The sequence below is a fragment of the Apium graveolens genome, chromosome 2, assembly GCF_009905375.1.
Source record: "Apium graveolens cultivar Ventura chromosome 2, ASM990537v1, whole genome shotgun sequence".
Classification (NCBI taxonomy): Eukaryota; Viridiplantae; Streptophyta; class Magnoliopsida; order Apiales; family Apiaceae; genus Apium; species Apium graveolens.
The window spans coordinates 276702953-276775041 of NC_133648.1; the positions used below are offsets into that span (position 1 = coordinate 276702953).

Below are 72089 nucleotides of genomic sequence, written 5' to 3' on the forward strand. Positions count from 1 at the left end.
TCTACATTATCTTCTCTAACTGCGGTAGGTAGACCAATTGAGAAAGGGGGATTCTCATCAAATTGATCATACTCGTCCTCGTCTTCCACATTATAAATTCCAAGAATGCGTCGCTTACTTTCAAGAACAATTGACCATCTAGAATCAGCGGGGTCTTTAATGTAGAATACTTGTTTAACTTGTGTAGCGAATATAAACGGGTCATCTTCATGTCCAAATCGTTAAAATCTACCAAAGAGAAGCCCGACTCATCTACCCGAACGCCACGCTTGATATCAAACCATTTACATCGAAAGAGAGCAACTTTAAAATCCTTATAGTCAAGCTCCCAAATTTCTTCAATCACGCCATAATATGACTTCTTTATATCTCGTGATGTGATAGAATTGCCCCTATCAAATTCAGTCGAAGAAGCTTCTACAGACACTCCACTATTCTGCACAGTGCTCTTGTTGTCTTGACACTGTGTATAGAAAGTATACCCATTAACATCAAATCCTTGGTAAGATCTCACTGGCATGTCAGGCCCATACCCTAGCCATTTTAGCATACTAGAAACGGTGGTATGACTTTCTGAATATTGAGACATTAATCGATCTTTAAACCATTTAACAAAAGATCGATTGTGTTCATTTATAACCCACTTGCCACTCTTAGAAGGATGCATTTGTCGAATCTCAACTATGTGTTATTGTAAGAAAGGGTGGACTTCTGTCATGTGTTGCAATACAAAAAGATGGGCTCTATCAAGCATTTCACCACTCGGACATATCATTTTATGTCCCTATGTACCCTGACCTTCAAGTCTTCCTTCATGCCGAGATCTTGGAATTCCGACTGGATCGGTAGATGCTAAATAATCAGTACAAAATTCAATAGTCTCTTCAACTGAATACCCCTCAAATAGCTACCTTCAGGCAGACGTCAATTTCTCACGTATGCTTTTAAGATACACAAGAATCTCTCGAAAGGATACATTTACCGCAAATATAAAGGACCACAAATTTTAATCTCTCTCACAAGATGAACCACTAAATGCACCATTATGTCAAAAAATGAGTGTAGAAAAGACATTTCAAACTCACAAAGTGTAACAATTATATCAGCTTGCAAAGTATCCAATGTCATGGGATCAATCACCTTACTACATATAGCATTGAAGAAGAAACACAGTTTCGTGATAACCAATCGCACATGCTTCGGTAATATGCCTCGAATTGCAACCGGTAATAGATGTTGCATTAACATATGACAATCATGTGACTTCATTCCTACCAACTTCAAATCTTTCATTGAGACAATGTTTTTTGGGTTTGAGGAATATTCAGATGGAACTTTCACACTAGATAAACACTCACAAAAGCTGATTTTTTTCTTTTCCAGACAGAGTATAACAAGCCGGAGGTAGATATGCACGCTTTCCTGATTGTTGTGGTGCTAATTCTACTCGTATACCCATCTCTTGCATGTCTAATCTGGCTTTCATTCCATCCTTTGACTTACCGGGTATATTCAACAATGTCCCGACAAGGCTTTCACAAACATTTTTTTCAATATGCATGAAATCCAGACAGTGTCTAACTTGCAAGTGTTCCCAGTATGGAAGATCTCAAAATATAGATTTCTTCTTCCAAATACTATTTGGAGTTGGATTTTATACAACTTTCCAAGTACAACATCAATATCTTTAACACGTTCCAAAACCTCACTCCCCGTTAATGGTAAACGAGCCACTCGAGTCTCGACAGTCCCGTCAAAAGACTTTTTCCTCTTACGATACGGGTGATTAAGGGGAAGAAATGTACGATGACCCATATAAACATTCTTTTTACAGTTGTTTAAACAAAGATCAATTGTAGCATCTTCACAAATCGGACACGCTTTAGCTCCTTTGATAGTGTATCCTGAAAGGTTTCCATAACCTGGAAAATCACTTATGGTGCAAAAAATCATGGCACATAAAGTGAAATATTTTTGGCTGAATGCATCAAATACCCTCTCACCTTCATCCCACAATAACTTTAGATCTTCAATAAGTGGCTGAAGATAAATATCGATATTATTTCCGGGTTCTTTAGGACCGGGGATTAGCAATGCCAACATGATGTACTTGCGCTTCATGCATAACCAAGGAGGCAAGTTATAAATTGTCAGAAGAACCGGCCAAGTGCTATGTTGAGAGCTTAAAGTGCGATACGGATTCATGTCATCCGCACAAAGCCCAAGTCATAAATTTCTAACTTCTCTGCCAAATTCCGGGAACTTTCCATCAATGGTTCTCCACTGTGGAGAGTCACCAGGGTGTCTGAGCATCCCATCTGATTTTCTTCCTTCCTTATGCCACCTCATAAGCTTTGCGTCAGTGACATTTGCAAAAAGGCGTTTGAATCGCTCCACTACGGGTAAATATCGCAATACCTTCGCATGAGGCCTTTTTTATCAACACTCGAAGAATAATTTCCCTCCCGCTTGTACCTAGATGCTCCGTACTTTGGACAAGTTTGTAGATGTTCATACTCATGGCGAAACAACACACAATCATTTGGACAAGCATGAATCTTCTTTACATTCATACCCATGGGACACAATATCTTCTTCGCCTCATAGGTGGAAATGGGAAGCTCGTTATTCGGAGGGAGTATGTCAGCAAGAAGTTTTAGCATTTCTGTAAAACTCTTGTCACTCCACCCGTTCTTCACTTTAAGCTTGCACAATTTCAAGGTTGTTGATAACCTAGTAAACTGATCATTGCACCCTGGATACAGGAGTTTTTTGGAACCATCAACCAAGCTCTCAAGAATTTTTGGTTGGTGCTTTAGAAAATCTTCAAGATCTTCGATCATCTCCTCGACCCTATCATTTTCCACGTCATCTTCTTTATTTTCAGGCTTACCATCTCCAAAACTTTCATCATTCCTTGTATATGTCTCCGTTGTTCTAGAGTGTATTCCCTCTCCATGCCAAATCCACCTAGTATAATCATCCATGAAACCCCGTCGGAATAAATGGTCACGCACTATGTCAACAGTAGGAAACTTTTTTAAATTATAACAATCGTAACAAGGACACATGATCATGTCCCCTTTTGCATGTTTCTCCGCACATTCAATGAAGTGCTTGACGCCACTAATATACTCATGGGTCGCTCGTGATATTTTGTACATCCATGTATGACGATCCATTTTTTAATTCTATACAATAAATGATAGACAAGTCAGTAAAGACAAGTTGCAAAAATAAGGAACTAAAAACTACAAATCAAAGAAATAAACATATATATTACCAAAGACATATTGTAACTCAAAAAATATATTTAGTATATCTTTTAGTAATATTAACCTAAAAATAAACATTAAATTTAACTAACAATAAGTAGTTTACTAATCTTTATCTCAAATTCCACCTAAAATGAATAATGCCAATCCATATATCTACATATTTGTTAAGAATACACTTTACTTTTTTTTTGTTTTCCTATGTACACATGAACTAGGACTAAAAAATATATTAATCATCATTTAACTATTTACTCATTAATTTTTATCCACTCTACACTATTTTTCAACTTGCAGGATGTTAATTCTCTACTTAAATAAATATGCAAAACAGAGGAGGTAGAAATCCATGTTGCCAGGTTGCGTCAAACTTATTGTACATCTTCAAAAAAAGAACAAAACTGGAAAACAAAAAATGTTCACTACCTGTATTCATTTTTTCATCAACAGTTTATGCATAATTAACTATACTATATTGACTTTTAATTTCAACATGATACAATTATTAAAAGTAATCAAATAGAAGATACACAGTACTGAAGTAGAGATACAAACCAGAAGTAGAGATATAAACTGGTACACCAGAGATGAAATCGGGGGTTAGGAGCCCAGACTATATACGACCCTAATCAAACCAACTGGACTACCGGAGTGGAGAAAAGTGAACCCAATTGCTTCAATTACAACCAAATAGACTAACTTGCTTCAATTTGTCCAAACCAATCAGCATTAAGAAAAACCAAATTCAACACTGGAATACTACCGTTGGTATCTTCGTTTAATCGCTAGTATAAAAACGAAAGCGGAGGGGTGAATACCTGAGTAGAGAACCGGGGCACGTAAAGATGGGTATCTATCGGAGTGGAGCAGAGTGGAGTACTTCTCTTAGTTTGAAATTGAACAGACACAGGACATCCTCACTATTTCACCCTCTTTTTTCCTTTTTCATAATTTTTAAAACTTATTTTACTCTTCTTTTAATTATGTTTTTTGTTTAATTATTTTGAGATTAATCATTATTTTTTTCTTCATAAATTTTTTTTAAGTTTGAGTTACATAAAATTCCGTATATTAAGAAAGTCAATGTTTACATAAAAGTAATACTTATATCAATTTTAATTATATTAAATACCCAATCAAAAAACATTGCATTAAAAAAATATATTTTGTGAAACAAAGTTAATATTAAAAATATAAATAATATAAATTGAAGATGTGTGACATGGAATAGATTTTGGAAAATAAAACTAGAGATTAGTGTTTGAAAATTAATTGAAAAGTTGAAGTACCCAACTAATTTGAAACAATTTTTTTTCATAAAAGTGGACATTTATTTTTGAAACGGAGTAAACAAAATTCAATATTGTGTGAATATCAACAACATAGAAATATTATTACTTTTATTTTATTTAACATTTCGATATAAAAAAACAAAAAAAAAATATGATTTTTGGAAGTCTTTTAACTTTAGCAATTGTTTTCGTTCTTTCTTTATGCCTTCTCTTGAACGGTTATGCTCTGATGCTTTCATTTACGTGTATAGTGTCTTTCTTTAGTGTTGAATAGTTTAACTCTGTTTATATACTCATGTAAGTAAACGATTAATTAGGCCTTTGAAGGGAAATTTGATCATGTCTTTATGGATGAAACCTTAGTACATAATGTATAGAAAATCAGGTTTATCAAGTAAAATATCCTAAATTTTTGAATTTGCATTCTTTGCTCTAAGTACTGATGTAGTGATGTATTATTTTTAAGACATCGATAAGTTAAAAGTTCAACTTCTCATCAGTGCTCGTAAATGGAATAAGATTTGAAAGAAAATTATCCACCTATAATTATCTCCCACATTTATTTCTAGGAGGGATAAACTGTTGATTTAAGTCAACTCCATTAGCATGAGATGCTTTGGGGTAAAAGTAAATCCGTGCTGGTGAACAAATGATATATTTATCATTCTTTTCAGAAGTTTTCTTTTTGTATTATGTAACATTGTAACTTGATGAGAGGAATATGCAGGTGGGTTATTCCACATTTTTGAGTTAAGTTGTGTTTTACTTGAACTGTGTGTTTAATAAGGTTTCTGATGCCAAACAGAAACAGAATAAAACAAAGGAAGGTCTCGTGGCAAGATGGTGTGCTCGGAACAAACTGCCCTATTCCTCCAAATTCCAACTGGACTTACAAGATGCATATGAAAGATCAGATTGGAACCTACTCGTATTTCCCATTAACTTTGATGCATAGGGCTGTAGGTGGTTTTCGGGCATTAATTCTACGTGCAAGGGCTGTGATATTTGTTCCATATCTTAAACCTGCCGAGGAGTTCAATGTACTTGTTAATGATTGGTGGAATTCTGATCACAGGGTTGGTAGTCATACTCTATATACACTTCTTTCAAATGTTTGTTAATATAATTGAGTTAAGTTGCATGATACTTGTTTAAGAAATTTGAATACTCTTCATCTTGAAAGTAAATTAGCTGATATAACCGGTACTAACTACCACATCTTATTGCACATCTTATGCACTAGGTTTTACAACAAAAACTTAACACTGGAAACCCAATGCCTTTTCCTGATGGTCTGCTTATAAATGGTCTTCCTCATAATAATGGCTTCATCGGTGAAAAAGGTAACTGCCTCCTATGTTTTCGAAATTCTGAGCATTGAACTTCATAAACCGATTCCTTTATTAGTCTAGAATTTGCCAGAATGGAAATTTATACAATAAATGATTCAACTTTGTTTGTTTTCTAGGGAAACGATACTTGTTTAGGGTGTCGAATTTGGGCTTAACAACCTCGATCAATTTTAGGATTCAGGGCCATCAGTTGAAACTAATAGAGATTGAAGGATCACATACCATGCATGAATCATATGAATCTCTTGACATCCATGTTGGCCAGTCTGTGGCTGTAATGATCATTTTGCAGGGAACAGTGACGGACTAATTTATAGTTGCTTCATCTCATTTTACGAAGCCTATTCTTACTGCCACTGCAATATTTCGTTATTCTGGTTCAAGTACACCTGCCTCTGAACCTTTTCCAGTTGGTCCTACATATCATATTCACTGGTCTATGAAACAAGCTCGGACTCTGAGGTAATATCTCCTTTTTCCCTCATACGGCGTGTTAAATCTATACCTTCATTTTCGGAACATGCATTCTAACTTGCTTACTCCTGTCAAGGTAGAATTTGACTGCTAATGCAGCGCGACCCAACCCTCAGGGATCATATCACTATGGAACAATACCAATAGTCAGGACACTCTTGTGCTTACAAATTCAGCACCTATAATCAAAGGAAAGCTTCGTTATGCAATTAACAAGGTTGCATACAAAAACCCAAGAACCCCATTGAAACTTGCAGAATATATTTTTAATATTTCCGGGGTCTTCAAGCTAGATTCAATCAAGGATACATCTCCTCCTGGACCAGCTGTTGTAGGTACCTCTGTCGTGGGAATAGAGCTTCATGACTTCGTTGAAATCATCTTCCAAAATGATGAAAACACTAATCAGTCTTATCATAACTCAAATTAAAAAAGATTGTGAGATATATATGATAAATAGATAAATATGTGATTAAAAAATAATTATACAAAAACAAAAAAATTAAAAGAACACCTTCAGTTTCGTGACAACCCTAGTCCAATTAATTTTTTACTCTAATACTTTTAGCGTCGGTTAAATTAAAGCCCGTAGCATAAAGCAGAAATTTATAGCGTCGGCCAACTAGAAGCCCGTAACACAAAGCATACTTTTTAGCGTCGGTTATAAATGGCGACGCCATAAATACTTTTAAGCGACGGTTACTTACAGAACCGACGCTATTAACACTTTTAGCGTCGGTTAAATTAATAACCGACACCAAATGCCGTGCACATATACCTATTTGCGTCGGTCAATCTTGCAACCGACGCAGGAAATACCTTTAGGCGTCAGTTCTTTAAAGAACCGACGCTAAAACTACGTTGCAGAAAGTACTTTTCGTACTAGTGTGAGCTCTATATTTCCAATTCCAGCAACATTGGTGGTGTGGGAGTCTCCTAGCAACACTTTCTTGTCTTCAGCATCCGTATATGTCTTGAACATTGTATGGTCATAGCAGATATGGCAGGAGGCACCAGTGTCTACCCACCACCCATCAGTTCCCCCAACAAGATTAACCTCCGTGATCATCGTTACAAAGGCTTCCTCAGTGTTGTTAACTTACGGGGGAGCTTGGCGCTTGAGTCTGCACTTCTTCTCCATATGTCCTGGCTTCCCACAGTTGAAATAGTGGAACACTCCAACGGTATTCTTGGGTGGTTGTTGTGTTGTCTGATTCTTCTGAGGTTGGGAGTTTCCTTGCGGGTTGCGGTTGGCCTTCTTGAAATTCTTCGTCTTAGGCTTCAGACCCACATCGGAGTTCTTCCTTTTCTTGTTATCGGACACAAACAACACCTCTTCCTTCTTATCTTGATTCCGAGCTTCCTCTTCAATCCTGAGGCTAGTGATAAGACTCTCTAAGAAAAACTCCTTAGTCTTATGCCTTAGGATATTCTTGAAGTCCTTCCATCTTGGTGGCAACTTGTCTATTATCACGGCTACTTGAAATTGTTCATCTAGTGGCATCCTTTCTGTGATGATCTCGTGTGCGATCTTTTGCAGCTCGTGTGATTTTTCCTCCACCGACTTATCATCGGTCATTTGGAACTTGAGATAGCGGCTCACCGCATATTTCTTGGTATCAGCCTCTTCCGTATCATACTTCTTTTGAAGTGCTTCCCAATTTTTTTTGCAGACTTATCGGAATTATAGTAATCGTACAAATTATCGGATAAGCCGTTCAAAATAAAATTCTTACAAAAAAGTCATTTTCTACCCACAAATCTATCTCCTTAGCAATTTCTGTATTAGAGGGTGTCACAATTTTAGAAGATTCACTACTAGCAGGGGGGCAGGCATAACAGGCTTTGGGATCGATAAAACATAAGCTACTTTACGCATGGTAAGGAAAAATAACATTTTTTGTTTCCAATGCTTAAACTGCACACCCTCAAAATGAAAAGGCGTATTAATATCAAAAGCTACATCACCAGAAAAATCTACAGTAGATTCTTAATAATCGCAAAATTCCGGAAATGTCTTAAAATTGTTAAGCAAGTTGCAAAAAATATGAAAATAAATTTTAAAAAAATATATTTTCGAGAGAGAATATATTACGATTATTAAAAAACTGAAAATAGAACGAGTATACCGGATTTTTCAGGGATGAGTCACGGATCGCGCTTTCTTTAAGACATTTCGCAGCTATATTCAAAAAATGCGGAATATTCATGTTTGCCTCGATGTCCCCAGGATAAAACAGCCCAAGAAAAAATTTTCATACAACAAAAACTTGCATTATGCTTTGTTGGTCGATTAACACCTTTTATTTGCTGCCCGTAAAAATATGAACAAACGATTAAAAAACTCCGAATATGTTTCACAAGAAAGACCAGGAGGTAAATTTGTTGAATAAAACAAGAGCCCATCATAATATACCAAAACAATATGATAAGCACTTGTCTCAAGGGAAAAAGGTGTGAAAGAGATAGTATAACCTCGTATTGCATGCGGCTTATAAAAAAACTTGACTAAAAGATATGGGAGTAGATACCTAAAAAAGTTTTATATTGATTTCAGAGGCTATGAATAGACTAGATAGTATAACATTATTATATGGAGAAAAGTATTCAAAGTGTAGAGATGAATGGTGTGTCATACTCCCAAAACCAAAAACCATGACTTTATTTATAGGGTAGAGTGGAGCGTAAAAAATTAAAAGCAGAGCTGAACTCATGCCTTCCTCCTAGCTAGCTCAAAAATTACTCTACCGTTATACATTGTATTTGGACACTCATTTTGAAAATAAAAATTGATTAATAATTATTTTCAAAATCAGTTAAACAATCTCCATAATAATGATTATTAATTTAAAATAATTCACAAAAGAATTTCAACAAATATAAGCATCATCCAAGCCATATAAGTCCTAGACAACATAGTTATAGCATCCCTTGTGCTCAAGATGGTATAAACTCTTACTCTTAAAGATTTCTTGGATGGATTTTGTGATTGATGTTGAGATGAGTGTTGCTATGTTGATTTCTTGAATGATTAGTTAGTTAGATACTAAGGTTGATGTTGTGGCCTCAAGAACTTGATGTTCTTGAGAGGATTAAGTATTAAGAAGATGGTATGATGATTGTTGGTTAATTATTAGTAGTTTAGAGCGAAATCGAAACTCGAATCGTAAGCCAAACATCGATAAAATAAAGGAATCGTGACCTTACATTTTCTTCAAAGATACGGAAAGTATAAACTGTGTTTTCTTGAAAAATAATACTTGATAATGATATAACAGTTTTTAAGGATCGTTAAGGCGCTTGAATCGCTTGATTTTGATTTACATTTCAAAAATTAAGTATGTTTTAGTGAAAACGATTTACGCGATAATAACTGCTACGAATTACAAACTTTGGAAATATAAATGATCGACTTAGAATTATTCAAAAATCATTAAATTTTTACATAGAGTAGTAAATAGAGTGTACAAACTTCCGTAAAAGTTTCAAGGGAAAATATTGATATTTCGATTTTATAAAAATGTCGGAGCCGAGGTCACGCGGAGTACGAACACCAAACACAACCAACTGTTAAAAACTCCCACTTCGGGATTTTCACCCCTGTTTCCAGAAAACCATTTTCAAGTAATCTGTTTTAAATGTTATCTAAATAGTGCATACGAAAACGGTGTATCAATTGAGATAACGGTTTGAGAGAAATCAATGTTTTGGTGAAAGCGCTATGAATAGTAAAACTCCGTAGATGACCGAACTTTTAAAATGCTTTTCGCCTATTTAGATTCATTTTATCAAAATAAAACTTTTATGATAAATATTAAAAGCACTCAAGAAGCTCCTCGAGGTGGTTTCGTATTAAAATATTAACTTTTTGATTTATTAAAAATGTTAGAGTGCGAGTCGCGTAATAGTAACATTTGGTAAAGTCAACTCTAGAAGTCCACTTTGACCGTCCATTTCGACCAAGGATTGATACTTATTTCGAGTCGGTCAAATATTGAAATTTATAAAGTATCGTACTGATTAGAAATATAAGTTGGTGATGAGATTAGGAATACTGATTAAGATTATGATATTTGTTCATTAGAAAACCCAGAACGAGAGGAAGTCGGAAAATGTATCCTTGACTCCAGACAAGTTTTCAAACCCTACCTTTTTGAAACTATTGGGTTGTGTTTATTTTCAAATAATGTCGATATATACATGATGTTGTATTACAATATTTTATGAATTATGATATATAAAATCATATGATATGTTAATGATTTTGGTATATGATTATTACCGAATTTCAATCAATAACGCTAGAGAGTAGCATTGTAAATATGAGGTGAATATTTTAGACCGAGGATCGGTCAGTATAATTGATCAAAACCCGGAAGTATTCTAGAGGTGTTTTATTTAAGAATATTAACGCTATAGTAGAGCATGATGTATAAGTTGTAAGACCGAGAGTCGACCAGCTTTTACAAACTAAACACCCGGGAATCATCCCGGAGTTGTTTTGGACGATTAAAAGTCCGTAGGTATTTATTACAAGGGACTCAAATTCCTCTTGCGAAGTCTTAAATATCTCGAATTTATTTAAAACGATTTCGAAAGATCGTGTTCCCTCAACTATATTTAATTAATTAAACATTGAATATTATTTCAAATATTCATTTAAATAGGAGAAGTATTCTCCAAAAATTATTTATTTCAAACTCAATTAATTGATATTTATTAAAGGGTATTTGAATTATTTAAACATAAATTAGTTGAGAAATATTATTTCAAATATTCATTTAAAATATAATTATCTGAGGTTTAATTAATTAATAATTGTTATTTAATTATTAAATATTTATTAAATGATGTAATATGATACAAAAATAAGTAAGACTTGATTTTAAATATTTTCTGAAGATTCAGAAAATCATTCTAATTATTTCGGATCGTCAAAAATATTATCTCGACGTATTTTAAATATTTTTTTATAGTTTCAAAAGGAACCCTACCTTATTTATTTATCTGTTGACAACGGTCAACTCACATTATCTTAGTACTTCCTCAGAAAATTCTCGAAAGTACATATATATATACATATGAGATGAGTTGTTTCTATCAACAACCAAAATGCTTGGGGAACTGCGATGCGTTCAAGTTCTCGAGATATGATAAGATTCTTCAAAGGACTAAGAGGGGTAGACTCTAGTACGATAAGTACTAGGGAGACTACCAAAGGTACCGCAGGCGAAGGTACTCTATGTACTCAGGAACCTGTGAAGTGTGTGCATACCTGAAATGGGATACATAGCCCGAATGCGGCAAGGGTGATAATAGGGATATGAAGGTGTCGTCCTTCTACTAGTAGAAAAGGTTACAGATTTCTGTATTACGCCTGATCATCGAATGCGGTGGCTCCGGTGAATGTCCTATTCTTCCAATTGGAATTGAGATGCAATACCGTAACCCAAGCCTAAGTGTTGGGTTTATCATTAAAGTATTTGCAGATAAATAAGTCAATCAAAGAATTATTTTGAAAAGATGTGTGTATCACCAAGAAAACTACTTTGAATAAATACATATCCTAATACGGATTAATATAATTTTTTTAACAGTCTTTTCATACTGTTGATTATTATGGTTGAGCATTATTGCTCACTCTTGCTTTATTTTAAATGTCACAACATAATAGAATACCAGAATACCGCGTGGGGCTTAGCCACTTGAAATCGTGGGGAGAATCCCTTACAGCTTTGTCTCAGGTGGACTAGAGTATTCAGATAGGTATAAGATGTTAGTAGTAATTATTGTAACTTCATGTAGAGGTACGAATAATTGTTTAAGATCTTGTGAAGTACATTTGAGTTTTAATAAATGAGGATTACATTATGTATATCGTTTCTAAGGCTATAACTTGTGTGTGTGTGTACATGAGATTGGGGTCTGTTGGATATTGAATCAATATAGGTTATACATGATTGAAGGATGGCGTGACGGCCCAGATTCCTGACCCCGAATTTGGGGGCATTACAGAAATGGTATCAGAGCAATTAGTTATAGTACTTAGAGGCGAGAGTGTTAGGAGTTTGTCTAGATGCGAGATTTCGTAAGAGCTCATATAGAGTTCATCGTTGGACTACCAGATGTAGCTCTAATGTGTAGGTCAAGATAAGTGTATATTTGAGGTATTAAAGTATGACTAATAGAACTATTGGAGATTATCAGAATGATGAGGAAAAAAAATAGAATCATATATGATTTGGCAAAGATGTGGACGTAGAACTCGGAGCTGAGTCTCCAGGGCATTTGGGGTAAAGACGGTATTACCAACACCGTATGTTCATTTTGATAACATGAGTCTGGTTACTCGTAGTTCCTTATAGGTTGCCCATGAGGGGGCATCACATGTAAGAACCATGAAGTCTAATTATTAATATACAGTTGAGGTTATTGGCCCAAACTAGTTGAAGGTGTCATTTTACCAATGAGGATTTGAATATCGTATTACTAATGAATTCAGCAAAGATAATGTCCAATATACCCTTAAGGATTTTATTTCTATTAAGGAAGATTTGAATGTAATATAAGAATGTTATCGTAAGACGATTATACTACATGATATTATTAGGGTTCTTAAGATGTAAGGTCATGATGGTTTAGCTTAGAGATTGAGAGCGTCGAGAATTGATGGCATCTCTACAATTAAATGGTGTAAGATTACAACGAGCGATAGCTCGATCTTAGAACCTTCTAAAAGCATAGACCAGTGAGTTTAGAGCATAATTCATCGGTAGAAATGATGTCAGAGACTATGTATATATACCCGCAGAACTCTAATATATTCGGTAACATATGTTCAAATACACACACATGCCACCAAACTTATGGACTGTATTGAGATCCCTAAGAGATCTCTTTGATCTATTCCCAGGGGGAACTGGCCACTTGTAATTAGTATTGGATGTGTGTAGCAGGCCTATATTGCCTTAACAAATGCTTTTGGAATAATTCCGAGTAAGGTCTTTGAGGTAAAACACCAGAATAATAGATATACTTGTGAAAGTTAAGTTCGTAAGCGATTTTGAAATGATGTTGAAAGAGACACTAGTTGAAACATGGAATTACAAATATGAAGAAGTGGGATCACCCTCAGACGGATAATGATGAGAGTTAGGATAATCAGTGAAATATTTTGGCAACTACTCACTGTCGCGCTACTCTCTCCAAACTCTTGATAATTCGTATTGCCTTGATAAGTCATATCGTGCAATCCTTTTAGTTCCCTACTTTGAACTTCTGATGTGACCAACAACTTGAATAGTCTTTCTCCGCATCAGGACTTGTTCAATTCTTTTAGTTGATCCATGAATCTTCATTCATACATTATGTTCTTTTTTTCGGCTCAGAGCTATTTATACCTTATTTCAACTATCCGAGGAATTTTTAATAAATTTTCCTCAATTAATCGATGAATATTTATAATAAATATCTTCATTTGATTCTTCTTTCATACTTACTCTTCTCAGCTGAGATTGTAAATATTTAACAAATTGTTAAAAATATGGATGATATAATATCCATAGATTCCTCGGGAATCCTTTTCTTCTACTCGGGATGAGATTGTATATTGAACTTTGAAATCATAGTAAGGGTATCGATTTGATATTGGTATTTCGAATTCAATTCTATTTGAGAAACTGATAAAGTATGTGAATGAGGGCACATCTGAGTGTACCATTTTATTGACAAGAAATATTTGATGAGGGGCTATCGATTCTTCTGATTCCAAGACCACTCGATTCAAAGTTACAATTGCCTTTTCTGGCCCAAATTTGAAAACTCTTCATTTTAAAATCGTCATCCTGGTAGCCACAAATTTCTTCATGGATACGATGTTTTTTTTTACAAACAAACTGAAATATGCTTAGTTGCATATATTCTCATGAACGACTAGTTAATTGTCCTAACTAGTCAAAATTTAATTAATACGATGGAAGCCTAGCTAATCGTCCTAGCTAGTTGCTATGGGCCAAACCAATTGAGCTGGTCATTTTCTTAGACGATTGATAATATTGCTTGATATGGACTAGTTATTATTTTGGTAGTTCCACTTCCAATCAAATTTTTATTATTCCATGGTGCATTATATATGCAAAATTTAATTGTTGATGAAATTTTCAAAGAATGATTTAATTGAGACCTAACTAGGTCGCCCACTTGAACAAGGATTCATATCCAGTTTTCTGAAATATTTTGTTCGTGAAATATTATATTCTTTTATTTATATAACAAATATCCATTTAAAATCATAAAGTGATAAAAAGAACAATATACTTCCTTATTTGTTAATTATTGGATATAATTCTTTCTTATAAAATAGCATCATTTTGAGACCTTAATGGTTAACCTTTGGTTGATGATTTTATTCGAGATCCTTTAATTATTCAAAAAAAAGAAAAGTATTCTTTCAATGGGGAAATCTTACAAGTATTACTATTCATCAATCATTGCTTTCAAGGGATATTCTCTATAATATCATAATATAAAATTCTAAGGACATGGAAGGATAATCCTTGTCGTTTTCTTTCTTCCAAGTTATAAATCTTTTTCGTGTTGCGAATCTTTTATTTAGAGCTCATTATTTCTTCAGATATTAGATTTTGAAATCTTGTTAAGATTGTCTAAATTACATCGATAACGTGAAAATCATTCTTCCAAGGATGATTGCCTTCTGAACAAAGAGAGGTATAGTTGAGAACCGATTGTTGTAGTATGAGACTGAAAACTGAGTGCTATGATGGTGCAATCAGAGCATCGTGATGAGTAAGTTATTTTAAAATGGGAATACCATGTTTAGTTATTATCATAAGGATCTTTAACATGGTTATAGAAGAACGATAATAGAGATACCAACGTGATTAGTGAGGTACACTTCTATGAAACATTATTGGGATAGGTACTAATGAATTCAGGAAAGACCAAGCATGTATGAATTCGAGGAATAGGATTTTCAAAAAGTGAAGGTAAGATTAGTAACAACCATGTAGCAATACTCGATGATAAAAATAGGATTTTGTGTGAAGTGTAATGATACGTCTAAGCAGCTTAAGGACCAGGACATAAGGTGTCATAATAATGATCTAGAATAATCACGATAAGATTCGCACTGAAAGGGACGGATAGTTTTAATTATGAGGAAAATTTGGAATTTTTTTTACCTACACTGGATATGACGTAGAAGTTTTAGTCAAATTGATCAAGGACTATGATTGAGAAATCTATTATCATCAAGGAAAGGCCAATGTGGTGGCTGACACTTTAAGTAGGAAAAGATATATTGAGGATGACAAATTTCAGAAAAACTGATGAGAAGGATCGCATGAATAAATTTTGAAGTTGAGATAATGTGAAGAGAACCCTTTATTACGTAACAGGAAGACTTAAAGATGCCTAAAAATGTAAGAGGATATTAGTCATGACCGAATATGAAAGGGATGTCATTGAGTAGGCAAGTAAGTACTCGACATAGTTGAAAATGAAAAAGGGACGGTGAGGATTAAAATTTTGGTGATTGCGACATGGTTGAATCATGCATAATAAATACATGAACCTATGCTAGCATGACAAGTTCTAAACCCCTAAATTCACTTTTTCTTCATTAGAGATTAACACGCTATCTTATAAGTTCGCGACGCTCATAAGACGAATAAGCACAACCAATACTAGGCTATCATACAATCACCACACACTAAGGTACGAAACAATTTAACTAAATAAATCCATAAGTAAATCCTCTAGAACCCCACGATAACGATTAGCCCATAATCGGACTCATCATCAACTTGGGTTCCGATGAAAGCATGGTATAATAAATATAGTTTTTATTCTGAATAAATAAAACCAAGTACGTGAAACAAAAATATAGGTTCACAAGTAAGAAAACTAGCATCCAAATTTATAACTTAAAATAAAGAATCACAAGAATAAACTAGATCCTCTTCGCATGGTTGAATTGTGTTATACGGTCTTCTTATGCCTTCTCCTTAAGCTTTGGTACGTCTTGTTTTAAAAAATGACCATAAGTTATGTTTATATAGCAACCCATGCAGAGTAGAAGTCCATCAATCATAATTACAAGAGAATCAGGATTTTTTTATCCCGACCTGGCGCGGGCGCGCGCTTCAATAGCGCGGGCGCGCTGAGTTTCTGCTCTTTGGGCGCGGGCGTGTGCTACTTCAGCGCGGGCGCGCCGTCCTTCTGAATAAAATTCCGACTTTTTAGTTTCTTGCTAGTTTGAGTTGGTCTTTTCATGAGCAATCTTCTTGACACCATCCTAACACCAAATTAGCATCAAATTAATGCCAATTCACTTGAGTTCCTCATATAAGCCTGAAATGCAAAAACGCTACAAAACACATCAAAAAAATAAATAACTTGAGTACAAAATACATATTCAAGCCAAGCCTTTATAGAGCATTCTAAGTGGACATAAATGCCACTTAACACACCCCCAAACTATATGAATGCAATAATCCCCGTAGAATAACTAAACCAATCAACAAGCAACATCTCAATAAATGCAGTTATTCGCACAAAGATCCATCAAATCCTGCAAATCAACTTACCGGCCAGAAACGTGCGTGTGTGCAAATGCTTACATATATACTATTTCAACTAGATCGATAATCATGACTCACTACTCATCAAAGCAATCACAAGGTTATAAATAGAATAAAAGCTAAACTCAAAATGACTGACAATACTTCGATTCTTATATCGGAGTTTTACATGGATTCATGCTTTTATTCACAACACATAAACAACACAAATATACTTATTTAACCGTTCAATGAGTGAGGTCCACAAAAGACTTATACAATAATACCCATGTAGCAAGCGTTAGGATAGTGGATCCCAGACGATAAAAGCCTTAGGTCACTAGGCACAAAGTCCCCTAAGAAATTAATAACTCGAGTATTAAAGAGCCCACTCGTGATCAATTACGCATAAACACAAATTTTTTTCTCTTTTTTGTTTTTCAATTTTTTTCTTTTTTTTCTTCACATAATTTCTGAACGAGTGCATTTCGCTCCGTCTCGTTCAACCCTAGACTACTCATATAAAATGAGCTAGCTACTAGCCATTTGACACCTAGCCACAACAACTAGCAATGAAATCCAAACTTTTTCTCCAATTTTTAAATGCCCATGTTATTTCATCATTAAGAGAATATCCTAAATTCTAAATATAAACAAGTGATTAAACATCGACAAACAAATAAAACATGACCAAGATCTAGCCCTCAAGCAACCTATAAGACTTAGTGAAATTACAATTGTCTCTAGCATGCAAATCAACTCAATAAGACTTAACATCACTAAACACAACATCACTACACTAGCATCAATATCACAAATTAATCAGAAAAATCATCTAAGGGATCATGTTATAATGCAAATGCATGAAACTATATGAACAAACTATCATACAAAATAATGGAAAAATAAATAAATAAAACTACTACATGGTAAATATGCAACTATATGAACTAAACTAGCATGATTATGCAAACTATATGAGACTCACACAAAACATATAATCCTTAACTACTACCCCCAAACTTAAAATATTCACTGTCGTCAGTGAAGGTAATAGTAAGGAACCAGGCATACCTACTCCGAATCAGGGTCATCACCCTCAAGGGGTGGAGTGTAAGGAGTGTCTGGAGGCGGATATACAGAATCCTCACCAAATACTGGCCACTAGATGTCAACTCCTATGGCTCTGAATGCAGTCCCCAACGTCTGGGTAAGGTCCTGTACAAAGCGACTATGGATGTCTTGCATCGCATCCATCCTCCTCAACAAGCGCCTATATTACGCTGAACTCATACCAACACTACCATGTGCTTCCTTCTGCTGCTGCTATTGCGATCCCGAAGGACCGGCCTCTCCCAACTCAGCTCTCCAAGCTACTCTGCTCACTTGCGTCGTGCCACCAGCATATGCCTGAGGAGCTGGACTTCCACCTGGCAGATGGTCATAAGAATATCGGATCCTCTTAGGATAGGGTTTCCCACCATACCATCCCTGCATATTCAACAATGTCGAACTATCAATCGGGGCACTCGGGCGCTGTATCTGCTCATGTGCAGGCCAATGAACGCCAACCGCCACACACAACTTTGTCACAATGGACGCATAGGGTATAGAACCCGTAGTACTCCCTCCAAGAAACCTCAAAATACCCTGATGAGTCACCATCCCAAGATCCACATAGTCTCCCTGAAGAATTCCCCACAACAGACGTGCACGCTCCACAGTAACATCATGCACGTAAGAAGATGGCATGATTTTAGCACAAATAAAAGAATTTCATGCACGTGCAAACCTGTTCATGCACAAGGTAGGAAATGTGGCATACTCATTCATGCCCTTCTTGAACTTCCAATGAGTCTCAGGCACACACAGGATAACAACAATCAAATCCAAGTTAAACTCCTCCGGTGTCTTCTCATTCTAAATCTCATGTCCTGGCCTCCTCTCGGGCTGCTCAATCACCCTACGAATAGCCTCAGCACTATACTCCACAGTCATCCCCCTAACCATCATGAAACCGTTCTTCTCCGTCTTAGCATTCGTGTAGAACTCACACACCACACTTGTGGCGCCCCCGACCTCAGGGTAACCTCCGAAACCCGACCCGAAACGCCAACAAACTACAAACTCAATATATGTTTACGTAATCATAAACTTAATTAATACTAGTACAATATTTTCAATCTATAACAAAAGTTTACGATATATCATAAAACCTTAAATGGGTACAAACATAAGTATATTACACAAATTTTATTCATTATCATACTACATACTTCTCGTCATCCACTAAAGTCTTAGTTCATCATATTTTTATCATTTCTTGAACCTCCTTCTCCGAAATTCTGTCCTGTGAAAGTTAGTGACATAAAAGAGTGAGCTCATAAAGCTCAGTAAGCATTTATCGTACATTTCAACTGAGTTTTATCTAGAAACCGGAGTTTCAAATCATGAAATAAAATAAATCAACTTTAAACAAGAGAGTCATCAAAAAGTTTATCACGATCATCAAGAGTCTATCATAATATAATAGTTTTTATAAGATTAAAATGGAGTATTCAAGAACGATAAGTTCATCAAATTCATCAAGTTGGGATCCCGGCCAGCTAAACAATTGGTTTAGCTTACTTCTAAAAAGGAAGCATCATCATCAGTTCATCAAGTATCAGTGCAAGAATACTCGTTTTTATCAGTGAATCATTAGTCGAATCAAATCAATCATCATTTAAAGATCAAAACATCAACAGTGAAATAGTACAGTATATACTTACCTTAAATCGCTTTTACAATTTAATTACTTTTTGGGTCTCGAACCTCGATATAACTCTGTATCCTAACAATGTCAATCATAATTCTCAGTAATTGTTTTTATTTATTTATTCTCAAATCATTAGTTTTATTTTATTAAAATTCTACTAATTAACCTGAATTATCTAACTAGTAACTACTAATACTAAATACTAAATAATTAAATAAATAATAACAAATAACAAAAGACGAGAAAATACGAATACTTACCGAAATATGATACCCCATAAGGTTACTCCTAAGTTGTAATTTGACATGGTTATTTTCATATATAGAGTAAGCGAGAATGATCCTCCTACTCAATTTGATGTGGTACATTAATGAGAGAGAAAATAAAAGAGTTGCCTTAAATTGCGACACTAAAGTCCTTTCGACATGAAGTTAGGCGCCAGCGACAACAAGAGCCTCTTTGGCGTCGGCGTCAACGCTTTGGACACGCGAATTACTTTGTTTATTAATGCTCTGGAGTTTCTTCTAATTATCCCCACTTATCTTCTTTCTTGTATTCAATGTGGTATAAAAAAATAAAGTGAAAAGAAAAATAGTAAGATGCGTCTTGGAAAAACCTAATTCATGCCTTGGCGACAACTAACTCCTACACAACAAATGACTAGTTGTTTCCATCACCAATCACCAAGTTATTATTAATATTTAATGTCTTACTATATAATACTATCACATGTCCTTTTTGTTTCCAATATGGTAGTATGTTATTTCTATTACTCATATATTTTTCTATGACCCACATTGAAAAGGTTTTGAGATAACTTCCTCACAAGCTCTATATAAGGATGGTATTGTTTACAAGTATACATGGCCACTAAGTATCCCATATTGAATAGTCTTCAAATTAGACTTCCTCTAAGGTCTATATAGTTAACTTGCTCTCAAAACTTAAACTTATGCATAAATATAAATTAAGAACTTGGCTCTACTTAGAGCTAAAGTTGTTAAATAAAAATAAAAAATTAAAGGCATGATAAGTGCAAGACAAATCAGTTCAAAATTTTAAAACACATAAGTGTTGAGGCGCTCACCAGCATTTTGGGTGCCAAAACATAAAATTGTTTTATCCCATATCAAAATATTTATGAGAGTGAACCTCTTCCAAGCTCTATATAGCTGAAGTAAGGGGCGACTCCCCTAGGTACATAATTCATATACGTTGCCTTGGCTCCATTTGGAGCAAAATCATTTAAAAGTTATAAAAAATTATATTTAAGAGTGATGGTGGGTTTCTCACTTGTCCCACATCGAAAATATTTGAAGTGGGACTCCTCTTAAACTCTAAATAATTGAAAAAGAGTTGTTCACCAAATGGATTTGGCTTTTATGGGGGTGGGGGGAACCGAATTAACTTAAACTCTAAAATAATTTTAGGAAAAAATGCTCTAACTAGAAACTAATACCTAAATACATTCAAAATTCTTGAGTTTTTCATATTAACAAAATCCTGCATCATAGTTTAACTTATTAAAGTTTATTCCACATCAAGAAAGTACAAAATCCATTGCCTCTCTTTATCTATATAAAGAGACTTAGAACCAACTTAAAAACCAAAAACAACTAGACTTGAAAGCTATTATAGCTTTTAGTCTATATCTACTTAGTCCCACATCGAGAAGATGTAGAACTAACTAAGATACTAGCTCTATAAAAAGAGCTCTAACTCAATTTGTTTTCTAAGGCAATATTTTCATTTTCAAGTGAAATGTTCCTTCTCACTAGGCTTTGCCTAGTAAAGTTATGGACTAATTTATATTAGCTTGCGGTCAGTTTAATTTCATCTTTCTATTCCTATTCGGCGCCTATCATATCATTATCTCCTCTTTCCATCATTCATCTAACCTGTTCTATCATTTCGGTCTGTATCCTTTCCAACAATACACAAGATAAGTATTATTTAATATTTTAGTCAAATATTTGCATAATACTTATAAAAATAATATGCACATAAATTCATATTACTTAATTAAAAAAATTTCAGGATATTACATTCTTCCCCCTTAAACTAATTTCATCCTTGAAATTTAAACTCAATTTGTACCTGACTTATTGAATAAGTGAGGATATTTTGATTTCATCGTCTCTTCAGGTTCCCAAGTCGCTTCCTCTATTTCATGGTTTCGGCAAATCACTTTCACAAGAGGTATCACTTTATTTCTTAATTTATGTTCTCGATGATCTATTATCTCAACGGGAAGTTCTTCATACTACATATTTTCTCGAATTTCTATCGACTCATAATTTATAATATGCGATGGATCCAGAATGTACTTCCTCAGATACGACACGTGAAAAATTTTATGAATATGCCCTAAACTCGGTGGTAATGCTAACTCGTATGATACTTCTCCAACTCGTCTAAGAATCTCAAATGGTCCAATATAATGTGGACTTAACTTCCCTTTCTTCCCGAATCTCATAATGTTATTCCAGGGAGTAATCTCAAGAAATACCAACTCTCCTTCCTTAAATATCACCTCTCGACGATCCTTGTCTGCATAACTCTTTTTTCTGCTTTGAGCCGCCAAAATTCTCTGTTGAATCAACTTGACTTTCTCAGTAGTTACACGAATTAACTCAGGCCCTAACAATTTTATTTCTCCCACTTTGTCCTAACATAACGGCATTCTACATCGACATCCATAAAGAGCCTCGTATGGAGCCATTCCAATTGTTGCTTGAAAGCTGTTGTTGTACACAAATTCTACTAAAGGTAAATGTTCTTCCCAACTTCCTTTAAAGTCCAATATACAAGCTCTTAACGTATCTTCCAAAATTTGAATTGTGCGTTCTGATTGCCCATCAGTCTGAGGATGAAATGTCGTGCTCATACTTAACTTAGTACCCATCTCTTCTTGAAAACTATTCCAAAATCTAGACGTAAATCTAGGGTCTCTGTCAGAAACAATTGAAACAGGTACTCCATGCAACCTAACTATTTCCCGCATATATAATTTTGCTAATTTCTCTAATGGTGATGATTCTGAAATTCCCAGAAAATGTGCACTCATCGTTAGTCTATCCACAATAACCCAGATGACATCATTTCCCTTCTGTGTTCTTGGAAAACCTAGTACAAAATCCATCATAATGTGCTCCCACTTCCATTCAGGGACAGGTAAAGGCTGTAATAATCCTCCAGGTCTTTGATGTTCCAACTTTAATTGTTGACAAATTAAACATCTTTCTACATACTCCGCAATTTCTCTCTTCATCTTAGACCACCAAAAATGTTCTTTTAAGTCCTTATACATCTTCGTAGATCCAGGATGTACCGAAAAAGGTGATGAATGAGAGTCAGATAAAATTTCTTTCTTAATTTCTACATCAGACGGCACACAAATTCGATTCTGAAACCTCATGATATAATCATTTCCTTTCTTATCCTTTTTACCTAATTTTGAATTTGAATTACTCCAAATTTCCTTTAAACGTTCATCTTGTCTCTGAATTTCCTTTATATTTTCTAACAAGATGGGTCTGACCTTGATTTGATATAATAAACTCTCTTCCTATACTTTCTTAACAAATTCAATCCCAAGTGTTTCCAATTCCTTAAGCTTTATGGATTCCACTTTAGTACTTGAACAATTTCTAACTCGTTTCCTACTTAATGCATCAGCCACAACATTTGCCTTACCGGGGTGATATAAAATTTAACAATCATAATCTTTGAACAACTCCAACCATCTTCTCTGTCTCATATTTAAATCCTTCTACGAGAATATATACTTTAAGCTTTGATGGTCAGTATAAATTTTACAATTTTCCCCATACAAGTAATGTCTTCACATCTTAAGAGCGAAAACCACTGCAGCCAATTCCAAATCGTGGGTGGGGTAGTTCTTTTCATGGTTTCTTAATTGTCGAGGTGCATAAGCAATTACCTTACCGCGTTGCATTAGCACACACCCCAAACCCTTTCTTGATGCATCACTATAAATCACAAAATCTTCAGTTCCATCTGGAATCCAAGTACCGGGGCAGTTGTTAGTCTTTTCTTTAATTTATTAAAACTTTGCTCACATTCTTCCGACCAAACAAACTTGACGTCCTTCCTTGTAAGATTCATTAATAGTCCTGCTATCTTAGAGAAATCTTGAACAAGCTTTCTATAATATCCGGCCAAACCTAAGAAACTTCGAGTTTCTGTCACGGTCTTTGGTCTCTCCCAACTCATAATTACTTCAATCTTTGAAGGATCAACTGAAATTCCTTCTTTAGAAACTACATGTCCAAGAAAACTTACTCTTCTTAACCAAAACTCACATTTTGAAAACTTGGCATATAATTGCTCTTTCCTCAAAGTTTGTAACACTATCCTCAAATGTTCCTCATGCTCCTTCTCAGTTCTCGAGTAAAAAAGAATATCATCGATAAACACAATTACAAACTTATCCAGATAATTCCTAAATACTCGATTCATCAAATTCATAAATATTACTGGTGCATTTGTCACCCCAAATGGTATCACTACAAATTCATAATGACCGTATCGAGTCTTAAATGCCGTTTATGGAATGCTTTCTTTCTTCACTCTCAACTGATGATAACCTGAGCGCAAATAAATCTTCGAAAGGTAAGTAGCTCCTTCCAATTGATCAAAAAGATCGTCTATTCATGGTAGCGGATATTTATTCTTTACTGTCAACTTATTTAGCTCTCTATAATCAATGCATAATCTTAGGGAACCATCCTTCTTTTTCACAAACAACACTGGTGCTCCCCAAGAAGAAAAACTTGGTCTAATAAACTTTTTATCCAACAACTCTTGTAATTGTAACTTAAGTTCCACTAATTCTGCCGGTGTCATTCTATATGGTGCTTTCGATACTGGTCGGGCATCCGGGATCAATTCAATCCTAAACTCAAATTCTCTTTTAGGGGGCAAATTTAGTAACTCTTCGGGAAAGACATCTAAAAACTCTCTGACTACATGTGTATCCTCAACTTTATTTTTAATTCCTTCATTCCCCACACCATATGCTAGAAAACCTTCACAGCCTTTTCTTAACATCTTACAAGCCTTTAAAATTGATATCATAGCACTGGGTTTTTCTATACTATCTCCCTTAAAATATACTTTCTTTTTGTTTGAGCCGATTAAACATATTCGCTTCCTATGACAATTTAGATACGCCCTATGCTTCGACAACTAATCCATTCCCAGAATCACTCCAAAGTCCCTCAATTATAACGGTAATAAATCCACTATGAAGGTTTGTTCACTAATCATTAAGGGACAATCTCGATAAATTTTATCTATGAATAACTTCCTACCGTTTGGAAGGTTTACCAGAAATCTATTATCAAGACTTTGAACAGGTACATTTAACTTATCCACATATTTTGTATCCACAAAAGAATGGGTTGATCCCGAATCAAACAAAACATGAACAACTTGAGCACAAAGTTGAAGCGTACCTGACACCATATCATGAGAATTTTTGGCATCCTGAGTCGTCATTGTGTAGGTTCTTGCCACTGCCCAAGGTGCTGATTGCTGAAAAGGTTTCGTTGTAGAAGTCCTATTTCCCTTAGTTTCAACTTCTTTCCTGACTCCTTTTTTGTGGGCAGTCCCTTGATAAATGACCTGGTTTTCCGCAACTATAGCAAGAAATCACTTTAGGCTTGGGACATTGAGAAGCTATATGTCCCTTTTCTCCATAATTGTAACACAACCCATAAGCTCGATAACAAATATCGCCACCATGTTTCAGTCCAAATTTCTTACACTCAGATGCGGTGATCCTCTTATCACTGCCTTGAAAACTCTCCTTCTTCCTTATATGTAGTTTCTTGTTGTCCTTCTTTAATCCTGAGTTAACACTCAATTCGGTATCTCGTCCTCGTTTCTTGTTTTTAAAGAATTGAGTGCGAGCTTCATAGTTCCTTTCTGCAATCCTCGTCTTCCCAACTAACTTATCAAATTGTTCCAACTCTAATAAGGACACCTTCTCTCTGATTTGGGGTTTCAGCCCTTCTTGAAACCGCTGACATTTTCTGGCTTCAGTATCAACCTGATGAGGAGCAAACCTGGAAAGTTCCAAGAATGTTGAGAGATACTCCGGCACGGACATTCCTTCTTGCTTTAGTCCTAGAAAATTCATCTCCATCTCATTCTTCATACAAGTAGGAAAATATTTATCAAAGAACAATTCCTTAAACCTTGTCCAAGCTATTTTAGAACAATTCTCAGTCTGTTTAACCGTATCCCACCAAAATACAGCTTCCCCCCTTAATGAGTGTGTTGCAAATTTTCCCTTTTGCTCCTCTGAACATTCCGATATCTTTATCACTTTCTTCATTTCTTTAATCCATACATTCGCAACATGTGGATCCAATTCTCCTTTACAATCAGGGGATCCGCATCCTTAAAAGCCTTGTATGTAGACCTTCGCTTATTCTCGCCTTCTTTTTCCATATTTTCAATACGTTCCCCATTTATTTCGGGAGTATCCACAATTGTTCGCCCCTCCATTAGGCTCTTAAATATATTCTTCATTTCTCCCAAAATCAACAACATCTCAGGGCTAATTTGTACACTGGATCCAGTCCCATCAGAATTTCCATCAGCCAACTTCTCCTACAATTCAACATATAATATTAATCCTACTTCATTCTGAATATATGCCGCACACATCATGATATACGTCATAATAACGATTGATCGAGTACTAAACATGTCATAATATTTTCCATAATAACGATCATCGAGTACTACACGCGTTATACGTTCTAAAGTGGTCACGTCTAAAATTTACGCCCACGCGTTTCCTAAATGTTCCTCGAGCCTAAAATTTTACTACTCGGGATTCTAAATCATATATCCGTCTCCTTTCGAAACCCTAGCTCTGATACCAACTGTGGCGCCCCCGACCTCGGGGTAACCTCCGAAACCCGACCCGGGGATGCCAACAAACTACAAACTCAATATATGTTTACGTAATCATAAACTTAATTAATATTCATACAAAATTTTCAATCTATAACAAAAGTTTACGATACATTATAAGACCCTAACTGGGTACAAACATAAGTATATTACACAAATTTTATTCATTATCATACTACATACTTCTCATCATCCACTAAAGTCTTAGTTCATCACATTTTTATCCTTTCCCGAACCTCCTTCTCCGAAATTCTTTCCTGTGAAATTTAGTGACATAAAAGAGTGAGCTCATAAAGCTCAGTAAGCATTTATCGTACATTTCAACTGAGTTTTATCTAGAAACCAGAGTTTTAAATCATCAAATAAAATAAATCAACTTTAAACAAGAGAGTCATCAAAAAGTTTATCATGATCATCAAGAGTCTATCATAATATAATAGTTCTTATAAGATTAAAATGGAGTATTCAAGAATGATAAGTTCATCAAATTCATCAAGTTGAGATCCTGGCCAGCTAAACAATTGGTTTAGCTTACTTCCAAAAAGGAAGCATCATCATCAGTTCATCAAGTATCAGTGCAAGAATACTCATTTTTATCAGTGAATCATTAGTCGAATCAAATCAATCATCAATTAAAGATCAAAACATCAACAGTGAAATAGTACAGTATATACTTACCTTAAATCGCTTTTACAATTTAATTACTTTTTGGGTCTTGAACCTCGATATAACTCTGTATTTTAACAATGTCAATCATAATTCTCACTAATTCTTTTTATTTCTTTATTTTCAAATCATTAGTTTTATTTAATAAAATTCTACTAATTAACCTGAATTATCTAACTAATAACTACTAATACTAAATAATTAAATAAATAATAATAAATAACAAAAGACGAGAAAATATGAATACTTACCGAATTATGATACCCCGTAAGGTTACTCCTAAGTTATAATTTGACATGGTTATTTCCATATATAGAGTAAGGGAGAATGATCCTCCTAATCAATTTCGATGTGGTACATTAATGAGAGAGGAAAGAAAAGAGTTGCCTTAAATGGCGACACTAAAGTCCTTCTGAAATGAAGTTAGGCGCCAGCGACAACAAGAGCCTCTTTGGCGTCGGCGTCAACGCTTTGGACACGCGAATTACTTCTTTTAGTAATGCTCTGGAGTTTCTTCTAATTATCCCCACTTATCTTCTTTCATATATTCAATGTGGTATAAAAAAACAAAGTGAAAAGAAAAATAGTAAGAAGCATCTTGGAAAAACCTAATTCATGCCTTGGCGACAACTAACTCCTACACAACAAATGACTAGTTGTTTCCATCACCAATCACCAAGTTATTATTAATATTTAATGTCTTACTATATAATACTATCACATTTCCTTTTTGTTTCCCATGTGGTAGTATGTTATTTCTATTACTCATTTATTTTTCTATGACTCACATTGAAAAGGTTTTGAGATAACTTCCTCACAAGCTCTATATAAGGCTGGTATTGTTTACGAGTATACATGGCCACTAAGTGTCCTACATTGAATAATATTCAAAATAGACTTCCTCTAAGGTATATATAGTTGACTTGCTCTCAAAACTTAAACTTATGCATAAATATAAATTAGGAACTTGGCTCTACTTAGAGCTAAAGTTGTTAAATATAAATAAAAATTAAAGGCATGATAAGTGCAAGACAAATCAGTTCAAAATTTTATAACACAAAAGTGTTGAGGCGCTCATCAGCATTTTGGGTGCCAAAACATAAGATTGTTTTGTCCCATATTGAAATATTTATGGGAGTGAACCTCTTCCAAGCTCTATATAGCTGAAGTAAGGGGCGACTCCCCAAGGTACATAATTCATATACGTTGCCTTGGCTCCATTTGGAGCAAAAGCATTTAAAATTTATAAAAAATTATACTTAATAGTGTTGGTGGGTTTCTCACTTGTCCCACATCGAAAATATTTAAAGTGGGACTCCTCTTAAACTCTAAATAATTGAAAAAGAGTTGTTCACCAAGTAGATTTGGCTTATATGGGGAGGGGGAACTGAATTAACTTAAACTCTAAAATAATTTTAGGCAAAAATGCTCTAACTAGAAACTAATACCTAAATACATTCAAAATTCTTGAGTTTCTCATCTTAACAAAATCCTCCATCATAGTTTAACTTATTAAAGTTTATCCCACATCGAGCAAGTACAAAAGCCACTGCCTTTCTTTATCTATATAAAGAGACTTAGAACCAACTTAAAAACCAAAAACAACTAGACTTGAAAGCTATTATAGCTTTTAGTCTATATCTACTTAGTCCCACATTGAGAAGATGTAGAACTAACTAAGATACTATCTCTATAAAAAGAGCTCTAACTCAATTTTATTTCTAAGGCAATATTTTCATTTTCAAGTGAAATGCTCCTTCTCACTAGGCTTTGCCTAGTAAAGTTATGGGCTAATATATATTAGCTTGCGTTTATTAGTTTAGACTTTCATCTTTATATTCCTATTCGGCGCCTATCATATCATTCTCTCCTCTTTCCGTCATTCATCTAACCCGTTCTATCATTTCGGTTCGTATCCTTTCCAATAATACACAAGATAAGTATTATTTAATATTTTAGTCCAATATATGCGTAATACTTATAAAAATAATGAGCACATAAATTCATATTATTTGATTAAAATTTTGTCGGGATATTACAACACTCATGGACACAGTAGCGGGTGTCTCGCAAAAAGCAACCCAGCCCATTTCCAAGATCATCTCCAACAACTTACCATCTTTTCCCGATGGCAGATAACCACGTTCCTTGGCTATAGGCTTCGAAAGCAGCCTCGCATGCTCCGCCCCAGCCTCGGGAGTAGAAAACCTAGGCCTCACACCACCCACACTCGAAGAATCAGTGGTGTTGCTGCTAACTTGGGTTCGTTTTCTTTTTGGTGCCATTGAGATTGAATAAGCTTGAGAGAATCGAAGTTTGTAAGAGAGATTTGTGTGTTTGAGAGTTTGAGAAGTGATGAAGGGGTTGTGTATAAGTGTATATATATAGGAGATTGGGAGAGAATTAGTTATAGAAAAGAAGTGGAAATTAATTATGGGAATAATAGGAATAATGGGTTTGATTTGGAGAGGGAATATGGGGTGTGGGAGAGTAAAATTCGGGTAGGAATTGATTTTGCCTTCAAATTCCCGAATTTATGTTTTTTTCAGAACCAGGGACCCAGCGGGGCCGCGCACTACCTCAGCACGGGTGTGCCGTGTTTCTGCCAATCCCGCGCGGCCGCCCCACCAGGCTGCGTGGGCGCTAGCAGTTTCTGTCAAATCAGCGCGGCCGCCCCACTTCACAGCGCGGGCGCGCCGTGCTATTGTAGTTGGCATTGAATTTTTCTTTTTTCTGATTTTTTTTATGTTTTTCACCTTTTTTCCTTCTTCCTCTATCTACTAATGTACAACAAACTTGGGTTGCCACCCATGAAGCACTTGGTTTACGTCGTTAGCTTGATGTATAATCTCGAGATCTAGTAGACAATAGAATGACACTAACCACCTCACAGTTTGTCGTATCCCCATAGTAGTGCTTCAACCTCTGTCCATTCACTTTGAACGCTCGACCTGGATCATTCTCAAAAATCTCCACAACTCCATGCGGAAACACACTTTTGATAATAAACGGCCCTGACCACCTTGACTTCAATTTTTCAGGAAAAAGACGGAGACGAGAGTTGAATAACAGAATTTGTTGCCCTGGTACAAATGATTTGAGCACTAGACCCCTATCATGCCACCTCTTGACTTTCTCCTTATATATTTTGTTGTTCTCATACGTTTGAAGTCAAAACTGGTCGAGTTCATTCAATTGAAGCATTCTTTTTTTACCAACTGCATCCAAATCAAGGTTCAACTTCTTCAAATCCCAATATGCTATATGCTCGAGCTCCACAGGCAAATGACAACCCTTACGATAAACCAACTGAAACGATGACATGCCAAGCGGGGTCTTGCTGTTTTATACGCTCAAATAACTTCATTAAGCTTCAAAGACCTATCTTTCCTTGATGGACACACAACTTTCTCTAAAATGCGCTTGATCTCTCTGTTAGATACCTCAGCTTGACCATTAGTCTACGGATGGTAGGCTGTAGCAATGCGATGATTCAAGTTATACCTTTGCATCATGGCAGTAAACTTGTGATTGCAGAAATACGATCCCTCGCCACTGATTATGACTCTTGGAGTACCAAACCTTGTGAATATCTGTTTATGAAGAAAATTAAGCACTACCTTCGCATCATTTATCGGCAAAGCCTTGACTTTAACCCATTTCGAGACATAATCAACATCCAACAAGATATACTGATTGTTGCAGGATGAGACAAATGGCCCCATGAAGTCAATTCCCCAAACATTGAAGACTTCAACCTCGAGAAGCACATTAAGAGGCATCTCATCCCTCTTAGATATATTACCCACACGCTGGCATCGATCACACTTCAAAAGAAATTGATGCACATCCTTAAACAACGTCGGCCAAAAAAATCTTGCCTGAAGAATATGAGCTGTTGTTTTCTCTCCACCATAATGGCTTCTATAAGTAGTCGAATGGAAATCTCGCAAGATTCCCCCTGTTTTGCTGTACGGAATACATCTCCTGATGATTTGGTCAGCTTCTTGCCTAAACAAATATGGCTCATCCCACATGTACCACTTCACTTTATGCAGAAACTTCTTCCTTTGAGCAGAAGATAAGTCTGGAGGCATAATATTACTCACAAGGTAGTTCACAATATCTGCAAACCACGATTCTTCTTCTTGTACCGCAAATAACTGCTCATCGGGAAAGGATTCATTTATCAATGTCAAATCCTGTAAAGTAGCAATTGGATCCTCTAAACGAGAGAGATGATCAGCGACTTGATTCTCAGTACCTTTTATGTCCTTGATCTCTAACTCCAATTCCTGAAGTAAAAGAACCCATCGAATAAGTCTAGGCTTCGAGTCCTTCTTCGAGATGAGATATCGAATAGCAGCGTGATCAGTGAAGACTGTCACCTTCATCCCAAGTAAATAAGATCAAAACTTCTCAAAACCGTAGACAATAGCCAATAACTCTTTCTCAGTAGTAGTATAATTCACTTGAGCACCATTGAGGGTCTTACTAGCATAGTAGACCACATGAAATATGTTGTTCTTTCTCTGCCCAAGAACTGTTCCAACTGCATAGTCACTTGCATCACACATCATCTTAAACGATTTATCCCAATTAGGTGTTGTTATGACCGGTACCGTGATCAAACTCTTATTTAAGAACTCAAAAGCAGCAAGGCACTCATCATCAAACTTAAACGGGACATCTTTCTCCAGAATACTACACAAGGGTTTAGAGATTTTAGAGAAGTCCTTGATGAACCTCCTGTAAAAACCCGCATGACCAAGAAAGCTGCGGACTCCTTTAATCGAAATTGGTGGAGGAAGATTTTCGATAACCCCCGCCTTGGCTTTGTCCACCTCAAGACTTTACTAGAGACCATGTGCCCAAGAATAATGCCCTATCGTACCATAAAATGACATTTCTCCCAGTTGAGAACCAAATTGGTCTCAACACACCTTTTAAGAATGTCGCCAAAATTTTTCTAGCATTCATCAAAAGAATCACCAAATACAGAGAAATCGTCCATGAACACCTCCACATTTTGACCAATCATGTAAGAGAAGATAGCCATCATGCATCTCTGAAATATGGCAGGTGCACCACATAACCCAAAAAAAACTCTTCTAAAGGCAAAAGTACCAAATGGGCAAGTGAAAGTAGTCTTTTCCCGATCTTCCGGAGCAATACAAATCTGATTATAACCCGAATAGTCATCAAGAAGACAATAGTACTTACGAACAGCCAACCTGTCAAACATCTGATCAATAAAAGTGATCCTTCCTTGTGGCTTTGTTCAACAACCTGTAGTCTGTACAAACTCTCCACCCCGTGACTGTTTGAGTAGGAATGAGCTCATTCTTTTCATTAGCAACAACGGTGATGCCTCATTTCTTTGGCACACACTGAACTGGACTCACCCAAGAACTGTCAGAAATGAGATAGATGATCCCTGAATCTAGCCACTTGAGAATTTCTTTCTTCACAACTTCTTTCATGATCGGATTAAGCCTTCTCTATTGCTCAACCATAGGCTTGCTACATTCCTCTAGCAGAATTTTATACATACTATAAGAAGGGCTAATTCCCTTGATATCTGCTATAGTCCATTCAATTGCCGACTTGAACTCTCTTAGAATTCTTAAAAGCTTTTCCCCATCACTACCTAGAAGGTCAGATGCAATAATAACAGGAAAAGTAGATGCATCGCCTTAAAAAGTATACCTTAAGTGTTTAGGCAATGGTTTAAGCTCAAGTGTAGGAGCTTCCTCAATAGATGGCTTGAGACGCTTTTGAGATTTGTTTAGCTCCTCCATTCCAAGAGGTTCAAAAGGCATATCCAGCCTTCGCTTCTAGGGAGAAGCATTCAAATATTGCAACTGCTCATCACCTTCGTCATCTTTACTATATGAATTCCCCAACAAGGCCTTCTCTAAGGCATCAGACCTTAGCAATTGATCAAGTTCTGCAGTAACCAAAGAATCGACCAACTCCATTTTGAAGCACTCCTCATTTTCAGTCGGGAATTTCATGACATTGAACACATTAAAAGTCATATCCTGATCTAGCACTTGCATATTAAGCTCACCCATCTGCACATCAATCAAGGTTCGGCCAGTAGCCAAGAATGGTCTTTCCAAGATTATGGGAATCTTCTTATCCTCCTCGAAATCAAGAATTAAAAAATTAGCAGGGAAGATGAGTTTATCAATCTTGACCAAAACATCCTCCACAATGCCTCGTGGATATGTAATAGAATGATCAGCCAACTGTAAGGTCATATAAGTAGGCTTTGGATCAGGTAAGTCCAACTTCTTGAAGATTGACAGAGGCATCAGATTGATTCTAGCTCCCAAGTCACATAAGTATTTTTCAAATGACACTTTTCTAATAATGCAAGGAATAGTGAAGCTTCCAGGATCTTTAAGCTTCGGAGGCAACTTCTGTTACAGCACAGCACCGCATTCCTCCGAGAGAGCAACGGTATCTAAGTTATCTAGCTTCACTTTTCGAGAGAGAATACCTTTCATAAAATTCTCATAACTAGTCATTTGTTCAAGAGCTTCAGCAAAAGTTATGTTGATATGAAGTTTCTTGAACACCTCTAGAAACTTCTCAAACTGCTTATCCAGCTTTTTCTTCTGCAGCCGCTTAGGAAAAGGAGGTGGAGGATAGATCTGTTTCTCCCATGTATTACCCTTAGGAGGAGTGTGTTCAACAGTAGTTTTCCTTGGTTCCACTTCTGCTTCCTTCTACACTTCTTCTTCAGCCACAACTTCTTCTTCCAAAACTTGAGATTTTTTAAGTCCTCAATATAATTGCCTCAACCTGCTCTTTAGCTTCCTTCTTTCCTGGTACTTCAGTGTACTAGGGAGTGTATCAGGTTGATAATTTAGCAAGACATTAGCAATTTGCCCAATTTGATTCTCCAAGGTCTTGATAGACACCGCTTGGCTTTTGCATGTGAGCCTCAACTCCTCCAATTCAGATTTTTTATTAGATTGTTACAGTTGCAGTTGGAGTTGTTTTCTTGGTGCATATTGCGGTTGCTGAAAAGCAGGAGGGTTGTGTTGCTTTGCTGCATATGGCTGATAAGGATGTTGAACCACATTCTAAGTGTTGCTCCAGCTAAAGTTAGGATAATTGTGGTTATTTGGGGGATAGATGGCTGGTGCTGGTTGCTGCGACCTTTGAAAGTTGCTCACGAACTGAGCTGATTCACTAGAAATAGCACACTGATCAGTCTCATACACTCCAGCACAAAGCTCACAGACACTAGAGATCTGATTGACTCTATAATTAGCCAAAGAATCCACCTTCATCATCAAAGCCTTAAGCTGAGCAGCTATAGCAGTAGCTGCATCCACTTCCAGAATTTCGGCTACCTTGCCCTGAGGTAGTCTCTGAGTAGGATTCTGATACTCATTAGCAGCCATCAGTTCAATCAATTCATAAGCTTCATCATAGCTTTTAGCCCACAAGGCTCCTCCTGATGCTGCATCAAGCATGCGTCTACAAGTAGCACCCAATCTATTATAGAAGCAGTTAATGATCATCCAGTTAGGCATCCCATGGTGAGGACACTTTCTAAGCATCTCTTTGTAGTGATCCCAAGCCTCACATAAAGATTCTCCAGATTGCTGAGCAAATTGAGTAAGTGCATTTCTAATTACAGCAGTCTTCGCCATAGGAAAGAATTTAGTTAGGAACTTTTGAGAAAGATCCTCCCATTTGGTGATAGACCCTGGTGATAGAGAATATAACCAGCACTTAGCTTTATCCCACAGAGAGAATGGGAAAAGTCTCAACTTATTAGCATCTTTAGAAACTCTATTGAACTTGAAAGTGTCGCAGATCTCGATAAAATCTCTTATGTGCATGTTGGGATCTTCCGTCGGAGAACCCCCAAACTAAACTGAGTTCTATATCATCTGAATCGTTCTCGACTTGATCTCAAAGGTATTAGCTGAGATGGCTGGTCGGACAATGCCAGACTGAATATCATTACTCTTATGTCGAGAGTAATCCATCAAAGCCTTCGGATTCGCTTCTGGTTCTCCCATTGCAATAAGAGCCTCTTCTTCAACTTGCTCCTCGATAAGAACTTCCTCGAAAACTTCCTTGGCAACTACAACTTCTTCCTCAGTTTGATACAGGGTTCTCTTATGAGACCGAGGACACGTATGCATACACGCTCGCTAGAGTACCTGAAACACGACAAGGGAATAAGTAAGTAACAATGTCCGAGTCAATGAACTTTAACGACCACTGATGCCAAACACATAAACTAAAAATTAACACCGAGTTCCTGATAGCGGCGCCAAAAACTTGTTAGGGCTAGAACATGCACTAATATTCACACAAGTATACGCGATCGCAAGTAATATAGAATTATTTCTAGTTCGTTCCCACAGAGACTGATTTAGGTTAATTTTAATCAATGCACTTCTGCAACAATGGTATGGTTATTATTCAATGCTAAGACGATTAACAAATTGAGATTGTTTATAACTACAATTAACTAAGAAATTAAACTAAATTATATTAACTAAGATATTAGAAAGGATTGATTAACTATATGACATAAACATGGGATTCTAACTTTATTACTACTTCATTCAATAGCCTTTTTGTTATTAACCTTAGAATGCAATGGTGATGACACTAATCAGATAACACGAAACTGATAAACGCCAACTTTCGTTGTACAAATACCATACTACCAGACATTCACAAAAGAGATAGAACCTGAATAAACACCAATTATATTGAGACCCTATATGTCTATAGAATTTGACAACATAACAGTTTAATGCATAAGTTATCTATCGTGATTACATAGGCAAATTAAGATGGTTAAAATTACGTACAAATCATGCATAATAAATACATGAACCTGTGCTAGCATGGCAAGTTCTAAACCCCTAAATTCACTTTCGCTTCATTACAGATTAACACGCTATCTTATAAGTTCGCAATGCTCATAAGACGAATAAGCACAACCAATACTAGGCTATCATACAATCATCACACACTAAGGATCGAAATAATTTAACTAAATAAATCCATAAGTAAATCCGCTAGAACCCCAGTATAACGATTAACCCATAATCGGACTCATCATCAACGTGGATTCCGATGAAAGCATAGTATAATAAATGTAGTCTTTATACAGAATAAACAAGAGTATAGGTTCACAAGTAAGAAAACTAGCATCCAAAGTTACAACTTAAAACAAAGAATCACAAGAATCACAAGAGAATCAGGATTCTTTTATCCCGACCTAGCGGGGCTGCGCGCTTCAACAGCGCGGGCGCGCTGAGTTTCTACTCTTTGGGCGCGGCCGCGCGCTACTTTAGCGCGGGCGTGCCGTCCTTCTGAATAAAATTCTGACTTTTTATTTTCTTGCTAGTTTGAGTTGGTCTTTTCACGAGCAATCCTCTTGACACCATCCTAACACTAAATTAGCATCAAATCAATGCCAAATCACCTGAGTTCCTGATATAAGCCTGAAATGCAAAAATAATACAAAACACATCAAAAACACAAATAACTTGAGTACAAAACACCAATTCAAGCCTTTATAGAGTATTCTAAGTGGACATAAATGCCACTTAACAAAGAACAACGTGGAAGAATGAAGAATGTCACTGTTAGAGCTTACAGAAGGCAATGAAGATCGTACACGCCTTTTAAAGGCCACTGATAGTAGTTCCCAATAAATGCGAATATGTCTAAGGCGCTAGCGAGAATAACGAATATGACCCGGAAGGTATCGTAGTACTAAAAATATTAAAGGGAAATGATTAAAGAAGTCTGACCGATAGTGGAAGCTGGGAGTTTGATAAGTGGATTTTATATCTACTTGGAATGCTTCATTTCAGGCTTAAGTTGGTGTTTTGGACTCAAGTTGTTGGTATTTTTGATGTGTTTTGTGTTATTACATTTCAGGCATCAGTTAAATGAAGAAAGGAGATTTTCAAGGAAATATACTTAAAAGAGATCAGAATTGGAAGCTTAGGACATTCTCAATTTATAGAGAATCTCGTTAGCTTCGTGTGGGCAGTTGAATCACCTAATTCTGACGAGTAGAAATCAAGTTATGGCCAAAAGAAGAATCATCAGAAAAGTACAGAAGTCAGGCGCAACCGCCCCAGAAACCAGCGCGCCCGCGCTGACTTTCTGCCAAAACAGTGCGGCCGCCCCACCATCAACGCGGCCGCCCCGCCCCGATTTTTTCCCCAGAATCCTAATTTTAGTAGAAATTGAAGATATTAAGGGTCCTGGTCATCCTAAAGCCTATATTCATCAATAAAAAGACATTTTTAACAACAAGGAGGCCTGGGAGAGCAATAAGAAGACCTAGAGAGCACGAGATGGCTACGGAGAAGAAGACTTTTGTTTTCTTTAATTTAGGCGATACTTGGATGCTTTTTTTTGATTTGTCTTTAAACCCTAGTACTCTTATATTGTTTATTATCATCTTTCATTGGAACCCATGATGACGATGAGTTCGATTATGAACTAATCGTTATCGTGGGGTTTTAACGAATTTACTTATGAATTTCTATAGTTAATTTGTTTCAATATATTGGTGTGTGGTGATTGATTGATAACCTAGTATTGGTTGTGCTTATTTGTCTTATGTGTGTAGCTAACATACAAGATAGCGTGTTAATCTCTATTGAAGCGAAAGTGAATATAGAGATTTACAACTTGTCATGCTAGCATAGGTTCATGTGTTATTGTTATGCATGATTCGTAGGTAATTTTAACCATCTTACTTGCCCTATGTAATCACAATAGATAACTTGCGCATTAAACCGTTATGTTTTCAATTCTTATAGACATATAAGGACTAAGCATTATTGGTGTCTATTCAACTTCTATCTCTTTTGTGGATACTTGGTAGTAGGGGATTCGTACAACGAAAGTTGGCTTTTACTAGTTTCGTGTTATCTGATTAGTGTCATCACCATCACATGCTAAGGTTAAGAATAATGACTTTGAATGAAGTAGTAATGAAGTTAGAATCCCATGTTTGTCTCATATAGTTAATTCAATCACTTTTATTCTTAGTTAATGTTAATTAGTATAATCTCTTTGTTAATCAAAACTCAATTTGTTATTTGTCTTAGCATTGAATGATAGCCATACCATTGTTGCATAGGTGCATAATATTAAGTTAACTAAAAAGAGTCTCTGTGAGAACGAATCTGATTTTTATCTTTTACTTCTTGTGAACGCGTATACTTGCGTGTAATTTTAGCGCGTGTTTCTGCCCTAACAGCGTTCCAAGGTTCTAAAACATATCAATCAATTGCGTATAAAATGGTGCTTCCTTCAAGATGGCAACAAGACCACGATGTGCCTTACATTACTACATGAAGAAATGTTAAATCTGACACTAAGCGTGTAACAGGAGACGAACGTGTAAAAATGCAACAAAAACTTCTTATATAAAATAATCGACAGAGATGATGCGCCGAAATGAGCAAACATTAAGGAACGAAACTAGCACTAGTAAGAGTGATGGAGGGGGAAATGAATAAGTTGAAGGACCATTCCAAACGCTAGGAGATGCGCTAATAGTCCATATTATAGATTTTTAAGGAAGATGAAATGACCAGTTGACGTTAATCGAATTACCGACAATAACGAGTTATCATGCAGGCGTTGGAATGGCTATAAAGCTTTTTATGGAAGAAGGATTGTTCTCCCTTATGTTAGGAAAAAGTTGGTAAGCGGAGGATACTTGGACATAGTTGAGTCGACAGACCAAAGAAATTTTTAGAACTTATCACAAACCGGCTAGTGGAAGCTCGGGATGAACAATAGAGATATGCGGACCAGAAATATAAGGACAGAGAGTACGAAGTAACAGACCAAGTATTGTTGAAAGTGTCTCCCAGGGAGGGAGTGATGAGATTCGAAAGGGAAAGAAATGTTGAACCAAGGTTTACTAGACCGGTTAAAATCTTTAAAGGACTATGAGGGGTAGACTCTAGTACGATGAGTACTAGGGAGACTACCAAAGGTACCGCAGGCGAAGGTACTCTAAGTACTCAGGAACCTGTGAAGTATGTGCATACCCGAAATAGGACACATAGCCCGAATGCGGCAAGGGTGATAATCGGGATACGAAAGTGTCGTCCTTCTACTAGTAGAAAAGGTTACAGATTTCCGTATTATGACTGATCATCGTATGAGGTGGCTCCGGTGAATGTCCTATTCTTCCAATTGGAATTAAGATGCAATACAGTAACCCAAGCCTAGGTGTTGGGTTTACCATTAAGGTATTTGCAGACTAATAAGTCAATCAAAAAATTAAAAAACTACTTTGAATAAATATATACCCTTATAAGGATTAATATAATTTCTTTAACAGTTTTTTCATATTGTTGATTATTATGGCTGAGCATTATTGCTCACTCTTGTTTTCTTTCAAATGTCACAACACAACAGATTACCAGTATGCCGGAGTGGGGCTTAGTCACTTGAAATCGTGGGGAGAATCTCTTACAGCTTTGTCTCAAGTGGACCAGAGTATTCATATAGGTATAAGATGTTAGTAGTAATTATTGTAACTTCATGTAGAGGTTACGAATAATTGTTTAAGATCTTGTAAAGTACATTTGAGTTGTAATAAAAGAGGGTTACATTGTGTAAATCATTTCTAAGGCTATACATTGTGTGTGTATGCGTGAGATTGGGGTCTGTTGGATTATTGAATCAATACAGGTTATACGTGTTTGAAGGATGGCGTGATGACCCAGATTCCTGACCCCGAATTTGGGGGCATTACAGATTCAACCTCCTGATCCGACTATATATATATTAGCACACCTTAAAAAGACAATATAGAACCATATTGAATAATGAACAATAATGTTGATAGTAGGATTATTTGAAGTTACTCAGCAGCCTGATTCCTTCCAGTCTAGTATAATCATAGCAGGTACAACTGGTCCATCCAGCCCAAACAGATTGTTAACATAAATTTATAGCATGAAACTGTTCAGTTCACCCATGATTGGAGATACATAACATGTAATGTATCCATTGATATAACCACATCCACTTTCTAGTAGATCTTATCATGGGATTACCTTTGTAGTTATTAACTTCCCTTACATAGCTAGGTTGTCAGCACCTCTAATGTTAGGTGTCATCTACGTACATTTGTCAGCCGCCTAAGGATCCTTTGTGCTTAAGCAGTCACTATTTACATCTAAATTATTATTTAAATCTTGCATATTATCCTAATAATCACGAGCAGTTATTTAAATCATTTTTATAAAATGTATGCTCCACTTCAGGTATGTTTATCTTTCATGGGATATGGACTTGTCCAAGGTGGCCGTCTTTGTTGGAAAACATGGTGATATGATTATGAGGAGTTGATATGATATGTGGTATACACAAGGTTTTAGTGTTGACTAGAGATAATATTGTAATACTAATCAATATATTAATATGAGTTCCCCTCTTATAAACATAGTTTTCTTTTTGCTTCCATTAAATTGAAAAAAAGTACTTATATTGGGGGGGAGTACATAAGGTGTGCTAAATTTAGAAACAAGTACTTATCTCTAATATTAAAAGGTAATCCAACCGCTTTTATTTTAGAAATAAGTATTTATTTTCATAAAAATGTATGTAAATATGTACCTTTCTCAGAAAATAAGTACTTACTTCTGAAACTTAAGAGAAGCAAAACGGGCCCATAGTGCCCGTTGACATTCATCACATAATCCACACAAATAAAAAATATAGCTGTATTGACATGCGTAATTGAGAAGCTGGGAGTTTTCGAAGTCAAGAAAAAGCTTTTGTACACCAGTATATATGAACCTTAAGAATTCCCTCAGGTTTGTATATTTTAAGGTGCAATTCTTGAGTTTGAAACATGTTTGAATCAGATTGCTGATTTTATAATAAGCTGGTTAGGTGTCTCAGTAAACATGTAGAGAATTCTTTATAGTAGTACAATATTAGTCATTAATTGAAAATTCATCTTAGCCATAAGAGATTGTTTTAGGGAATTAAAAAATCATTAATAAACTGATGTGATAATAATTCTGCACTATTATCTCTTACCTGAGAGAGACCAACTATGTTATAAGTGGTAACTTTCTTTTAAACCTTTATATTTTCCTCCAGCTAAAGGTCTAAACATAAAATGCAAGTTCTAAAAAAGAAGAAGCTAAAAACCATTTACCCTGATTGCAAAAGTAAAAAATCTAATACATTGTTAAAAATAACGAAAGACTTCACGATCATATCACACTACTTCTAATACACACATAAGACTTGGCAAATAAAAATTAAAAAAAAAAGTTTTTATACCATTAAATGTGCATAATAATATAACAGCCGGTCACATATATAAATTCATAAATTAATATTATAATTTATTAATTATATTTTTAGACGATAATGATAATAATTATGCTATATCCATTTTTTTAAAAAGAATTATAGACCTAATATCAACAAATTATCTATAAAATGTGATATATAATATTGGTTATTGCTTTATAAGAAAACAATCTTATATAAAGATTAATAAAGAACACCATATAATCTAACATTAGTTTCATTTAGATTTGAAATTTTTTTTAGGAAAAAATTTAATCTAACATGAAATTATCAAAAAATCATATTAATATGTTTTCAGGAACTTACACCAGTTGTTAGACTGACCTTACAGAAGTCCGCTGCAGTCGTATCCTTGATTTTAGAAACTCGTATTTCCATGTAATTTGTTGAACCACCCACACTTATCACGTTCGGAAATGTAAAGAATTTACTTCTCGCCTTTAGAGTTACTGAAATTTATTGTTTACATGGAAAATATCTTTATTAATTATAGAAAGAAAGACTCTAAGTTGTTTAACTTAAACCACATGACACATGTAAGCCTACATAGGAAGATACATTTGCAACTTTTGGAAAGCAAGAAAAATGAGTGAGAATTTGAGTCGAAGATTATGTATTTACTATGTATGCACGCATTATCAAGGCCGTGTCAACCAAACTTTAATTGTAGACTAAAATACAAATAATAAGTTATCATATACAAATGTATTTTTATAAACAATCTGCAGAATTTGTGAAGAGTCAAGTTAGTATCGTTCTCTATAATTTGGTATGATGTGCACTACTTTAGTTTGTATTCTTAGCACATCTCATTTAGATTTATCTACCCTTTTTCATAGAAATTTGAGTGTTCAAAATATCTAAAGTCCTAAGTAACTATATCTAGCCTTATGGTAAAACCTACCATGTTACCCATAATAACTTACATAAATTTAAATAAAGGAATAAAAGTAAATGGAATTTCAAAAGATTATATCATCTGTAGAGCACATGCAAACTGTGAATAAAAACCCTATTGAATTAAAGGTGCCGGTTTAATATAATATATAATTGTGATTTGGAGCTTGATTATGCTATGTTATCTTAACCATTTTTTAATACTAACCGCTGCAACGATAATCAGGTGATCGGCTCATGATGCTACCCAAGTGATTAAAACAATAAATCTTGGCGTCATACCAATCGGCCTAGTAGTAACCAGGTTTCTGGTATATGTCTTCATTTTAGATCAATGAACTCCAAATGAGATTTATAAAAGTTAACTTATTGTGAGTTACTAAATCTCAGTGAAATCGTTTGAAATAAGAGTACCATTTTGATACTGATTCAAATCTGTATAATGTACTATCCAACATAAGTTCCTATAAATATATAAATAAAAATACATATCCGCATAAACATAAAGTTAGAACCCACGTAGATATACATTTGTCCGTGTGAAATAGAAAGTGAATCGAATAGCAAAAACTATTGGTACAAACGAATTAGGTATATTCAAAAGATCAACCAAAAAAGGAACTATAATTTAAGAACTTGTGGAAACTATTGGCGCAACAGTAGACAACCTATGTATATGAATCAGCAAATAAGGTTATTCTAGTTCACATACATATATGCATATATCTGATATAGATTGAGGTCAATAAGCGAGAATAATTCAGAAAACTTGACTGAACAGCTTAAAAACTATTTAAAAATATATTAATTCACTCTTTCCTTGGTAACAAAAAGAGTATAAATTTAAGCCTTTACTAAGCATTTAGAAACTCAACACAAAAGCAGGAGGGACTACACTTGTGAAAGTACTATCTAGTGACCATAATCCAAGTCAAATACATGTAAACTACTACAAATTTAATTGTGTATATTTTGTAATACCTGACATGTGCAACATATCCCATGTGTAGTATTCAGTGAGTACAATTAGTTTCTTTTTTTAATTTTAGGAAGATAAACAAGTATAAAAAACTCAAATAATTTTTTATTTGCCCCATTTACACACACACATAAAATTACCAAGTTGGTGGCTTTTCCCCCTTGTTTTTCACAATAATATAGTCATACTAAATAGTCTCCACAGATAAAAAATATAGTAACAAGCATTCTTAATTGTAGGTCAATTCATCAAGCCAATAGTTTACTATATATCAAGTAAAACTCAAGATCAAGTGAATTGATGAAGCCCTATATACAGGAAACTATGCAATCCACAAATATCATGCAATTATACGACTAAACTAAAGGATACAAGAAAAAAAGTGGTTGAGGTGACCTGGAAAAATCATGGAATTTTTTGCCGAATTATGAATATAAAATCATTGTACAGCGGGAATTGTGGGTTACAATTTGTGGCTCCGACGCTCAAGTGCTGAGTGACGTCCTTGTTCAATCCAGGTATGGAAGGAGGCTCGTGACTCATGAGTATATACACCACTTTTAGAAGGGGGCAAAACTGTCTTTTGATGCAGAATAAAATGTCTCACAATTTTTATGAATAAAATATCTCAGCATGTCCCATGTTGGGCTATTAATATTATAATAATAATTGATAGATATCAACTACTATGCGAGGTTACCAATGATTGGCTTGTGCATCCGTCGACACTCAAATCCAATTATTAGTTGAGACTTTATCCTATCAGTTGAGTTTTTATTCCGTTTGGAAAAAATACAAGTTTTTGCATATAATTTTTACTGAATTTTTTTAAAAAGGAAAAGTACGAATTATATTCATAGGTTTTTTTAAAAAAATCAGATTTCAAAATTTACAAAAGCATTATTTAGTATCCAAATATTAAAGACATTCACCAAATTCTCATACTAAAAATCAATGCTCCATTTATTAATCCAGTTCCAATCATGCAAGAGAAAGATATAAATTTCTCTCTAAATTTGTTCTTGAAATTACTCGGCATAAAATATATCTCTAAATACTGATATTTTTAACTGAACCTCACAATTGGTATGTATTAATATGTGATTATTAGGATCTTGATCTAGATAATGTACAAGAAGACAAGTTAAATCTTCCAGAAAATCTAGGCTGATATATGTTATACTCAACATGGTAACTAAGGTTAAACTATATACTTCCATTAATGAAAAATCATCACTAGTTAATTCCACATCTATAAATATTTTTCTTTTAGGGTCGCAACCATTGACACGAGCAAACTAGCATACTTGAGTGGGTCTAATGCTTCCATTCAAAAAATTCGATATATGTCCGAAATATATGCATCCGTAAAAAAATAAACACGATATTATTTGTATCTGAAATATAGTGGATATTATTCGTATATTAATCTGAAAATTTTGGATGCAGATACGCATATAGGCATACTCGTATCCAATTATATTCAAACTCGAAAATGAATAATTAAATAAAAATATATATATAATATTTAAAAATATTATTTAATCTAAATTTTATTTTATTAACTGTATAGTGTGTGTCTGTGTATATAATATATTCATTAAATAATATATTTATTCAGATTTTATATGATTGTGAAAAAGTATTAACATATATAAGAGTATCATTTGAGTTATTAAGATAATAAAATTAAATTGAAAAGATAAATAAAAATATATTTTTTAAAAAATAAAAATGGATACATCATTTCAACTCTTAACTCAATTTTTAAAAAGGTAGTTTTCATTATTTATTTTTGTTTATTTTCTGAATTTTATAATAAAAAATTTTAGTTGAAAATCGGATTTAGATTCCGATATTATTTGTATTCGTAGAGTATCTGTCGGATCCGGAGTCAGATAATATCCTTTAAAAAATTTCTATAATTCTCTGAAATTTTTCTATAATTCTCTGAAATTTTACGAGTCCATAATCGTTACTATTTTCCGTACATAGTACTATTCTGGCTATACCGTTACTCGCTAGCATTCGATAACCTTTTAATAATCGCGTTGACCTTAGTATCACGAATATGTTCAATTTTGAAGACAACCACACTTATACTGCTCCTTTCCTAGCTGCTCATATCTTTGAAAACTTGGTCAATCATAGGGAAGTAAAAGAATTTATTGAGAGATCTCTGTGTTAAGTGGCATTTATGTCCACTTAGAACGCTTTATAATGGCTCGAATTGGTGTTTTGTACTCAAGTTGTTTGTGTATTTATTGTATTTTGTAGTGTTTTGTATTTCAGGGCATAGTCGGTAGCAGAAAGGGATTTACAATGTTCTTATGCTTAGAAGAGTGTCGGGATGAAGCCTTGGTTAATTGCACGAAGAAACTAGCAGTTGTAGGCAATTAGAAGAAGAAAATTTCAGTTTTGGAAGAAGGTCAGCGCGCCCGCGCTGTGTTAGCGCGCGCCTGTGCCGGTTGGTCATAGTTATAGCGCGCCAGCGCTAGGATAGCGCGCCAGCGCTAGGATAGCGCGCCAGCGCTAGGATAGCGCGCCAGCGCTAGGATAGCGCGCCAGCGCTAGGATAGCGCGCGCCTGCGCCAGGACGAATTCTGAGAATCCTGATTCAAGTAGAAGATTGATTTTCTGGACTTCTATTCTAAATGGGCTGCTATATAATGACTCTTTGAAGACATTTTTCAAAACAGAGATTAAGGAAAAGACAACGAGAAGACCTAGGAGCACAAATACAACGAAGGTGAAGAAAAGCTTATTTTTACTTATGATTCTTTAATTGATTTGTAATCTTGGATGCTAGTTTTTATTATTTGTTGAACCTATTACACTTGATTATGTACTTTAATTATTTATTCAGTTATTAAAGACTTAGTTTATTATACCATGCTTTCATCGGAACCCACGGTGATGATGAGTTCGGTTATGAACTAATCATTATCGTGGGGTTCTAGCGGATTTACTTATGGATTTCAATAGTTTATTTGTTTCGATATCTTAGTGTGTGATTTGTATGATATCCTAGTATTGGTTGTGCTTATTCATCTTATGAGCGTCGCGAACTTATAAGATAGCGTGGTAATCTCTATTGAAGCGAAAGTGAATATAGGGGTTTAGAACTTGTCATGCTAGCATAGGTTCATGTATTTGTTATGCATGATTCGTAGGTAATTTTAACAATCTTACTTTTCCTATATAATCATGTTAGATAACTTGCGCATTAAACTGTTATGTTGTCAAATTCTATAGACATATAGGGTCTCAATATAATTGGTGTCTATTCAGCTCCTATCTCTTTTGTGGATGTCTGGTAGTAGGGTATTCGTACAACGAAAGTTGGTGTTTACTAGTTTCGTGTTATCTGATTAGTTGTCATCACCATTGCATGTTAAGGTTAAGAACAATGACTTTGAATGAAGTAGTAATGAAATTATAATCCCATGTTTGTGTCATATAAGTAATCAACCTCAATTATCTTAGTTAATGTTATTCAGTATAATCTCTTAGTTAATCGTAGTTATAAACCATCTCAACTTGTTATCATCTTAGCATTGAATAATAATCATACCATTATTGCATAAGTGCATAGATTGAAGTTAACCTAAACCAATCTCTGTAGGAATGAACTAGAAATAATTTTATATTACTTGCGAACGCGTATACTTGCGTGAATATTAGCGCGTATTTTCGTCCTAACAATTTTTTGGCGCCCCTGCCAGGGACTCGGTGTTAATTTTTAGTTTATGTGCTTGACATCATTGGTCGTTAAAGTTCACTGACTCGGATATTTTACTTACTTGTTTGCTTGTTGCATTTTCAGGTAATCTAGAGAGCGTTTATGCTAACACGTTCTCGATCTCGAAAGAGAACATTGGATAAAGCGGAGGAAGACATTTTAGTAGAAGAAGAAGTTCTTGTAGAAGAGGAGAAAGTTGAAGAAGAAGAAGCTCTTATTGAAATGGGAGAACCAGAAGCGAATCTGAAGGCTTTGATGGATTACTCTCAACCGAAGATCAACGATATCCAGTCTAGTATTGTCAGACCAGCCATCACGGCTAACACTTTTGAAATCAAGGCTAGCATGATTTAAATGGTGCAGAACTCAGTCTAGTTTGGGGGTTCTCCAACGAAAGATCCCAACATGCATATTAGAGATTTCATCGAGATCTGTGACACTTTCAAATTCAACAATGTGTCTGAAGATGCTATAAAGCTAAGGATTTTCCTATTCTCTCTTTGGGATAAAGCTAAGTGTTGGTTGCATTCTTTACCACCAGGCTCTATCACCAAGTGGGAAGATCTTGCTCAGAAGTTTCTTACTAAATTCTTTCCTATGGCGAAGACAACTGCAATCATGAATGATCTTACTCAATTTGCGCAGCAATCGGGAGAGTCTTTATGTGAAGCCTGGGATCGTTATAAGGAGATGCATAGAAAGTGTCCTCATCATGGGATGCCTAACTGGATGATTATAAACTGCTTTTATAATGGTTTGGGTGCGACTTCTAGACCCATGCTTGATGCAGCATCAGGTGCAGCCTTATGGGCTAAGAGCTACGATGAAGCTTATGATTTGATTGAATTGATGACTGCTAATGAATATCAGAACCCTTCTCAGAGACTAACTCAAGGCAAGGTAGCTAGAATTCTGAGGGTAGATGCAACTACTGCTATAGCTGCTCAGCTTAAGGTTTTTACGATGAAGGTGGATTCTTTAGAAAATTATAGAGTTAATCAGATCACTAGTGTCTGTGAGCTTTGTGTTGGTGCGCATGAGATGGAGCAGTATGCTATTTCTAGTGAATCAGCTCAGTTTGTGAGCAACTTTCAGATGTCACAGCAACCAGTTCCAGCCACCTATCATCCCAATAACCGTAATCATCCTAACTTCAGCTGGAGCAACACTCAGAATGCGGTGCAATAGCCTTATTAGCAGTATACATCAAAGCAATACAACCCTCCTGGTTTTCAACAACCGCAATATGCACCAAGACAACAACTCCAACTGTAAAAATCTAATGAAGAATTGGAGGAGTTGAGGCTCATGTGTAAGAGCCAAGCGGTTTCTATTAAAACCTTGGAAAATCAAATTGGACAAATTACCAATACCTTGCTGAATCGACAACCTGGTACACTCCCTAGTGACACAGAAGTTCTAGGCAAGAAGGAAGCAAGAGAGCAGGTTAAGGCAATTACATTGAGGTCTGGGAAGGTTTGAAGCCAAGAAAAAGCTCAAGTTCCAGAATCTGAAGTTGTGGCCTTGTTGGGAAATTCAGATAGTGAAGATGATAAAGGTGATGAGAGTCTTCTTAGAAGCGAAGGCTGGATATACCTTTTGAATCTCTTGGAATGTCAGAACTCAAAAATGCTGAGGGGCATCTCAATCGATCTATTCAGGAAGCTCCTACACTAGAGCTTAAACCATTACATGGACATTTGAGGTATGCTTTTTTGAGTGATGCATCTACTTTGCCTGTTATTATTGCATCTGACCTTTCAGGTAGTGATCGGAAAAGCTCTTGAGAATTCTGAGAGAATTCAAATCGGTAATTGGATGGACTATAGCAAATATCAAGGGAATCAGCCCTTCTTATTGTATGCATAAAATTCTGCTTGAGGAAAAAAGTAAGCCGACTGTTGAGCAACAAAGGAGGCTAAATCCGATAATGAAAGAGGTTGTGAAGAAGGAAATTCTCAATTGGCTAGATGCAGGGATCATCTACCCTATTTTTGACAGTTCTTGGGTGAGTCTAGTTCAGTGTGTGCCGAGGAAAGGAGGTATCATCGTGGTCGCTAATAAGAAGAATGAGCTCATTCCTACTCGAACAGTCATGGGGTGGAGAGTTTGCATGGATTACAGGAAGCTAAACAAGGCCACGAGGAAGGATCACTTCCCTCTTCCTTTCATTGATTAGATGCTTGACAGGTTGGCTGAGCATGAATATTATTGTCTTATGGATGGCTATTCGGGTTATAATCAGATTTGCATCGCTCTAGAAGATCAGGAAAAGATTACCTTCACCTGTCTGTTTGGTACTTTTTCCTTCAGAAGAGTTTCTTCTGGGTTATGTGGTGCACCTGCCACATTTCAGAGATGCATGATGGCTATTTTTTCTGGCATGATTGGTCAGAATGTGGAGGTGTTCATGGATGATTTTTCTGTGTCCGGGGATTCTGTCAATGAGTGCTTACAAAATCTTGGCGCAGTTCTTAAAAGGTGTGTTGAGACCAATCTAGTTCTCAACTGGGAGAAATGTCACTTTATGGTGCAACAGGGCATCATTCTTGGGCACAAGGTCTCTGGTAAAGGTCTTGAGGTGGATAAAGCCAAGGTGGGGGTCATTGAAAACCTTCCTCCACCAATTTCTGTTAAGGGGATTCGCAATTTTCTTGGTCATGCGGGTTTCTATAGGCGGTTCATCAAGGACTTCTCTAAAATTTCTAAACCGTTGTGCAATCTACTAGGGATAGATGTCCCTTTCAAGTTTGATGATGAGTGTCTAGCTGCTTTTGAGAGCTTAAAAAAGAGTTTGATCACGGCACACTGCACCTGATTGTAATGAGCCTTTTAAAATGATGTGCGATGCAAGTGACTATGTAGTTGGAGCAGTTCTTGGGCAAAGAAAGAATAATATATTTCATGTGGTCTACTATGCTAGTAAGACCCTCAATGGTGCTCAACTGAACTATACTACTACTGAGAAGGAACTCTTAGCCATTGTCTATGGTTTTGAGAAGTTTCGATCTTATTTGCTTGGGAGGAAAGTGAGAGTTTTCACTGATCACGCTGCTATTCTACTTCAGGAGTTTGAGTTGGAGATCAAAGATAGAAAAGGTACTGAGAATCAAGTCGCTGATCATCTCTCTCATTTAGAAGATCCAAGTGCGACTTCACAGGATAAGACATTAATAAATGAGTCTTTTCCCGATGAGAAGTTGTTTGGGGTACAAGAGGAAGAACCGTGGTTCGCAGACATTGTGAACTACCTTGTAAGCAATATTATGCCTCCAGACTTGTCTTCTGCTCAAAGGAAGAAGTTTCTTCATGAAGTGAAGTGGTACATGTGGGATGAGCCATTTTTGTTTCGGCAAGAAGTTAACCAAATCATCAGGAGATGTATTCCGTACAGCGAGATGGAGGGTATCTTGTGAGACTGTCATTCGACTGTTTGTGGAGGCCACTATGGTGGAGAAAAGACAGCAGCTCGTATCCTTCAAGCAGGATTCTTCTGGCCTACATTATTTAAGGATGCGCATCGGTTCGTTTTGAAGTGTGATCGCTGCCAGCATGTTGGTAATATGTCTAAGAGGGATGAGATGCCTCTTAATATGCTACTCGAGGTTGAAGACTTTGATGTATGGGGAATTGACTTCATGGGGCCATTTGTCTCATCTTGAAATAATCAGTATATCTTGTTGGCAGTTGATTATGTGTCAAAATGAGTGGAAGTCAAGGCTTTGCCGACAAATGATTCGAAGGTAGTGCTAAATTTTCTCCACAAGCAGATATTCACAAGATTTGGGACTCCAAGAGTCATAATCAGTGACGAGGGATCGCATTTTTGCAATCGCAAGTTCACTGCTATGATGCATAGATATAATGTGAATCATCGCATTGCTAAAGCCTACCATCCTCAGATTATGGTCAAGCTGAGGTATCTAATAGAGAGATCAAGCGTATTCTAGAGAAAGTTGTATGTCCGTCAAGGAAGGATTGGTCTTTGAAGCTGGATGCAGCTGTTTGGGCTTATCGAACAGCATACAAGTCTCTGCTAGGCATGTCTCCGTTTCAATTAGTTTATGGTAAGGGATTTCATTTGCCTGTAGAGCTAGAGCACAATACGTATTGGGCTTTGAAGAAATTGAACCTTGATATGGATGCAGCTGGTAAGAAAATGATGCTTCAATTGAATGAACTCGACGAGTTTCGACTTCAAGCGTATGAGAACAACAAAATGTATAAGGAGAAAGTCAAGAGGTGGCATGGTAGGGGTTTAGTGCTCAAATCATTTGTGATGGGGCAACAAGTTCTTTTGTTCAACTCTCGTCTCCCTCTTTTTCCTGGAAAGTTAAAGTCGAGGTGGTCAGGGCCGTTTGTTATCAAAACTGTGTTTCCACATGGAGCGGTGGAGATTTTTGAGAATGATCTAGGCCAAGCGTTCAAGGTGAATGAACAGTGGTTGAAGCATTACTATGGGAATATGGAAAACCGTGAGGTGATTAGTGCCGTTTTATTGTCCACTTGATCTCGGAAATTCTACATCAAGCTAGCGACGTAAACCAAGCGCTTCTTGGGAGGAAACCCAAGCTTGTTGTACATTAGTAGAAAAGCAGAAAAAATAGGGTACTTTTGACAGAATCACGGCGCGACCGCGCTGTGTCGCGGCGTGCCAGCGCTGTGTCGCAGCGCGCCCACGCGGAAAGTCCAGAAGTACGGCGCGCCCGTGCTGGCATGTGGGGCGGCCGCGCTGGTTGAACAGTAATACGGTGTGTCCGCGCTGCCAGGCTAGGCGGTCGCGCTGACTTCCTGTACCCGAAAAAAGAGTTATAACAGCAGAAATTCAAACACAAACATATCCCATCCAGATTTTTGTTCTCCCACTACCCTAATTCTTCTCTAAATCATATTCTAAACCTACCCATTACCCCCACTAACCCACAATCACAACCCACTTTTAATTCCAAACCCTAATCTCTATATATATACACACAATTCCATACACCCATCTCCACCACATTCATAATTCTCAAACACAAACATTTCTCTATACACACTATTATTCTTTCTTATTCAAATCCAATGGCACCCAAGAGATATAGGACTCAAGTTAGCAGCACCACCGCCGATTCTTCAAGTGTTGGGGGTGTGAGGCCTAGGTTTGCTACTCCGGAGGATAAAGTGGAGTATACGAGGCTGCTATCGAAGCCCATAGTGAAGGAGAGGGGTTTTCTGCCATCGGGGAGGGATGGTAAGCTTTTGGAGATGATTTTGGAGATGGGTTGAGTCTATTTGTGTGAAGCACCCGCTGCTGTGCCCATGAGTGTTGTTCGCGAGTTTTATGCCAATGTGAAGGCGAATAAGAACGGGTACTCAGTGGTTCGGGGTTTGACTGTAGACTATACTGTGGAGGCTATTCGGGAGGTGATTAACCAGCCCGAGAGACAGCCGGGTCAGGATGATTGGGTGACAAAGACCGGGGAGGATTTTGACTTGGACATGATTGTTACGACGCTGTGTGTCCCAAATAATCACTGGAAGTTCAAGAAGGGGTTGAACGAGTATGCCACTTTCCCTGCCTCTTGCATGAACAGGTTTGCTCATACATGGAACTCTTTTATTCTAGCGCGAACATCATGCCATCTTCACATGTGCATAATGTTACTGTGGATCGTGTCAAGTTGTTGGGGATATTGCAGGGCGAATATGTGGATCTTGGCTCCATTATTTATAAGGGTATATTGAGGTTTCTGCGTGGGAGCACTATGGGTTCTATTCCGTATGCGTCGATTATGACGAAGTTGTGTGTGGCAGTTGGAGTTCATTGGCCCGCAAATGAGCAGCTGCAGTTGCCCAGTGCCTCTATTGATAGTTAGACGATCGCAGTGATGCAAGAGTGATTTGGAGGTAAGGCTGATGAGAAGGGGCTCGGTTATTCCTATGATCACTTGCCGGGTGGCCAGCCAGCCGATCAGACGTATGCTGGTGGTTCTTCTCAGGCCCGCAGAGCAGCATGGGGACATTAGATGGGGGAGGCTGGTTCTTCACAACAGCAGCAGCAGTAGCAGAAGGATGTCGAGGACAGTGCTGGTTTAGGTTCAGCGCAGTATAGGCGCTTGATGAGGCGGATGGATGCGATGCATGACATCCATAGCAGGTTTGCACAGGACCTTACCCAGGAATTGGGGACAGCTTTCAGAGCCACAAAAGTTGACATTCAGTGGCCAGTTTTTGGTGAGGATGCTGTGTACCCGCCTCCTAACACTCTACCCGCGGAGGGTGATGAACCTGATTTCGAGTAGGTATGCCTGATTCCTTACTATTACCTTCACCGAGGATAGTGAATATTTTAAGTTTGGGGGTGGTAGTTAAGGAATATGTTTATGTGTGTGTCCATTTAGTTGCATATTCATGCTAGTTTAGTTCATATAGTTGCATATTTGTCATGTAGTTTTTTATTTATTTTGCATGTTAGTATGTTGTATATAGTTGCATGTGCATTTTATCATGATCCCTTAATTTTGCTTTTCCAATTAATATGCGAGTGTAGTGATGTCGTATAGAGGGATGTTAAGTCTTAACGAGTTGATTTGCATGCTAGAAGCAAGAATTTTTCACCAAGTCTTATAGGTTGCTTGTGTGCTAGATCATGATCATGATTTGTTATTTGTCGAGGTTTAATCACTTGTTTATGTCTAGAATGTATGATATTCTCTTAATGGCAAATTAACATGGATATTTAAAAATTGGAGAAAAACATTGGATTTTATTGCTAGTTGTTGTGGCTAGGTGTCAAATGGTTAGTAGCCGGCTCATTTTATATGAGTAGTCTAGGGTTGAGCGAGATGGAGCGAAACGCACTCGTTCCGAAATTATGTGGAAAAAAAAGAAAAGAAAAAAAAGGAAAAAATATGTGTTGATGCATAATTGATCACGAGTGGGCTCTTTAGTACTCGAGTTATTAAGTTCTTAGGGGACTTTGTGACTAGTGACCTAAGGCTTTTATAGTCTGGGATCCGCTAACCTAATGCTCGCTACATGGATATTATTGCATAAGTCTTTTATGGACCTCACTCATTGCACGATCAAATAAGCATATTTGTGATGTTATGTTTTATAAATAAAAGCATGAATCCTTGTATAACTCTAATAAAATTGAAGTGTTGTCAGTCATTTTGAGTTTATCGTTTATTCTATTTATAACCTTGTGATTGCCTTGATGAGTAGTGAGTCATGGTTATTGATCTAGTTGCGATAGTACATCTGTTAAGCATTTGCACACATGCACATTTCTAGCTTGTGAGTTGAATTGTGGGATTTGATTGATCTTTGTGCGAATAACTGCATTTATTGAGATGTTGCTCATTGGTTGGGTTTAGTTATTCTGAGGGGATCATTGCATTCATGTTAGTTGCATTCATGCACTTTTTGTTTCTTATTTTTGAGTCTGTTTATGCTTGAGGAAAAGCATCGATTCAAGTTTGGGGGTGTGTTAAGTGGCATTTATAAATCCACTTAGAACGCTTTATAAAGCCTCGAATTGGTGTTTTGTACTCAAGTTATTTGTGTATTTGATGTATTTTTGTAGTATTTTGCATTTCAGGGCATAGTCGGAAGCAGGAAGGGATTTACACTGTGTTTATGCTTAGAAGAGTGTCGGGATGAAGCCTTGGTTGATTGCACAAAGAAACCAGCAGTTGCAGGCAATTAGAAGAAGAAAATTTCAGTTTTGGCAGAAGGTCAGCGCGCCCGCGCTGTGTTAGCGCGCGCCCGCGCCGGTTGGTCAGAGTTACAGCGCGCCTGCGCTGGGATAGCGCGCGGCCGCGCCAGGTCAAATTTTGAGAATCCTGATTCAAGTAGAAGATTGATTTTCTGGACTTCTATTCTGAATGGGTTGCTCTATAAGGACTCTTTGAAGATGTTTTTCAAAACGGAGACTAAGGAGAAGACGACGAGAAGACCTAGGAGCACAAATACAACGAAGGAGAAGAAAAGCTTGTTTTTACTTGTGATACTTTAATTGAGTTATAATCTTGGATGTTATTCTTCTTGTTTGTTGAACCTATTACTCTTGATTACGTACTTTGATTATTTATTCAGTTATTAAATACTTAGTTTATTATACCATGCTTTCATCGGAACCCACGGTGATAATGAGTTCGGTTATGAACTAATCGTTATTGTTAGTCCCTTAACAATGCAACAAGAATTACAGAAGGGGGGTTGAATAGAATTCTTGAAACTTTTTCACAAATAAAATTGCTTTAACTTAAATATATATATCAGTGTGAATTGATTTGTAGAATGCGGAATAATAACTTGAAATGAATCAAAACACAAGTAATTAAAAACACAGGTCTTTAAAAAGTTTCTGGTGGATTTGAATGTATCCACCAGAGATATATAATATATCAAGAGAACTCTGTGTAGCAATTAGCTCACAGCTGCTTACAAATTGTCAGCAACTAAGATTGAAGAGAAATGCTAAGAATACAGCTTACAAATATTTCTCTCTTGGTTGCTTAGTTAGTAGTTCTATTTGCTACTTCTTGGTTTATATATCACCAAGATTATAAAGCAATAAGACAAGATAATAAAACAAAAACTATCAAGTCTAATATTATGCTACTTCATTACTATATTCCAGCATCTTTGAATATCTTTATAGTAGCATGGAAATAACAATGCTTCTTTGTTCTCTAAAACCCAGTTGAATAGGCTTCCACGTTCTATTTGCATACACTCCACGCATGTGACTGTGTTGTCACTTGTCACTGTCAACAGATGTTTGAATTCTTTATCTGCCGGGTTCATGATCATCCGTCGAGTTCATGATCATCCGTTGGGTTGTCTTGTTGATCATTCATCGAATGGCATTGTTGTTTATCCGTCGGGTAGCAATCTGGCACTTGACTTCATTTCATTTATGCAGAATTACAAGACATCATCTATGTACAATTAATCAACCTATTCTGCATATCTAGTTAAAGTCAACATGACTTGAGTACTACTACAGAATCTAAACAATGTGTATGCAGAAATGTGCTACAGACTTATTGTTACATAAGCTACTCACTGGATGAATAATAAATCATCATCGGTCGGGACTATATTGAGTTATCCATCGGGACTATAATCCTTATCCGTCGAGTGCTACATTTTTCACTAAGTAAAATCTACCAAGGTGTTTTGTTAATAAAATCATCAAGTACACAACATATATAAAACAATCTCCCCCAATTTATGTCTACTGGAATTGTAGCTATAAATTAAGAGAAACTTGATGATAACAAATTACCCTAAAAATACAACTTTGAAAGTAAGTAGATAAAACTGTAAAGTGCGTCATTTAACAAACTGTACAAAGTTTAGCTCACAGTTATTTTCAAGGTGCTCCTCTAGCCTGAGCAGATTTATCTAGTTCCTTGAAGGTCTGGATCTCTTTCCAAGCTTTCTGTTGTTTTCTTCTATCTGATTTTGGAGTTGTCTGTGGAATTCCAGTTCATCAGATTCTGAGAGATTTAGCTTTTCTTGCATCTCCAAGAGAGTCTCATTGCTAGAGATGCTCAATTGGTCTTCTAATCTGAAAAATCTTCTAACTCCTTTGTCATCCATGAACTCCATCAGCCAGTAGGGCCTTAGATGCACTCTTCTCCCTGTGTAAGGAATAATTAGAGTCTTTGGGAGTGCATCTTTAGCTCTAATACTCCTTAGTTCTTCAATCTTCTTTAGAACCAGTCTTCTTGCAGTTACATTGAACCCAAAGTTCTTCTTGAAAGATGAATAAACCTTTATTAGTACAGCTTGGCTTTCTTGAAGGATCCTGTGAAGTGGCCATTGAATCTCCTTTACTCCCTTGTACTTGAAACCTAACCTTTCAGGTAGATTTCTGTATGCGTCAATCCCTCTCACTTCTTCTAGTTCATCTAGATAGAGATTCAGATCAGAGAATTCCTTGATGTCACATAAGTACATGTAATCTCCCTTGTTGACTTTAGATTGAGCTTTGACTGGAGATTTGGATTTGAGAGGTGACAACTTCACTTTCTTGACTGCTCTTGACTTTGTTCTCTTTGGCTTGTTAAGGATTGGCAGATTAAAGTCAGGAATTGATAGGCTCTCCCAGTCTATTGGTTCATCCTTAGGCACAATAGGTTCACCATAAATGTTCCTGTAAGGATCCACCACCTTGATGTCTTTAAATACCACAGAGGGTTTTGATGCTCGAGTTGTAGTTGGAGTGGATTCCTTGGGAAACAGATCCTCCAGTTCCTTACCAACAAAATTCAATTTCCTTTTGGTTCTTTTGGCCAATTCCTTGTATCTCTAAGATTTCTTCTGTTGTTACTTGCTTCTTTGGATCTTGAGATTCAGTGATTTCAGATGGCTGAGCAGGAATCTGTTGTGTTGGTTTTACAGCTTGTAGCTTGGCCAAGATAGCAGCTTGCTCTTTCTTTTGCTTAGCCTTTTTGGCATTTAGAATAGCTTGCTTCTTTTCCTGCTTCAATCTTGCCTTTTCTTCTCTCTTTGCTTGAGCAAATTGAGGATGTCCAGCCACCACACAAATTACTTTCTCATTCCTGAAAACTTTAGCAATTCTCCTTTTTAAAGCTGAATCAGCTGGATCCTTGTATAAGGCAATTGATCTTGACAGAAGCTTCTTCTCATCAGGCTTATGTGTCTCATATACTGTATCTAAAGGGTTCTTTAATGATGATTTTGGATAGTTTACCCTTGGCTTCAGAATTATTTCAGCCTTTGGAGATTTGATGCAGGATGGTTGTTCTCTTTCCAGATAGTTCATGCTCATTTCATTCACAGAGATCTACTTGACTTGAGAGTGATGAATGGCTGACTTTACTGGCTCCTTTACTAGCCCAAACATCTTTTGTATGTCATCATCAATTTTCTCCTCGTTGATTGGCTTCAACTGCTCCTTTTCAGCTTCTCTTAAATTGGCTGCTACTTCATTGATCAGATCAATACTGTCTGTTACTGGTGGCTTGGTGAAAGCAATTGTAGGCACAATTACTTTACTGATTTTGAATTTGAAGCTTCTCCCCATCACTTAGTCCTTTCTCCCCCTTTTTGTTATCATCAAGTTGAGTAGAGGAGGAGGTTTGTGTAGCCACCAGTTTCTGAAGCAAGTCTGTTTGTTGAGCTTGATGAAGATGAATGGTTGTTAAAGATGCTTCCATAGCTGACATTCTTGTATCTAAGGCATCAATCTTTGTGGCAAGATCAGAATTTTTCCTGAGTTGTCTCTTGATGTCAAGAATTGTAGCTTATGGAAGCTTAGAATCCATCTTGTGAGAAATAGCCTTTTTCATCTCATCAATATCACCCTTGATGGTGTTGACATCTCTAGCATATTAGAAGCCTTAAATCTGTTGTAGTTGCAGAGAAGCAAGATGTGCTTGAAGGAGCTTCTTGGTGTTGGCATTTGTAGTGGTTTGAAAAGTAGAATTTGTCTGATTTATGAGTTGGATCAGGGTTGTCTTGAAGTAGTGTTCATCACAATGTTTTGAAAATTCCCATGATGGCATGCCTGATCTTGAACTGGAACCTACTTCTACCCTTATATCCAATGGCTCTTCTTCACTATCTCCACCTTCATCTCCAAAGAAATTTGTTGAACCACCATTCTAATAATCAACATCACCAGCTGTAGAGGGTAAAGCTGTAATGGCAACCTTAGCTCTTAGCATTGACTGAGTGGTATGCACCAAATTAAGCATCCTTTCTGCATTGTCATTGCCCTGTTCAGCTAGAAGTTGATAAGCTAGGACAGGGTGAGTAAATGTCTCAGCATCAAGGGAGGTGGAATCTATAACAGCTTGAGATTGCTGAGATAGTCCCTCCCTGCCTGCATCCTGGATATTCATTAACTCACTAGCAATGACATCCATCCTTATAGCTCCTGTACCTGCATTTCTCTCTTGTTCTCTCTTTTGTTGCATCAGGGTCTCACCCTGGCTTCCCACCCTCACACCCTCACCTTCACCATCTAAGGTGGGACTCCTCTCACTCTCTTTTGCCAATCCTGAAGAAATGGATTGCATATTTTCACTCGTTTCCTCTCCTTTTTCCTGCAAGCAACCCAGACTCTCACTGATAACACTTTCTTCCCTCAATCCTAAGAATGACGGTACATCCACTAAGTCTTCTGCGCTAGAGATAATAGATGAAATTTGAAGTTGTGCAGAGACATCCGACGGATGAGGAATATCCATCGGGTTAGCAGTTTGACTATCCGACGAATAAATGCTGTTAAGCTTATCCGTCGGGATACAATCACTACTCGACGGATGAGCAATATCCATCGAGAGAGTAGAAATGAATGAACTTGGAATTTGTTGTGCAAGACATGCCTGTATCATAACAAGACTAAGTCATATTGACAACCCTAAGATTAGTTATATTGTAACCTTAATCTGTAATTTATACTTGTAACACTTAATGTCTGTAAAATGTAAATGGAGCAGACTAGAGCATTTTTCCCTAAACAGTGTCAAGCCTAAGAATTCTATCTGGAAGAAGATCAAGAAGGTCATGCCTCAGAAGAATTATGAAGAAGCTTGGAGTTGAATAATTCTGTTTGGTGAAAAACATTCTAAGTCAAGATCTCTACAAGTCACAGAATTAGTGTTATAGAGAAGTCATTCGAGAACTCAGAAAGACTTATCGAGAACTCAGGAATTGTCTATCGAGAACTTAGGTAATGCTATTGGAGATATCGATAAGTCAGATTCCCATTCGAGAACTCAGAGATATCGACAAGTATACATTCATTAGAGAACTCTGAGTTAACGATAAGCCAAAGTCCATTAGAGAACTCTAAGTTATCGATAAACCAAAATTCACTAGAGAACTCAGAGTTGTCGATAAGTCAAGTCAACAATGAAGTTTTAGAGATATCGACAAGCCAACATGCCTATCAAGATGTCGAGTTCTCTACAGCTTAATTGGAGATCTCGAAGTGAAGAAATTTCTCTAAGTACATAATTGCAGAATAGTTCAATATCCGAGGTTGTAAATCAACAAACAATTCACACAGTTGGATTGACAAGTATACAAAAAGCAGCTTGAGAGATGTGCAAGATTAATGGTGAATATTAACTGACAAAGGAGGATCAACCAGTACACAGTGGATGAAGATATGCTAATCTAGATATGGAAATCTCACTTTTCCTTTAAATAGAAGTGATTAGTAACAGGTTAGAAAAGTGATTAACACTTCTTATTGTTCACTGTGTAAACCAAAGTTAACTATCATATAAAGTTAACTGAGGTCCTTTGTTTAAGAGAGGACTGAATAGATTAGAAATTGTATTCTCTCTCACGAAAGAAGCTAAGTTCTAAACCAAGAACTTAGAGATTTTGTAGCAAAACACTGCTTGATTTTTAATATAAAATTAAGTGAGTTTTGAAGATCTTTGTTTTACATATTTGCATTATTATTTATGTTTAACATCTATTATACAAAATCATTGATAACAACCAACTGCAAAACCCAAAGTCGATCAAAAAGTAAATATTTAAGCCAAAACACATTCACCCCCCTGTGTTGTATTCATATCTAACAAGTGGTATCAGAGCAAAATCTGAAAGTAAACAGATTAGATCTTGGAAAAATAAATACACAAAAAATCAGTAGTATCAAGATTCCTCCCTTTGATAAGGCCAACTACACTTTATGGAAAAAGAAAATGTTGCTGTTTATAAGAATGGCCAATCACCTTTACATTCAGATCCTCAAGAATGGGCCCTTCACTCCTATGGTTAGAGTTGAGGAAACCATATATGGAGACATGGTTATTCCAGCTCATTATGCTCCCAAGGATGCCTCTGAGTATACTGAAACTGAAATAGAGAAAGTTTCCCTAGACAGTTCTTTGCAACTGATACTAATTGAGTCACTTGACAATGTAATGTATAATAACATTGTCAACTGTGACACTGCTAAACAGATCTGGGAAAAGATTGAGATACTCTGTGAAGGAACTGAGGAGGTTAGGTCAAATCAAAGAAGGATATTGATTTCTCAGTATGAGGGTTTTATGGCTAAACCAAAGGAAAGTATTACTGATGTGTTTGAAAGGTTTAATAAGCTGATAAATGACTTGCAGCTTCATGATAAATTTTATGATGTTGAAGAAGTGAATTTGAAGTTCTTACTTACTCTCCCTGATCATTTGGAACAAAAGATCTCTGCAATCAGAGAAGGAAGGGATTTGAGTAGAATCACACTGGAAGTGCTCTATGGGGTTCTGAAAACTTATGAACTTGAAATGATTCAAAAGAAATCATTAAGGGTTGGTCAAGGATATGTAATGGATGGCTCAAGTGCACTGATTGTGAATGATGGCCAGACCTCTAATGATGAGCAAAGATCCCAAACTCCAGAAATTTCAACAAGTGAGAAAAGAGTCAATGACACTAAAGAGAAAGTCATACTGGAATTGGATAAAGAAGATGAGTTCTACACTCTTGTTGAGCTTGATGAGCTAGACAAATCAACGGCTTACTTGGCTAGAAAATTCTCTACCATTAGAGTGAAGAAACCAAGATTTTTCAAGAGAAAAGGACAGTCCTTCAACAAAGACAGCAGCTGGAAATAACAATACTCAAAGTTATAGAGAACTAAGTTCTCGATAAGTCAAAATGACTTATCGACAAGTCATTTTAGAGTTCTCGAGTGAGTCCTCAATAAGTCTATTTACAGACTTCTCGAATGACTTCTCGATAAGCTCTATTATGAATTATCGATAAGACCATGTAGAGTTCTCTAATAGTGTTAATTCACAGAGTTCTCGACAAGGATATTTTGAGACTTATCAATAACTCATAACTAAAATAATTTAATTCAATGAATTATTTTAGACAAATACTTTTGGAAAATTTATTCTGATTTTAATTTGATTCAATTCAAATAAATTAAAATTATTTTTAGTCCATTTTCGGAAAAACTAGGCATTTATCAGAGTTCTCGATAAATCATTTTTTAGTTCTCGAAAAGAATTAATAAAATGACTTATCGAATGTACCATTTTTTAAATTCAAAATTACTTATCGATAAGTTTTATATCAAACATTTATTTGACTTCTCGATAAGTATTTTACTTTTTCTATAAATACCCAGACTTCTCAATACATACACTGTACTTACACTTTTTCGAGATCTCAAGTGACCTAGCTTTCAGACAAAAGGCAATTTCTCTCTCATTTTTGCTCCTTTCTCAAAACTTTTTCTTATCCACTACTTCTACACACTAAAATGGCACAAAACATTGTTAGAGCTATCATTCCCGAGAAGGGAACCAACTTTATTGCTTTTCTTGATGCTAACCAAGCCCCTGATAGTTTCAAGGGGTTTGTGAAGTTTCTTTTTGAATCCTATATTGCAGGTGCTTTAACTGCAAGTCATGTGCTGTATTTGGAAGTTCTTCATGAATTTTGGACATCAGCTATAACTAGGACAGTTGTTCTAGAGAATGTCACTTCTATGGTGGTCATCTGCACAATTGGAGGCCAAGAAATTGAGTTTTCAGCTGCTGATGTGAATACAGCCCTGGGATTGCCAACTGAGAACTATGGAGAGATGCCAACTGCAGATGAACTGAGTGAATTCATGGACTTCATCAACAACAGTGGCTCAATCAACTTGGCAAGCCTGAACAGGACAAAACTTAGGAAGGAATGGTCCTTTGTGTTTGATTCTGTAGTGAGGGCTTTCACCTGCAGAAAAACTGGCTTTGACAACATCTCAAGTGTGGTGTAGAAGCTGGTGTTCTCAATAGCTCGCAACAGGCATCTGAATGTTGGGGCTCTAATTCTGGAGGAGCTGGCTACCAGGCTTACTATTCCTTTAAAGAATAGAGGTAAAGAAATCTTTTTGCCAAGGTTTATTATGTCTACTTTAGCTCATAAAGTAAATGACATACATTTGTTAGCTGGTATTGATAGTAGTAGAATTGGCAATTGTAAGCAAGTGTCCAAAATAATATTTGGCTCACTTACTACAAAGAATAAGGTGAGTGTAAGTCTTAGAATCACTCCATTTATGTTGGAGAGATTCAGGACTTATCCTTACCCTATTCCAGACACGAGGGCTCCTCAATTTTCTAGTTCAGCTATGGTTTCTGAGTCTGTGGAAGTACAAACACAGGCACACCAACAGGGACCTTCCAAAGCTGCAGCCCCTTCTTCTAAACCACTAGATGTTAGCAAACCAACCACTTTAGTCTCTCAAAAGACTGAAGTGAGTAAAAAGAAGAGAAAGGAACCAACCCGTGTTGTTGTAAATGAGAGTGAAACAGTTCAAACTGAACCAGAGTCACCCTTGGTCAAGAGACCAAAGAAGAGTAAGATACTTGAGTTGACCACTCAAAACACCTCTGTGTCCTCCCAAAAGGGCACAGTTGAACAAATGGGGAGTAAACAGTTACTAGATACATCCTCTCAACAGGTTGTATCTATTGAAAAAAGCATTCACCCCAATGCATCCTGTACTGAGTCAGCACAACCTGCACCTAGAGTGTATGGTAAAAGAAATAAGGATGGCACACACATTGAGGGCACATCATTTGAAGCTCCCTCATCCATTCAGGGGGAGCTGCCAACACTCACAACTGAGCAAACTTCTCTAATCTCTCAAATTTCTTCATCATATAGAGCACTTGAATCTGATTCTCAAGTGCATCAACACTCAAGTGACATGGTTCATGAAACTGTGATCACCACCCAGAACTAACATCTAGATGGTGAGAGGCTACTAGATGGGGTAGAACTTGATGATACCATAAAAAATATGGGGGTTTCATCAGTTTTTACTGAAGATCCCATGGTCATTCTTGCACCTTCATGTGCACAATCATCTTCACAGATGAATAGGTTTGAGGGTAGTATTCTTGAGGGAGAGCTATCTAAATCCTCTCCAATTTAATTAGAGGTTCCTCTAGAAGGAACAACTCCCCTTAAAACCCTAGTTGAAATTGCCTTGGGAGTTGAAGCTAGGAGTACAATTGCCAATGACCCTGTTATGGGAGAGGCAAGTTCATCACATTTATGTGACAGTGCTCTGCAAGGTGCACAAAGGTTTGAGGCTGGTGTACATGACAGTAACCCAGTCAAATCCTCTCAAATTCCAATGGAGGTTCCCACTACATGTGATGAACAACAAACTGTCAAAACCACATATTTATCTGTGAGTCAAACTGTGACTTCAGTCACAGGTGGTAATCTAGACATTTCTCAACAGTCATCCACATCTCAATCCAGCCAATCACATGTCATGGCTCAATGGCTATAAGATATAGAAGCTCAGCCTTCTACAGTTGATGACATGTTAGTAGATCAAATCTCAGGCTTGGCCAATCTCTCTCAGCAATTGCTCACTTCAGACATAGGGAACCAGGACTATCAAGCTATACTGTTATGCTTCAATGAAGAGGTTGAACAACAGAAGGAGAAGATAGTAGATGAGGCTGAAGAGGATGGCAATGTAGATACATGGTTGTCTGATGACCATGTGGCAGAAATGGATGAAGTTTTGGCTAGATTCAGGAGGGAGTACATAACTATCATGGGAAGTAATGCTAAATCTCTCACTCCTCCTGAAGTCTATGATGCCATCATGGATGTGCACAAAGCTCAACTCAAGGCTTTCCATCTCTTTGGAAAGGCCCTTGAAGTAAAATTGACTGTACATGAAGATAAAATCAGGAAGCTGATCAAGGAAAAGATGGATGACATTGTGCCTTCTCAAAAGGACATCAAGAATCAATTCCAGTCTTTCACTGAAAAAATGTCAAGGATGAATCTAGCCTTCATGGAGAAGGAAGTGTCAAATATGAAGAGTTCTTTCAAGGCCCTGTTTGATCAAGTTCAAGCTCATATCACAAATTCGAATGATACCAGGGTCAAGCTAAATCAAATGCATACTGCTAGGTATGAGCCTTCATTTCTTCTCATGGAGGGTGTCAGAAAAGCTATTGATGAACACTTTGGGTCCTTCTCAGCTACAATAGTCTCCACTACCTCTTCACCCTCAAATAAAAGAACTTCAAGATCAAATTTCTTTACTTCAAGCTTCCAAGTCAGATTTATCTTCACAAGTCAGAGCTCTAACCACATTGGGTGAGAGTCAACAGCATGATATTCAGGCCCTAGTGGAGTCCCATAAGCATTTACAAATGCAGAATACAGTTGCTTTGGGAGCCATTATGGGAAAACTCAACATACCACTGCCAGCATTGCCTGAAGCTGTAAGACCTGAGATTCCTACTCCCCTACTCATGCCTGTCACCAAGACTAAGGGGGAGATAGATGCAAGGCTAGCACAATCAAAACTCAAAAGTCAAGTACAAGGTCTAGAACAAGAGAGGCTCCTTATGGCTGCCCAAGGTCCAGGAATGACACAAGAGTTTGACAATTTGTTCACTGGACTAAGGAACTCTCTCAACAACAACTTCTTCACTTACAAAAAGACCTTGGAAAAGACTATCAATTACAGCAGGGTGCTGCAGATACCAGTCAAGGACCAGTTTTTGGAGAAAAGGATAGTGATCAATCTTAATGATTCTGGTGTAGACAGATGTATGCAAGTCAATATCAATTATCTAATTTCTGGAAGAGCATCTGAGGTGGATATTTTGATTAACAAGGTCAGGATAATCACCAATGAAGAGAAAATGCTACTAGCAGAGTTGAAGAAAGCTCAAGAAGCTGCATTCCCAGAAGCCTATCTACATCCAAGCAAAGGGGTGCACTATATCTTCTCTACAACCAAGCAACTGAAACATTTCCAAGTACCTAAAAACTGTGTCATGTCCAACAGAAGACTGATAATGGTGCTTGAGTCTGGGCTGAAAAGTAAGAAATTGAAGACTAGTGAAGATGAAGCTATGATCAAGATTCTGAGGAGATACATTGATAACCCTGAAGCCAATTTGCCTAAAACTCAAATCAACAAAGATGACTTGGGTGATGATGAGCAGAAGAAAGATGGTCAAAACCCTTCTGGCTCAAACTCAAGTCAATCTAGCAAGGCAATTGGTGGAAAAAGTGATAGTGAGAAAGAGAAGGAGAAGAAAAGTGGATCTGAGACTCAAAGGAGGGGTGGAAGGAGACAAAGACAAAAGAATGATACCTCACAACCCCTCCAAACCCTAAATATCCAAATACCAATTGCTAAACCTTCACATTCAACCTCATCAAAAACTACTCAACATCAAACCTCTAAGTCTAAATATTTCTACAAGCTCACTGCAAACTCTCTCCTCAAAACTCAAATCACTCATAGCCATACTTCTCTGAAAAGACTCAAAACTGTACCTTCATTCAAGCCACCCCATAAAACACACTTCAAAACAGTTGGAATAGGTCCAAAAGAAGCCAAGGTCAAGGGAAGATTCAGAAGACAAAGAAGACAAAGAAGAAGACAACTGATAGCTGAATTTCTCAATGATCATGGATTTGGTGAAAAGGCCATTTGGAACAGATATGATCAAGATGATTTCCAACCTCTAAATGTTGTTGATTCAGATGAAGACTACTTCCAACAGCTAGCTGAAAGAATGGTCAGAGTTTGGGTTTTTAACATCAAAGAAGTTAGAATCTACTACAGTGATGGGTCCTTTGAACAGCTTGGAAATAGACTAATGGATTCTCTCTCAATTGTTGAACTGAAAAGGGTGATAAGCTTGATGAATGGTAAAGATTCAGCCACTAAGGCATGGAGAACAGTATGGCAGTGTTTGTGGTTAACAGAGAGGAGATGAGAGATGAGCATAGAGCTTTGCTAGCTGAAAAGAGGAGAAAGTATGAGCATGACATTGATGAGTATATTAGAAGATCAGAAGAGTTGAAGGCAGCAGGCAAGAGCAGAATATCAAAGGATGGAAGATTTTTGAATGTAAAAGCTGGCTCTTTGTCAAGATACAAGATAGGGATGTTAGCTAGTTATCCTAAGCCAGATTTGCTGAAACTAATAGAGGCTCTAGCTGACACCCCCATCCTAGAAGAATTAGAAATACTTGTACAGATTAAGAACATAATTGAGAAAGGATCAGAAAGCTCAGTCTTTACTTAATTATTATAAACTGTCAAATGTTCAATGTACAAGTGTTGTATCAGCTTTTGTATTGTTTTATTTTCATTCTTTAACTTGGGGTTAGTCTTGTTAACAGACATGAATTTGTGATAAGCAATCTTCTCACAAATTGGGGAGATTGTTGTGCAAGACATGCCTGTATCATAACAAGACTAAGTCATATTGACAACCCTAAGATTAGTTGTATTGTAACCTTAATCTATAATTTATACTTGTAACACTTAATATCTGTAAAATGTAAATGGAGCAGACTGGACCATTTTTCCCTAAACAGTGTCAAGCCTAAGAATTCTATCTGGAAGAAGATCAAGAAGGTCATGCCTCAGAAGAATTATGAAGAAGCTTGGAGTTGAATAATTCTGTTTGGTGAAAAATATTATAAGTCAAGATCTCTACAAGTCACAGAATTAGTGTTATAGAGAAGTCATTCGAGAACTCAGAAAGACCTATCGAGAACTCAAGAATTGTCTATCGAGAACTCAGGTAATGCTATTGGAGATATTGATAAGTCAGATTCCCATTCGAGAACTCAGAGATATCGATAAGTATACATTCATTAGAGAACTCTGAGTTATTGATAAGCCAAAGTCCATTAGAGAACTCTGAGTTATCGATAAACTAAAATTCACTAGAGAACTCAGAGTTGTCGATAAGTCAAGTCAATAATGAAGTTTCAGAGATATCGACAAGCCAACATGCCTATCGAGATGTCGAGTTCTCTACAGCTTAATTGGAGATCTCGAAGTGAAGAAATTTCTCTAAGTACGGAATTGCAGAACAGTTCAATATCCAAGGTTGCAAATCAACAAACAATTCACACAGTTGGATTGACAAGTCTACAAAAAGCAGCTTGAGAGATGTGCAAGATTAATGGTGAAGATTAACTGACAAAGGAGGATCAACCAGTACATAGTGGATGAAGATATGTTAATCTAGATATGGAAATCTCACTTTTCCTTTAAATAAAAGTGATTAGTGACAGGTTAGAAAAGTGATTAGCACTTCTTATTGTTCACTGTGTAAACCAAAGTTAACTATCATATAAAGTTAACTGAGGTCCTTTGTTTAAGAGAGGACTGAATATATTAGAAATTGTATTCTCTCTCAAGAAAGAAGCTAAGTTCTAAACCAAGAACTTAGAGATTTTGTAGCAAAACACTGCTTGATTTTTAATATAAAATTAAGTGAGTTTTGAAGATCTTTGTTTTACATATTTACATTATTATTTATGTTTAACATCTACTCTACAAAATCATTGATAACAACCAACTGCTAAACCCAAAGGCGATCAAAAAGTAAACATTTAAGCCAAACACATTCACCCCCTGTGTTGTATTCATATCTAACAGAATTGAAACTATTGTGGACTCTGTGCTGATTGATGAGATTTTGGGCACAGATGTTTCAACAGTTCCTCAAAGAATTGGCAAGTGAGCCAACAAATCATCCAAAAGATGATGCTCACTTGCAATAGATTTTGGCTTCCCCAACAAAGTTAAAGAAGGGGAATCAGGAATTGATGTGTTGATCATGTCCACATCCAGAGAGTTTGTGGGAGAATTTTGTATTTGAGGTGCTTCTATAACTAATGATTTTGGCTGTGACTCCACATTTATTGGAGCCACATCAAGCTGAATTTATGAAGGTGCGGTGACTGTGTCTTTAGCACCAGTTTGCACAGTGTGTGAACCATGTGCATCCCCAAAGGTTTTGGATTTCTTCTTTCTGGCATAAGTTTGGGGTGAGCCAGTGTCCCTTACCCTTGTTTTCACAAACCTTTGAATTTGATTCAACAGCTTCCATCTTCATCTCCTTCTCTTTTTCTAACTCAGCAACTAGTGCAATGGATCCTCCTTTCTTCTTTCCTCTCTCCATCCTCTCATCTTGCTCTATTTCAAGCTCATAGGTTTTTCAAGATGCCATACAGTCTCTCCAAAGTAAACTCCTTGAATCTTGAGAGTTTCTCAATGAGACTGTCATAGGTTTCCATTCCTTTGGAAGAGATCTAAGGAACTTCAGATTGGAGTCTTTTGTCTGATAGACCCTTCCATGCAACTTCAGAGCATTTGGTAGTTTTTGAAGCCTACTAAAGATATCAGTGAGAGCCTCACTTTCTTCACTATAAAAATGCTCATATTGCTGAATCAGTAGCTGCATCTTGTTTTCTCTAACTTGCTCAGTGCCATCACAAATAATTTATATCGTATCCCAAACATCCTTGGCAGTTTTTCAATTGATGATGTTGTCAAACATATCACCATCAACTCCATTAAACAGGATATTCATGGCCTTCTTATCTTTCTTGACTTGTTCAATATCAGGATCAGACCATTCATGCCTTGGCTTGGGGACAGATGGCTCATTCCAATTGCAGCTCTCATTGGTATATGAGGGCCTCTTTCTATACAATCTACATAGGCCTCATCTTGAGAAAGTAAATGAAGATGCATCTTTACCTTCCAGTGATGGTAATTATCTTTATCCAGAAAAGGAATCTTGACTCCAACATCCTTTTTGTTCATCTTGCTATTTTGTTGTGATCTTTAAACTCTTTGTTTATCAAGAGCTTGCTATGATACCAATTGTTAGTCCCTTAACAATGCAACAAGAATTACAGAAGGGGGGTTGAATGGAATTCTTGAAACTTTTTCACAAATAAAATTGTTCTAACTTAAATATATAGCAGTGTGAATTAATTTGCAGAGTGCGGAATAATAACTTGAAATGAATCAAAACACCAGTAATTAAAAACACAGGTCTTTAAAAACTTTCTGGTGGATTTGAATGTATCCACCAGAGATATATAATATATCAAGAGAACTCTGTGTAGCAATTAGCTCACAGCTGCTTACAAATTGTCAACAACTAAGATTGAAGAGAAATGTTAAGAATACAGCTTACAAATGTTTCTCTCTTGGTTGCTTAGTTAGTAGTTCTATTTGCTACTTCTTGGTTTATATATCACCAAGATTACAAAGCAATAAGACAAGATAATAAAACAAAAACTATCACGTCTAATACTATGCTACTTCATTACTCTATTCCAGCATCTTTGAATATCTTCATAGTAGCATGGAAATGGCAATGCTTCTTTATTCTCTAAAACCTAGTTGAATAGGCTTCCACATTCCATTTGCATACACTCGACGCATGTGACTGTGTTGTCACTGTCAAAAGATGTTTGAATTCTTTATCCGTCGGGTTCATGATCATCCGTCGAGTTCATGATCATCCGTCGGGTTGTCTTGTTGATCATCCGTCGAATGTCATTGTTGTTTATCCGTCGGGTAGCAATCTGGCACTTGACTTCATTTCATTTAAGGAGAATTACAAGACATCATCTATGTAACGCCCCCAAATCCGGGGTCAGAGGATTTGATCGTCACTATGAAACCTCAATCCAAATCAACTTGTTTAATCAATAATTAAATGTCAGCGGAAGATATTTAGCACAAATGACCCCAAACTAATCCAAGATCTTTTAAGGTTACAGTTCTAGAAACAAGAAATCCAAATTCCATCAATAAATTTTTTTTACTTTCTTTTAAAACTCTTTTCAACAAATCTCAATCTCAAAATTAAACCCACTAGTATAACTTCGAAATGAAGTATACTAGGCCCAAATAAAATACACAACTATAATATAATATAATATAAACAACTTTACACAATAAAACTTACACTAGCCCGCAAACCCTGGACCAACCACCTTCCAAAAGCTTCTTCTTTGCTTCCTCGAATTACGCAGCTAAACAGTGCAAACTAATCCTTACTGGAGGTTAAATTTGAAAACAGGCAAGTATGAGCGAAAGAAATACTCAGCAAGATCATTATAGCATATATATGGTCGTTTTGATATAAAATTGACATCTGCATTAGAGCAGGACATTTTTAAAATCATAGTTGTTGAATCATAAAATTTGTTAAAGAATCGGATAATTATTTCTCACTGTATTCAAAACTCTTTTTGATATTTTCGAGCGAAATGCTTCAGCAATACTTTGAATCTTGACGAGAATAAAACTCGTAAAACAGTGTTTACGGAAATATCGTAAATAATTCTAACATGAAACAATGATTCTGGATTGAATCGTAAACTTTACTCAAAACTGAACTCTTGAAATTAATACTTATTTTGTTATCATATCAAATTAGATATCACTACGAACTTTGATGCTCACAACATCCCATACTGAAGTCAACACCAGTCATCTGTACTAATACCACCTTTGATATTTAACAACAAACTAAGTATTCTTAAAATAAGAAACTGAATCAAAACCACATTTCATCTTTTATCCGAAAATAAAATACTTAATAAATCATTCCTTGTAAGATGTCAAAAGCAATATAATAATTTAGATTGGAATCCTCGAATGACGGTGTGTTGCCGCCGGTGATCAGCCGCGGAGCAACACCGGTATGCCGAAGCATTTCCAACTAAACAAAGGGGTACCCAAGGCACATATCGGCCTAGCAAGGTGTTATATCCTGTATAACACATAGCTCACGCTGGACCGCCGCCACGGCCTCTTACGCAACCATCCAATCTTAAAACATTTTTATTGAAAGGGGTCATAATACTCGACACCCTTATAAATTTTATTCGCCCATTCACTTGGGCAGAAAACCAAAACAGCGTCATCTTTCTCAAAATCCAC

At 36.4% G+C, this 72089-nt stretch overlaps 1 protein-coding gene, 1 long non-coding RNA gene, 2 other non-coding genes and 1 pseudogene across 4 annotated transcripts; 2 read left to right on the forward strand and 3 right to left on the reverse strand.

Moving 5' to 3' along the window:
* The first annotated feature begins 5361 nt into the window (after positions 1 to 5361).
* LOC141701106 (L-ascorbate oxidase homolog) lies at positions 5362 to 6823 on the forward strand (annotated as a pseudogene).
* Positions 6824 to 25330: 18507 nt separating this feature from the next.
* On the reverse strand, positions 25331 to 26095 carry LOC141701121 (uncharacterized). The gene has a single exon (XM_074504763.1). It carries the CDS (start codon positions 26093 to 26095, stop codon positions 25331 to 25333), a length of 765 nt encoding a protein of 254 aa, XP_074360864.1.
* Positions 26096 to 34899: 8804 nt separating this feature from the next.
* Positions 34900 to 35006, forward strand: LOC141709205 (small nucleolar RNA R71). The gene has a single exon (XR_012569794.1). It is a non-coding gene; the product is annotated as a small nucleolar RNA R71 (small nucleolar RNA).
* Positions 35007 to 36485: 1479 nt separating this feature from the next.
* LOC141706311 (uncharacterized) lies at positions 36486 to 44189 on the reverse strand. The gene is made up of 2 exons (XR_012568762.1): positions 43988 to 44189; positions 36486 to 36842 (listed from the first exon to the last, which is right to left on the reverse strand). It is a non-coding gene; the product is annotated as an uncharacterized LOC141706311 (long non-coding RNA).
* Positions 44190 to 47945: 3756 nt separating this feature from the next.
* On the reverse strand, positions 47946 to 48052 carry LOC141710308 (small nucleolar RNA R71). The gene has a single exon (XR_012570835.1). It is a non-coding gene; the product is annotated as a small nucleolar RNA R71 (small nucleolar RNA).
* Positions 48053 to 72089: the final 24037 nt, after the last annotated feature.

Excerpts from the sequence above, each read along its gene's own strand:
- LOC141701121 (XM_074504763.1), bottom strand. The coding sequence starts at position 26,095 with ATGAAGAAAGTGATAAAGATATCGGAATGTTCAGAGGAGCAAAAGGGA.